Here is a 72089-nt window from a genome sequence, read left to right as displayed (position 1 = left end):
GTCCAGTGTGAGGACTCCAGTCCAGTGTGAGGACTCCAGTGTGAGGACTCCAGTCCAGTGTGAGGACTCCAGTCCAGTGTGAGGACTCCAGGAAAACTCCTTCCCTACTTCCCCGCCGCACCGTCAACTTCAACAGATATCAGCCCTCAGAGTCTCCTACTACGTCTCAGCCTGCCGCGACCCAGACACTGGCTGCGTCTCAAATTGGTACCCTATTCCCTGTATAGTGCACAACTTTTGCCCAGGGCCTATAGGGTAAGTAGTGCACTACATAGGGAATAAGATGCCATTTGAGACGCAGGCAGTCTCTCTCCACTATGTCTGTCTGTGTTCCTCCTGCCAGATTCCAGAGAGGGAGGAATGCAACAAGGAGAGGCCCTCATAGCGCGGCAATTAACATTTCGACAGTGTTCACACACCTATGAGGTCACACCTATGAGGTCACTACTTAATGACAGCATATTCATGAAAGGAAAATATTTGCCCAAAGCTGTTTCCAAGTGGCCACGGAGCGGTGTACAGTAAACACTATAAGATCATAGAAAGACGTTGGATCGGGGTTTAGAAAGATGATAGGAGAGGAGGGGAGAGGAGGAGAAGAGACAAACGACGGCGTTGGCTTTGAAGACGCGGGTCGGCGTGCTGAGTGGACTCCCTGTGAAGGGTCTCTAATGACAGAAGAATGCCCCCACTGTTAGAGCTGGCACCAAGCAGAGGGAGGGAGACGACATTACCAGATAACCACCCAACCAGGAGGGAATCTGCACAGAGGGAGAGAGAGAGGGGTGAAAGACAGAGATGCACACATGGGTAGAAGGATAGAGAAAGAGAGTGCTAGAGGGATGGATAGAGACATGTTGAAAGGAGAGACAGGGTTAAATGGTGAAAGAGAGAGAGAGAAGACAAGAGAGAGAGAGAGAAGACAAGAGAGAGAGAGAGAAGACGAGAGAGAGAAGACGAGAGAGAGAGGAGAAAGAGATGAGAGAGGAGAAAGAGATGAGAGCGAGACAGGAGAAGGAAAGAGAGAGAGAAGGAGAGAGAGGAGAGAAGAGAGAGAAGGAGAAAGAGAGAGAGAGAGAGAGAGAGAGGAGAAGGAAAGAGAGAGAGGAGAGAGAAGAGAAGAGAGAGAGAGAGAGAGAGAGGAGAAGGAAAGAGAGAGAGAAGGAGAGAGAGGAGAGAAGAGAGAGAAGACGAGAGAGAGGAGAAAGAGATGAGAGAGAGAGAAGACGAGAGAGAGAGAGAGAGAGAGAGAAGACGAGAGAGAGAGAAGACGAGAGAGAGAGAGAGAGAGAGAGAAGACGAGAGAGAGAGGAGAAAGAGATGAGAGCGAGAGAGGAGAAGGAAAGAGAGAGAAGGAGAGAGAGAAGAGAAGAGAGAGAGAAGGAAATGAGAGAGAGAGAGAGAGAGGAGAAGGAAAGAGAGAGAGAGAAGGAGAGAGAGGAGAGAAGAGAGAGAGAAGGAGAGAGAGAGACAGCAGGAGGCAGATCGTCCTCCAAACGAGCAGACTGCACGCTGTCCTCCATTTCCCCAAATAACATCCCTCCCTGCTGCTGCCCCCGACTGAGAGATACACACCACACAGCCCCAGTCTGGGGGAGGGGAACAGAGACAGAGAGACTGAGGGAGGGAGACGGAGAGACGGAGAAGGAGGGAGGGGGTAGGAAGAGAAAGGAAAGCGAGGGAGGGAAATAGAAGGGAAAATGAGAAAGGGAGAGGGAGAAGGAGGAAGAATGGGAGAGAATAGGGAAGATACAGAGGTAAAGGAAAAGAGAGGAACGGGGGAAGGAGAGATGAAAGTAAGGGGAAGGGAAGGAGAGATGGAAGTAAGGGGAAGGGAAGGAGAGATGGAAGTAAGGGGAAGGGAAGGAGAGATGGAAGTAAGGGGAAGGGAAGGAGAGATGGAAGTAAGGGGAAGGGAAGGAGAGATGGAAGTAAGGGGAAGGGAAGGAGAGATGAAAGTAAGGGGAAGGGAAGGAGAGATGGAAGTAAGGGGAAGGGAAGGAGAGATGGAAGTAAGGGGAAGGGAAGGAGAGATGGAAGTAAGGGGAAGGGAAGGAGAGATGGAAGACTGATGGAAGGAATATGAAAGATATTCAGAGACTTGGGATTGAATGAAATCCATTAACCACTTTCCAGGATAGGTGGATATTAGCATTTTTCCTGTGCGGTGAGAAAATCCATGTTGGAATGATGAGTCCAAGTCCACACCTGCTTCTCTTCACCATGGAAACATCATCCACATCTACAACATCCCCCACCTGACTCAGCATCTACGCACGCTCGCTCGCACACACACACACACACACATACATACATACATACATACATACACACACACACCTTTGTTTTTGTGAATATTCTGGAGGTTTTGTGGAGTAAAAATGTGTGCCTATTCAAAATTATATTTTCCCTAACCCCTATCCCTTCCCTTAACCCCAAAATAGCATTTTAATCAATTCAAGCTTTTCAAAATTGCTCTTGTTTTCCTACCTTGTCAGGACATTCTGGTGACTTATTAGGACATTGTGGTTCTTATATGATAGGAAAACGAGTTCACACACACACACACACACACACACACACACACACACACACACACACACACACACACACACACAACAAACAAATAACCCCCTTGCAGAGAAAGAAAATGGTGGACGTGATTCAGGACTGGAGTCAATAACACCACTATGACATAACCACACTCCACCATCATCATCATCATCCTCCTCCCATCCACAACCAAGCAGCAGCAGTAGACAGCTGGAGCTATCAAATCAAAGCCTGGGAGACTTCCTCTTTCAGATGGGTTTGAGATGGTGGGCTTTACGCTCTCGTCTGGCTGCCAGGGATCTACTGCTGGGAATGAGACGTCACTTGAAGCCACTGCAACCTTATAAGGCAAGACTCTCTCTGCCAGAGTGGGGGAGGGAGGAGGCTGCTTTCAATTATCTGTGACAAAGACCAAATTAAGGCACCTGTCTTTTTCAGTATGGTTCGTTATAATATCGTTTCCTGGGATCACAATCAATGGGATGTGATTCAGATTCAGTCATAGTGAAGATATAGATGGGTTCATTGCAGGGAAATTAGATGAAGCATGGTATTTCATTCACATCCTTAGAAATGTTGGCCTAATATTTTGATTGTATGAATTATTGATCACGGGTCCACCGCTTCATATAGGGAGAATGCAAACTGTCCTCTCACATTGACTGGTTCTCAATCAATATCACCTGATTATGGGGGTGGACTGACCAGCCACGCGCGCGGGCACACATACCAATATTTAGGGCTTTGAGGGTAATACTCTTTTGGCTGTACTGGCCACACAGTTATGTGCCACACAGTTATGTGCCACATTGTTATGTGCCACACAGTTATAGCCCACACAGGTATGTACCACACAGTTATAGCCTGCACAGTTATGTGTCACACAGTTATGTGCCACACAGTTATAGCCCACACAGTTATGTGCCACACAGGTATGTGCCACACAGTTATAACCCACATAGTTATGTACCACACCGTTATATCCCACACAGTTATGTACCACACAGTTATAGCCTGCACAGTTATGTGTCACACAGTTATGGCCCACACAGTTATGTGCTATACAGTTATAGCCCACACAGTTATGTGCCACACAGTTATAGCCCACACAGTTATGTACCACACAGTTATAGCCTGCACAGTTATGTGTCACACAGTTATGGCCCACACAGTTATGTGCTATACAGTTATAGCCCACACAGTTATGTGCCACACAGTTATAGCCCACACATTTATGTGCCACACAGTTATGTGCCACACAGTTATAGCCCACACAGTTATGTGCCACACATGTATGTGCCACACAGTTATAGCCCACACGGGTATGTGCCACACAGTTGTAGCCCACACAGTTATGTGCCACACAGGTATGTGTCACACAGTTATAGCCCACACAGTTATGTGCCACACTGTTATAGCCCACACAGTTATGTGCCACACAGTTATGTGTCACACAGGTATGTGCCACACAGTTATAGCCCACACAGTTTTTTTCCATCTACGTAACATTGCAAAAATCTGAAACTTTCTGTCCAAAAATGATGCAGAAAAATTAATCCATGCTTTTGTCACTTCTAGGTTAGACTACTGCAATGCTCTATTTTCCGGCTACCCGGATAAAGCACTAAATAAACTTCAGTTAGTGCTAAATACGGCTGCTAGAATCCTGACTAGAACCAAAAAATTTGATCATATTACTCCAGTGCTAGCCTCTCTACACTGGCTTCCTGTCAAAGCAAGGGCTGATTTCAAGGTTTTACTGCTAACCTACAAAGCATTACATGGGCTTGCTCCTACCTATCTCTCTGATTTGGTCCTGCCGTACATACCTACACGTACGCTACGGTCACAAGACGCAGGCCTCCTAATTGTCCCTAGAATTTCTAAGCAAACAGCTGGAGGCAGGGCTTTCTCCTATAGAGCTCCATTTTTATGGAACGGTCTGCCTACCCATGTCAGAGACGCAAACTCGGTCTCAACCTTTAAGTCTTTACTGAAGACTCATCTCTTCAGTGGGTCATATGATTGAGTGTAGTCTGGCCCAGGAGTGGGAAGGTGAACGGAAAGGCTCTGGAGCAACGAACCGCCCTTGCTGTCTCTGCCTGGCCGGTTCCCCTCTTTCCACTGGGATTCTCTGCCTCTAACCCTATTACAGGGGCTGAGTCACTGGCTTGCTGGGGCTCTCTCATGCCGTCCCTGGAGGGGGTGCGTCACCTGAGTGGGTTGATTCACTGTTGTGGTCATCCTGTCTGGGTTGGCGCCCCCCCCCCTTGGGTTGTGCCGTGGCGGAGATCTTTGTGGGCTATACTCAGCCTTGTCTCAGGATGGTAAGTTGGTGGTTGAAGATATCCCTCTAGCGGTGTGGGGGCTGTGCTTTGGCAAAGTGGGTGGGGTTATATCCTTCCTGTTTGGCCCTGTCCGGGGGTGTCCTTGGATGGGGCCACAGTGTCTCCTGACCCCTCCTGTCTCAGCCTCCAGTATTTATGCTGCAGTAGTTTATGTGTCGGGGGGCTGGGGTCAGTTTGTTATATCTGGAGTACTTCTCCTGTCCTATTCGGTGTCCTGTGTGAATCTAAGTGTGCGTTCTCTAATTCTCTCCTTCTCTCTTTCTTTCTCTCTCTCGGAGGACCTGAGCCCTAGGACCATGCCCCAGGACTACCTGACATGATGACTCCTTGCTGTCCCCAGTCCACCTGGCCATGCTGCTGCTCCAGTTTCAACTTCCACCTGACTGTGCTGCTGCTCTAGTTTCAACTGTTCTGCCTTATTATTATTCGACCATGCTGGTCATTTATGAACATTTGAACATCTTGGCCATGTTCTGTTATAATCTCCACCCGGCACAGCCAGAAGAGGACTGGCCACCCCACATAGCCTGGTTCCTATCTAGGTTTCTTCCTAGGTATTGGCCTTTCTAGGGAGTTTTTCCTAGCCACCGTGCTTCTACACCTGCATTGCTTGCTGTTTGGGGTTTTAGGCTGGGTTTCTGTACAGCACTTTGAGATATCAGCTGATGTACGAAGGGCTATATAAATAAATTTGATTTGATTTGACAGTTATGTGCCACACATGTATGTGCCATACAGGTATGTGCCACACATATGTGCCACGTTGCTATGTGCCACACATATATGTGCCATATTGCTATGTGCCATACATGTATGTGCCACACAATTATAGCTTGGACAGTTATAGCCCTTTACAGTGATGTGCCACACCACTATGTGCCACATCTGTTTGTGCCACACAGTTATGTGCCATACAGTTATAGCCCACATAGTTATGTGCCACATAGGTATGTGCCACATAGTTATGCGTCACACAGTTGTATCCCACACAGTCATGTGCCACAGAGGTATGTGCCACACAGCTATCTTCCACACAGTTATGTGCAGCATAGGTATGTGCCACACAGCTATATCCCATGCAGTTATGTGCCACATATGTATGTGCCACACAGCTATATCCCACACAGTTATGTGCCACATATTTATGTGCCATATACGTATGTGCCATGTATTTATGTGCCGCATATTTCTGTGCCACACACTTGTAGCTCACACAGTTATAGCCCACACAGTTATGTGCCACACAGTTATAGCTCACACAGTTACAGCCCACACAGTTGTGTCACACAGTTATAGCCCACATAGTTATGTGTCACACAGTTATATCCCACACAGTTATGTGACACATAGTTATAGCCCACACAGTTATGTGTCACACAGTTATGTGTCACACAGTTATAGCCCACACAGTTATAGCCCACACAGTTATAGCCCACACAGTTATAGCCCACACAGTTATAGCCCACATAGTTATGTGTCACACAGTTATATCCCACACAGTTATGTGACACACAGTTATGTGTCACACAGTTATGTGCCACCCAGGCAGTACCTACAAAACAGGTGAGGTGGCCGTACAACTGCCATCGTGCCAACTGGCATGGAGTAATGCCATGATGAAAACTGACATGGTGTCACACTGAATCTATGAACGTGAGGGTTTTTATACTCGTATCCAGATAAGGGTGAATTCTTTTTTGTTAAGCATGCTTTCTAATGTGGAATACCTGAACTGTAGCATTTTTATAGTGTGAAAGGAATGTTTAAGTAACATTTCAAATAATATACAACATCACCACTCAAACATCCAGCACTCATCTTCCCGATCACCCCTTGTATAGTTGACACTGTATTCAAGAAACCAAAAACAAGAACCTAAAGCACCAACACCTCTCCAGTGTGAGTGTTCTCCGACACCTTCTCCCATCTCCACATAGTACCCTGGTTGCAAAAGGAGCACACGACCCCTTGCAGAAACCAAGACCTCGTCGTGCCTCGTCTATGTTGGGTAATCCCTTGAGCTGCTAAAGAAGAGAGTGCTGACTGTGCCCTTTCCCATCCTAATCCCGGGCTGTGGGCCCTGCCAGAATAATCCTGGATTTAGGAGCTACTCCCTACGGAGCGACCGGGGACTCCAAAGGGGGCTGATCGTACACAGCTGCGCCTCAGGCACCGGCTGTACCCCCCCACAGTCACTCACAGAGGAACGGAGAGGAGACAATCCATCAAATCCAATAACACAGACAAACACAGGCTTATTAGACAAAATGGCAGCAAACCCTACCCCATCCAAGGCAGCCAGTCGCCTCAGGGGCATTGCTTTGATTCAACCAGTTATGAGAGAAAAGCTGGGGGAGATGAATGATATTGAATGATGATGGTTGATAAAGAGGGATAATAGTGGATGATATTTGTATTCAACAGAATTTAATTTACGATCTAAGAGGTTGGTGGTGAGATTGTTAAAGAGAGCCACCAACGATGTGTGGTTATGGTGCAGCGCTAGACTAAATCATCTTCATAGCCCACGGCGGCCATTTTGTCATAGAACGCTCAGTCTCTCACCACACATAACACACTCACACACTCTGTAAAATATGTCATTTTATTTGAAGAGGCAATGAAACATGAAACAAGCATGACTGCTGTACACGTATAAAAGCATTGGGAGTTGCTGTACAGGAATAATCCTGTATGCTGACATACAGAGAGCCCTTACAGGTGTCTTCTGTCTGGTAAAGGGAGGTTTTGACAGTCATGGTAGCCACAGGCTTGGCAGCCATTAGGGTGAGGCCTGAAACAATCTCATAGAGAAATACGCCAATGATTTTTGTTTTGAATGTTTCATGGCATTGACTGGGACAACTGGAATTTATTAGCACATATTCACGTCACGAGTAAAACAAAATAACAAAGTACACGTGTCGGGTGAATGCCCTGAATGGTGGGAGGGACGAAAAGAGGAAGGGGGAGAGAGAGACACACAGAGAGAGAAAGAGAGAGAGAGAGAGAGAGAGAGAGACACAGAGAGACACAGAGACAGAGAGAGAGAGAGAGAGAGAGAGAGAGAGAGAGAGAGAGACACAGAGACACAGAGAGAGAGACACAGAGACACAGAGAGAGAGAGAGAGAGATAAGAGAACGAGAGAATAGAAAAAGGCATGAACAAGGGAATGAAAGAAGGAGGTAGGGACATCCAGAGTTAGGGACATCCAGAGGTAGGGACAACCAGAGGTAGGAACCACCAGAGGTAGGGACCACCAGAGGTAGGGACATCCAGAGGTAGGGACAACCAGAGGTAGGAACCACCAGAGGTAGGGACAAACAGAGGTAGGGACATCCAGAGGTAGGAACCACCAGAGGTAGGGACAACCAGAGGTAGGGACCACCAGAGGTAGGGACATCCAGAGGTAGGGACAACCAGAGGTAGGAACCACCAGAGGTAGGGACAACCAGAGGTAGGAACCACCAGAGGTAGGGACAACCAGAGGTAGGGACCACCAGAGGTAGGGACATCCAGAGGTAGGGACAACCAGAGGTAGGAACCACCAGAGGTAGGGATATCCAGAGGTAGGGACAACCAGAGGTAGGGACAACCAGAGGTAGGGACCACCAGAGGTAGCAACCAGAGGTAGGGACAACCAGAGGTAGGGACCACCAGAGGTAGGGACAACCAGAGGTAGGGACAACCAGAGGTAGGGACCACCAGAGGTAGGGACAACCAGAGGTAGGGACCACCAGAGGTAGGGACCACCAGAGGTAGGGACAACCAGAGGTAGGGACAACCAGAGGTAGGGACCACCAGAGGTAGGGACAACCAGAGGTAGGGACCACCAGAGGTAGGGACAACCAGAGGTAGGGACAACCAGAGGTAGGGGCAACCAGAGGTAGGGACCACAAAAGAGGGACCTCACCATCCTTTCTAAAACCACAAGGGGGTTTCACTGGACATTAGAGAGTGACAAATCACCCCTTTAATGTTGGTCCTCCTAGACGTGAGAGTCCCCATGCTCTGAGCAACAACACCAGGTGAGTCAACACCACAAGCCTGCTAGGAATGACCCCAGTACTGCCCTCTCAGAGAGAGCACATCATAGGGAACGCTAGTTAACAGCAGATCCAGTGACTGTCCTCTGTACTGTATGAGTTTGGCTTGAAGAATGGATGGTTAACGGATGATAGCCAGAACCTTTATCATTTCCTTTGATGTTTAATTTGTCAAAACAAGAACTGAAAGTAAGATGGTGTTCAATCAATGATAAATGAGTTTTCAGATGCTTACATTTCAGTGTGATGGTTAAAACTCAAACAGAAACAGAAACCAGGTTGCTGAATACAGATGACACAGTGATAAGCCCTGGGAAAATGGGCTGGAGATATAATGTCAGTGACTAAATATTAACCTGATAACTACTGTACTGATACTAAAATATAACCTATATTTGAAATTAAAATGAGTCAATCAAATCAGTGTATCAAATAAAAGGATGGCCTTCCAGAGAAAATTGATCATATATTTTGTTTTGCTCAACATGGCTCACCGTTTATCATCGGTGTTACCGTACCTACAACCACTGAGCTCTGCTAACCTGACGTGGTTCCCTGCTGGCTCGTGTCGTGTGGGGTTTTAACTTGCGTCATCACCCGTATCCCATGGCTCCGGTGGAGCATGTCAGGGGAGAGACTGGAGCTAATGTTTTAACCCTTAACAACCATGAAAGGTCCAATGCAGCTGTTTTTACCACAATATCAAATCACTTCTGGGTAACAATTAAGTACCTTACTGTGATTGTTTTCAAATAAAATTGTCAAAAAGAAACAAAAATAGCTTCTTAGCAAAGAGCAATTTCTCAAGCAATATTTTTTTTATCTAGGACTCTCTGGGATTGGTCTGAGTGGGGAGGGAGAAAACTAGCAGTTATTGGCAGAGGGGCTTGAAACTCTCTTTGTTTTGGTCTATCAACTAATTTACCGCCTGGTGATGTCACCATGGAAGGCCAAAACTCCATCCCACCAAGACAGGCTGACATTTCAGGCTGTCTCTTCAAAACAGCTCTTACACTAAAAATGCATCATCATAATTTTCACAGTATTACTCCAACCTCATGGTGTGTAAATATATATAGCACACAGGAAAATCCAGTTTGACTGCACTGGGCCTTTAACAGCACCACTGTGACCATGTTACATCATTCACATTATACAGTACATGAGTCACGTTACCCCAAGCAAGAGTTTCATCATCCTCACAGAGCAGTTGTTATTCTAGTCTATTGTATTTTATTCTATTCTGAGAGCCTTACGTTGAGAAAAATACTAATATCTTATATCGTTTTTAACATACATTTTATTTTAAGAACGATGCAATATTTTAAAAACAGAGGTTCAACCTAATGTATAAAAAGCAGTCAACAATCTTTTGTGTGAGCCATTGAACGACTGTGGCACAGAAACAGTGACGTTTAGTCTGATGAGGTGATATGACATGACATAGAGGCTACAGTAAATCCATCACCATGGCAACACATTTTCCATTCTTCAATCCATGTGGTCTACATTAACCTGAAAGCTGAATTACAAAGTGAGGGCTGCACCTGAACAGCTGCTCTAACATCAGTTTTCCTCACCCCTGACTTTTCCATTATAAGTCAGAGAGCCCAACTGTTCCATAATATCCTAATATTTTCCATCTCCACTCAATTCCAGAACCATTATGATTACAATTTTAGAAAAATAAATAGGCAGCTCTCTCAGTTATTCGTTTTCTCTCTCTCTGGATGTTTACAGTAGCTGACACATCCACAAGCATGCACATACAGTTGAAGTCAGAAGTTTACATACACCTCAGCCAAATACATTTAAACTTAGTTTTTCACAATTCCTGACATTTATCCTTGTAAAAAATTCCCTGTCGTAGGGCAGTTAGGATCACCACCTTATTTTAAGAATGTGAAATGCCAGAATAATAGTTGAGAGAATTATTTATTTCAGCTTTTATTTCTTTCATCACATTCCCAGTGGGTCAAAAGTTTACATAAACTCAATTAGTATTTGGTACCATTGCCTTTAAATAGTTTTTCTTGGGTAAAACATTTCGAGTAGCCTTCCACAAGCTGCCTATTCCTCCTGACAGAGCTGGTGTAACTGAGCCAGGTATGTAGGCCTCCTTGCTCGCACATGCTGTTTCAGTTCTGCCTACAAACTTTCTATGGAATTGAAGTCAGTATCAATATCTTGACTTTGTTGTCCTTAAGCCATTTTGCCACAACTTTGGAAGTATGCTTGGGGTCATTGTCCATTTGGAAGACCCATTTGCGACCAAGCTTTAACTTCCTGACTGATCTCTTGAGATGTTGCTTCAATATATCCACACAATTTTCTTTCCTCATGATGCCATCTATTTTGTGAAGTGCACCAGTCCCTCCTGCAGCAAAGCACCCCCACAACATGATGCTGCCACCCCGTGCTTCACGGTTGGGATGGTGTTCTTTGGCTTGCAAGCCTCCCCCTTTTTCCTCCAAATATAACGATGGTCATTATGGTCAAACAGTTCTATTTTTGTTTCATCAGACAAGAGGACATTTCTCCAAAAAAGTACAATCTTTGTCCCCATGTGCAGATGCAAACCGTAGTCTGGCTTTCTTATGGCGGTTTTGGAGCAGTGGCTTCTTCCTTGCTGAGTGGCCTTTCAGGTTATGCCGATATAGGACTCGTTTTACTGTGGATATAGATATTTTGTATGTGTTTCCTCCAGCATCTTCACAGTGTCCTTTGCTGTTGTTCTGGGATTGATTTGCACTTTTCGCACCAGAGTACGTTCATCTCTAGGAGACAGAACGCGTCTCCTTCCTGGGCGGTATGATGGCTGCGTGGTCCCATGGTGTTTATACTTGCGTACTATTGTGTGTACAGATGAACGTGGTACCTTCAGGCATTTGGATATTTATCCCAAGGGTGAACCAGACTTGTGGAGGCCTGCCATTTATTTTTTGAGGTCTTGGCTGATTTCTTTTGATTTTGCCATGATGTCAAGCAGAGGCACTGAGTTTGAAGGTAGGCCTTGAAATACATCCACACTCAAATTATGTCAATTAGCCTATCAGAATCTCCTAAAGCCATTACATAATTTTCTGAAATTTTCCAAGCTGTTTAAAGGCACAGTCAACTTAGTGTTTTGTTAACTTCTGACCCACTGGAATTGACACAGTGAATTATAAGTAAAATAATCAGTCTGTAAACAATTGTTGGAAAAATGACTTGTGTCATGCACAAAGTAGATGTCCTAACCGACTTGCCAAAACTATTGTTTGTTAACAAGACATTTGTGGAGTGGTTGAAAAATTAGTTTTAATTACTCCAAGCTAAGTGTACATAAACTTCCGACTTCAACTGTACATACAATTTGACACAAAGTGCCCATTTCAAAGTTACTACTGTTTTGCACAGACGACCAAGCATAATATGTTGCTATTTTGTGAACCACTATATTTCTGTAATAAGCCATACTTTTAACCTACCAACATGCCACCAATGTTAGAATAGTACCGTTGTGGCAGAGCTGAGTTTTGACATTATGGTGAGAGGCCAAGACAAGTTAAGCCATTTGCATTAGAGCATGAACATGAATCTATTTTTGCCCTGATCCTTACATGGACAGAGAACACAGAGTACAGGCATGATGGCTGCTCCCAAAGTGACAGAACAGAGGCGATATACACAGAGTGTACAAAATATTAGGAACACCTTACTAATATCGAGTTGCACCCCCTTTTGCCCTCAGAACAGCCTGGCACCTGGCACCTACTACCATACCTTGTTCAAAAGGCACTCAAATATGTTGTCTTGCCCATTCACCCTCTGAATGGCACACATGCTCAATCCATGTCTCAGCTCTCTAAGCTTAGAAATCCTTCTTTAACCTGTCCCCCCCCCTTCATCTACACTGATTGAAGTGGATTTAATGGGTGACATCAATAAGGGATCATAGCTTTCATCTGAATTCACCTGGTCAGTCTGTCATGGAAAGAGCAGGTGTTCCTAATGTTTTGTACACTCAGTGTATAAAGGAAAATAAGTATCAGATGTCTAATGAAATAACATGCAATACACTTAGAAATATGAATACGATGTATGAAATACATATGTATTTTTTTCAATGCCATGACTCTTTTTGCTCTAGCAAAGAACAGGCATTATGCAAGGAAAATGCCTTATTTATACGATTTTGTCCTGATACAAACTTTAGCCTGACCCAATCTAGAAGTAATTGAGAATGATCAGCCATAATTTATGACCCATAATTCTTTCAAAATGACATCAAAAATCCAGACAACCTTCTTTCTTCCCTCTTTCATACTTCTATCAATAAGACAGCCATCTGAGTATATTCAATAAGTCATCCCTCCCTCCCACTCAATCCCCATCCTCTCACTCCCATGCAATGATAATAGCATAGATAGTGTGGCCAATTTAGGGGAGCGAAACGGTGTCTGTATCATTGATCATAAAATATCTAAGCTCCATAATTGCATTAAAAGTTAAACTAAGCCTGTGGACTGGGTCTTTATGAAATGATGTTTCAGAGTCATTGTTGTATCCAGTACTTCTCCATATAACACTACTTGTATACTACTGTGTCACCATAAGACCAGTTTATTCTGGACTACTGTTACTGCACTGAAAGAACACAACATATCATATCTTGAGTTAGAACAAATTAACAGGAAAACGTCAGTAATAAAAAATTTAAAACGTTTTTTAACCTAAATAAATTCCACAACAATGAACCAAAACAAACATAAAATCCAATATCAGGAAATGTGCCAATGAACAGAGAACATAGTAGCTTCCACAAGCACCAAGCTTCCCCGTCACTCTCCATTCACTACTGTTTTATGGTGGTGACTGACTGTGGCAGTGGCAGGTCCATTAACACCTCCGCAACACACCGTCCAGCCCCCTCGATAAACAGCCCAGCCGGGGTCCACCCTAATGGGCCAAACTCATTCTCAGCCCAGCCTGTCTCCAGGTGTGGAAGTGTGGCCCTGTAATTGATAATTAAGGGGCAATAGCCCAGTGGTCAATGCAGACCCACAGCAGGGGAGGGAGAGGGAGGGGCCAGGCCCCACACTGTCACTCAAAGAACAGAGAGCGGGAGAGAGATGGGGGGGGGGGTATGTTGTTGGCTGCAATTCAGTAAGGGAAGCTTGGAGAGACAAACACACAAACAGGCAGGCATGGCTTGCACATTGGCAGGCATGAACACAGGTATGAACTTAGGCAGGCAGGCATACCTTCACGCACACACACAATGCTGAGAAACAGATAGATGTGATAAAGGAGGACCACACAGATGAATCACACACCCACACTGATCTGCAGCATACAAATTGTAATGGAAAACACAGAGACTGACACACACACACACAGATAGTGCTGTAGGTGTGGCACAGTGGCAGAGGGACTGACTGGAACGTGTCTGTATGACTATGGTGGCAGCAGTGTGAGGTTGCAGACGGTGCTGATTGGTTGGTTGGGCTTCCACCCAAGTCTGAGATGGATAGAGCACTTACAGTTACACCTCAGATCTTATCAATCACACAGAGCTGTGATGACAGCTGTTTAATCCACATTGCCACTGTAGGTTTAGGCAAAGCAGCACATGACGATGAGCGCCTCTCAGATGACCACTTTACATGAACATGAAGGCAGAAGATGACAACATCTGCTTTTCCTGCAATGCTGCTGCACACAGATCAGTTTAGCCTTTTAGATCATAATGAATACGATTAAATGTTCAGGGGGAAACCTGATCCTAGATCAGCACTCCTACTCTAAGACGCTTCATGAATACGGGCCCCCACAGATCTTATAGTGCTCTTCCTTCACATGTGCAATTCCTCAGTCAGCTTCCATCATCATTCAACAGTAATGTTGTTGTGTAGATGAACCTCACAGGAGTTACTCAAAGGAGACTGTAGATAGGAGTAATGAGAAGTGGCATTTTATTCATTTATGTATTTATTGTCATTTTCCCTTTATCTGGTTTACTGCTCTTGAAAAGCATTAAGCCTGACAGGGCCTATCAATCAGCTGCTAATGGGTTGTGTAATTGCAGTCAGTTCCAAGCATAGAAATATAGTTATTAGAACGGAAATAAAAACGTGCATTCTAATGAGTACACTCAATATGGCTGCCGATCCACCAATTAAAGATCATTCACTTGAATGGGGATGTCCGTTCTAGTCGTGGTATTTCATTGGTTAAAATCTGAGAGGCAGCAGCGTCACTCAGGATGAAACCGGCCAATAGGCCTGCAGCATCAGCCAGTGAACTACAATGAACATTATCACATTTTGAAATCAAGTCCAATTTATTTTACATATCTAAATATCATATAAGTACTTTTTTTCCGGCTAGTTTCAGCGAACTCCCCCTTTTCAAATTATGAACTATGATAAATATGTCAGAGTTGCAGTGATATCTTAAACTAAATAGACAGAGACCATCTTCTTATAAGGCTTCAATTGATCCAACATGAGTAAAGAGCAGAGACCGGGGGATTTTAGACAAATCTGGCAACCCTGGTTTGAGTGTTCCTGTTGCTCTCCAAGACAAGGCCACCTGGCGATCATTCTGATGCTATCTTAACAGATGTTGATGACAGGCAGTTTAAGAATCCAGCACGTGATACAGTCCTCCAACCATAATGAGAAGCTACAGTAAACAATCATTCCAGGTTAGATTGTGTACTAAATAGCCTAGTTTTCAGGGTGGAACTCGAGAAAAAACACCTATACTGTCACCATGTTAACAACCCTTTACTGGCAGACACCGATTCTATCTGGTTCTTGTTTATTAGCAACAGAAATAATTTTAAAACAGTTTCAAATGGAAAACAGAAAAATGGTTTCTTATTTGACAAGTCCAAGTAGTCTGTCGCTGTTTTTGAGTTCTCTTTCATTTGGGGTCCGATTCAGACATAGGAAATGTATGCCTTTTCCTACTCACTTCTCAGTAGTTGCTATTCAGACTTAAAGAAGATTTATGGTTGATCTAGGAATGTGGTCCGGAGGCTCCGTATGGACGCGTGACACAATTGAGGAGCCTCCGGAAGCTTGCAGAGGCCAACTTGAGCTTTGTACTGCGTTGTCATGCACCTCCTATATGTTGTAACAATGTGGAGGGCTCCGCATAGCTCCACATTGACAAGATTGGTTGACGGTAGGTGGGGGCGGTACATCCTGTATAAACACAAACTCACTTCCTTGACAACACACATGGAGAATCTTTGACAAAAGGCTATTATAACAAGATCACAAATAAAATACATCTTTACGATACCTTGTGTTGGGATACCAAAAGGTGTTTTAACTCCTGGAAAGAGATCGGGGATGTAATGGGGATAGACGCGGTAAAGAGGTTAATGGAATTCAGACCGTTTGGGATAGAAGGACAAAGTGGATATTTGTCAAATCCGTCATGATTGAGGTATTGCAACAGGCTCACAATGTGGCTACTAAAATTGTATTGTTTTCGCTGCATAACATTTAGAAGTGGCTGCTCATTTAGAAGAAACCCTTTTCAGGTTTAGAAGAAGTGACTAAGTGCTAACTCCCGTTTGTATTAGCTGATTAGCATAACTAGCATAGAGAAATGGGTGGTAGACGTTTTTAACTAATGCAGTTGATTGGTAACGATGACATGGACATGTATTTGGGTTGACTTCCATACCAGCATTATACTCCGATGTTTACCTGAAATACACATATAAACAATAGCCTAAATGTAAGCTAATTTTTCTGGGGGGCAGTGAGAAGATTCAGGATGGAGATGCAGGTGGGAAAACAGTGCAGCCTTTTAACTTCATGCCATCTTGGCTGTGCTCTTATATCAAGCACCGGGAAACGGACTCCAACATCTCAGAAGCGGTAAGGTCTAGTCTTTTCGTTTAGCCAGTTGCTCGTAATTAGCTGGATGCCTATAGAGATTAGCCCAGAATCACTACGAGTGGTGCCCTATGACAGCTCCCTGAAGCACAAGAAGTCTGAATGCTCTGACTTATGCAGAGGCCCCATTGCTGTAAATGCTGTACTGGTTCTGCAGATGTCCAATTGACCATAAATTGTCTTTTACCGAATGAAGGTGTGTAACAAGGTTTGCGGGTGTGGCTCCCTTGCGCACACTCGATAAATATAATTCCACCCCAGAATACACACCCGCTGGGTAGCCTACCAATTTGAAGAGGGAGTTGTTATTAAATTTGTTTTTCTGTTCTTCATTCTAAAATAATCCCTTTAATACCGTGTACCTTTAATTTCAATTTGGTCGGCGCCAGACTAGAATGTAGACTATTGAGAATGTGTTCACAATATGGAAAGATACACACAGTGTAGAAAGCCGGTTCTTCCATGACAGACTGACCAGGCCAATCCTGGTGAAAGCTATGATCCCTTATTGATATCACCTATTATTTTAATTTCAATCAGTGTAGATAAAGGGGAGGAGACAGGTTAAATAAGGATGTTTAAGCCTCGAGACAATTGGGACATGGACATGTGTAATGTGTGCCATTGAGGGTGAATGGGCAAGAACAAATATTTAAGTGCCTTTGAGCAGGGTATGGTAGTAGGTGCCAGGGCAACCGTTTGAGTGTGTCAAAAACTGCAACACTGCTGTGTTTTTCACACTCAACCACTTCCTGTGTGTATAGAGAATGGTCCACCACCCAAAGGACATCCAGCCAACTTGACACAACTGTGGGAAGCATTGGACTCTACATGGGCCAGCATCCCTGTGGAAGGTTTGACACCTTGTAGTCCATGCCCCAACGAATTGAGTCATGTTCCTAATGTTTTGTACAATCAGTGGATAATTGTCTCCATTTCAGAACCCACCATTAGATTTAAAAACAGTGATTTTTACACACATTTATGTTTAGGGAATAATCACAAATCCTACTTCATGGAAAAATAGCATAACGGTGTGGAAGTTATTAGGGAAGGTCAGAAATCAAGTAGAGTATCTGTAGACACACCTCTGCCAGACTGCCATTTCTGTGATCTCCTCCCAAATGAAGAGCTGGCTGGCACATGCATTTCCTCATGCTGAAGTTCAAGGTCAGAATGCAGAGAGAAAAGTGTGTGAAAAATAAAAGTTCCATTTACACCATTTATTTCAAATCACCAACGTTTCTGCCTTCACCACGGCCCTGCAGCATGTGAAAGCCAGTCTTGTATGTGTTGACTACACTACAGCATAGGACCACAGTAGGCCCTCATCAGTGGCCTGTGTATTATTATAGAACCTTATAGAACTCTACATTCAGTGATAACTCGGTCACAAACATTTTCAAATACAACTAAACCCAAAGACATGTTACAGTGACTCACATTCAGAAACAGTTTCAACGTGAGATAAAACAGTCCATGGAAAGAGATGAAGAATCGAGATAAGCAAGTAAATAAACACACACACACACACACACACAGCCCCGCTGCCTTGCCACCCAATTATTTTCCAAACCACGTTACCATCCATCGGTTAGCCCTTTATAAAGTGGTTGGTACAATCTTCTAAATCTCCAGGCTTTTTCAGCGAGCAGCAGCCACAGATGACTAATGGACGCAGGGGCCAGTAATGCATGTCATTTGCAGAGACTGCATGTTGAGCGGGGAAGCAGCTTGAAGATCCTAATGTTACCTTTTAGTGGCAATTTGAAGATGTTTTTCCCCCAGGAGTGGCACTCTAACACCCACCCCCAGAACCCTCGCCACCGTGACAACTCACAGATTACAGGAAACATGCAGATCTCAACACTTCACTTGATAGTTCTCTGGGAAATACATTTAAATTCAATAATTAAAATCTTTCAAATACTTTAAGCTTTTGGCTTTTTCATCTGCCTGCCTTTTGGGACTAATCTATTGGCCCATTACTCAGCCAGGCAAGCTCAGTCAAACACAAATAAACCATTTAAAATGATTTCAAATAGTATTTGGAGCAGGTTGGGTACAGAGCTGCCATTCCTCTTTGGTTGGTTTTCTTTCACCCGCTCTGTGATGATGTGTTGTGTAATTGAGGAGATCAGTCAGTGGAGGCCTATTGGTGGCTGCTCCCCAACTCATTACCAGATGTTGGGAGGTTACTGCTGTTTACACACACACACGTGAAATTATCAGTCAAGAGAATAGAAAGTAACAAAGTGGATACATTCATATGGACAAATTCACTTGGTTGGTGCAGGTGAAGAACCTTGAGATTTCATTGTATTTGATTGAAGCTGTGCTGTACAAATCTAATGAATTATAATATTGTTTAGTGCAGTGACAACAATGGTGTTCATTCACTTGGAGGTCAATGTGTTTCTAGATATGGAAAAACAAAAACACTGAGCTTTTACACAACCGCCCTATCTGACATTTTTTTACAAAAACAAACTTAAAGTAAACTTAAACACATGATCTCATTTTCGATATGTAGCTAGCTGACCAGACTGTACACTGACTGGTAATGGTGGGATATCCACAACCATCATCGCATATTTTTTAAGCTCTACAGCTAGTCTAACTTTTTTTTTTTTAATCCCTATTGCTTTGATAGATGCCATATTTATTCATATCCCCACTTATCAAAGATAAATGAAATCCCACCTTCCTTCAGCCTGACAGGCAGTGTCATCTGATAATGTAAGAATAAAATAGCAGGTTTCTGAACAGGAGTCTGATAAGGATGTTTGTAGAAAACTTGTTGTGGAAACAGTTTCCTATATACATTTCTGTTTTGGGCTTTGTGTTATTCGCTAAACAGGTTGTGCCCTTTATACTTAAAGGGTTGCTCATGCAAGGATATAATCATACTATATTGCTAAATATTGTAATCGCAAACCCACAGATACACACACTCCCTCTTTGAAGGGAACAGAAAAAAATATATGATTTGAAAAGTAACAATATTTCAACTTACTGACAGTTGAAATGACAGCTTGCCTCTCTTGGTTGATGGAGGTTTATACGTGTGTCGTGTTAATAGGCTTCAGCCTGATTGCAATATGCTGAGATAATATATCATTCCATTATTCACACAAACATTCAATTGTGAGCATATGAAAACCTTTCGATGGAGTTCAAATCTCGACAATTCCCCTTCAAGTCAGTATTTGACCATTGGAGTCACGTTGAATCCAGTCCAGCAACCTTAGACCACAGTGTGGACCCTGAAAGGTTACAGTCCAACAGAGTGATGATTGTCCAATCTCCTCCAATAGCAGAGCAGCTGCTTCTTCATGGGAACCGTAGTGCCAAGTGTCTGTGGTACTGAATGTTCCAAATAAATATACATTCTTATAAGGCAGTGTTCCATGTCACACCGGACAAAAGGATCAGATGGAAAATCCCTTTAATAAGATGGGGATTGTGAAAAGGGGGAGAGCGTGAAGAGAAGTATCAGAGAGAAGCACATACAGTATGTTGGGAATCCTAGTGGCAGAAAAGTGGTACTGCAGCTTCTGATCTACTCAACAGTTATAGTTAGCACCATTGTCTCCCTCCCCCCTATTTCAACTCAGGACTGCTTCCGAAACATGAAGATTTCTCTGGTCTTGGAGCCTCTCTTGCCCTCGGGGAGTGGGGTGGGGTTGGGTGAGGGTGACGGGGAGGCCGAGGGCTGGGGGGTGGCTGTGCCTCCATAGGGGCAGCTCTGGGAGTCGGGGTGCTCCCCAGAACACTCCACGGCCGGGATGTAGCGACTGTCCCACATCCCTGGACCGCACAGCTTACACAGGTCATGGAGACTGCATGGGATTCTGGGTAACAGACGGAACTGGTAGAGCAGACTACGGGCCTGGTAGTAGGAAGGGTGGGAGAGAGAAAGGAAGAGAGAGAACATAAGACAGAGTCAAGGAATGGAGAGAAAGAGAGCATGTGAGAGAACAAGGGACTGGAGGAGAGGAGTGACAGTGTATGAGAGAGAGCATGTGAGAGAACAAGGGACTGGAGGAGAGGAGTGACAGTGTATGAGAGAGAGCATGTGAGAGAACAAGGGACTGGAGGAGAGGAGTGACAGTGTATGAGAGAAAGGTTAAACACGAGGAAAACACGTAGAAAGGAGGAAATAGAAGGCAGCGAAGAAGCTATACCTCAAGACTTGCAAAACAGCTAACAGTATCACACTTAGTATCATGGAGATTTGAATAACATTTGACTAAATCAATAGCTCCTTCAGACGTGGAAGAACATGATCTAACGCAGCCAAAATCAATTAGCATGATCTAATTTATTAAACTAAATAGGGCTGAGCTGTTCACAGACACATCAAACCTGATAGGGGTTCTATAACAGTCCTAACACCTGCATGCTAAAATGTGCTGTTGCTGCAGCAGCACTATTAACATGGCATCCATAAACATGAGAAGACAGAGACACACTACCGGCCATCATTCAAAAATCCTCAACATGGCATCCATAAATATGAGGAGAAGACACACAAACTACCGGCCATGATTCAGAAATCCTCAACATGGCATCCATAAATATGAGGAGAAGACAGACACACAAACTACCGGCCATGATTCAGAAATCCTCAACATGGCATCCATAAACACGAGGAGAAGACAGACACACAAACTACCGGCCATGATTCAGAAATCCTCAACATGGCATCCATAAATATGAGGAGAAGACAGACACACAAACTACCGGCCATGATTCAGAAATCCTCAACATGGCAAGATCACAGCAAGTATTTCAAGACTCCTTGAGGGCTGGGGAGCAACAAGGGCTATTATGCTCTGTTGTATTACAAACGCCATTCCTTTTAAATCCATTCGGCGCAGGCGATGAGTGTACACTGAGGGGATGAGTTAAGAATTAAGCAGCCACCATAGTATGCTAACTAGAGGGTAAAATGCTAGCGTTGCATAACATGCTAGTATAGCCTAGCATAGCATGAGGAAAAGTGACCCAGCCTTGGATGGAGTAACACATCGTCATGCTAAGGCTAACTGCTAGCGTTACCTTGCGCAGCACCAGCTCCCCATTCATGTGCATGGAGAGGTTACTGAAGTGGAGCAACATCTGGTCGGTGGCTAACTGCTGCTCCGTCACGTCATCACCGTACAGCACGATGATGGCCACACACGCGAACAGATGGAAGTAGTCCGTCTGAGGGAGTGATAGCGTGTTATTGACAAAGTACATTTATACTGGACTGTGGAGAGCCTGCCTACAGTACAGTTTGTGTGTCTGGTTGTGCCTACATCCAACTCTAATCTCCATAACTAGTGTGTTGTATGAATGATGGTTATACATTATGGCAGGCTATAAACTTCTAACATTGTTACACACAGTTGCTAATACACATTATTACACACATTGTTTGATATTGGTGTATGCATGCTAATGTTGTGGGTTTGATATTGGTGTATGTATGCTAATGTTGTGTGTTTGATATTGGTGTATGTATGCTAATGTTGTGTGTTTGTATTGCTCTGTGTACACCAATTCCACGTACAACATGATGATGTTGCTCTGTGTACACCAATGCCATGTACAACATGATGATGTTGCTCTGTGTACACCAATGTCATGTACAACATGATGATGTTGCTCTGTGTACACCAATGCCATGTACAACAAGATGATGTTGCTCTGTGTACACCAATGTCATGTACAACATGATAATGTTCCTCTGTGTATACCAATGCCATGTACAACATGATGATGTTGCTCTGTGTACACCAATGCCATGTACAACATGATGTTGCTGTGCGTATGCTGATGTAAACTTGGGTACCTGGTAGTGTGCCCAGCAGGCCTCCCACATACGCAGGGCCTCTGTGTCGGGGAACTCCCGTTTGAAGCAGAGTAGGAGCCAGCGGTGACAGAACAGCAGCTGTAGGCCGTCCTCCCCCAGCTGGGTCAGGTGCTGGTGGAACCGGGGCAGCATCAGACGCAACAGCTCCCTCAGGTACATCTGGAACGGGGGAGAGAGAGTTGTATAGGGCACTAATGTGGATATGAATGTAACGTCTCACACACACACACAAAATAAAACAGGAGAATCACAGATAGCGAGAGAGAAAAGTGTGTGTAATAAAAAGAGAGAGACACTTTCTCTCCCTCTGTCCCCTTACCAGTTGTCTCTCCATGTCCTCGTCGCGGGGAGAGCTGATGAAGATGGTGTTCTCCATCAGGCCTACGAAGCACCAGAATGTGTCACTCTCATCCTGCACCTCGGTCAGCAGGGGGGCCACCAGGTCCGACATGCCCTGGCAGTAGCCCATCTCTGGGTTGAACACTGCGTAGTTCAGCAGCACACACCTGGAGGAAGGGAGGAACACCACCACAGGCAATATCAAGAGATCATAGTCGCCTCATACTAAGTCATTCATACTAAGTTACACATATATTACCTCATACTAAGTTATACATATTACCTCATACTAAGTCATACATAAAGTTATACATACAAAGTCATACTAACCCATCACCCTAACCAACAGGTCATACAGATGTTTAGACACTGTCGTTAAAACAATCAATTTAGATCAAATCAAATTGTATTTTTCACATGTTTGTAAACAGGTGTAGACCAACAGTGAAATGCTTACTTCTCATCCCAACTATTCAGAGAGATAAATGTGGAAATAGAAAGATAATAACCTAGGAATAAATACACAATGAGTAATGATAGCGTGGCTATATACACAAGGTACCAGTACAGAGTCCATGTACAGGGGTACGAGGTCATTGAGGTAGATATGTACATATAGGTAGGGATAAAGTGACTAGGTAACAGGATAGATAATAAACAGTCACAGCAGTGTATGCGATGAGTCAAAAACATTAAGGCAAAAAGGGTCAATGAAGATAGTTAAATAGTTAACCAATAGCTACCCGGACTAACTATTTAGCAGTCTTATAGCTTGGGGTTAGAAGCTGTTCAGGGTCCTGTTGGTTGCAGACTTGGTGCATCGGTACCGCTTGCCGTGCGGTATCAGAGAGAACAGTCTATGACTAGGATGGCTGGAGTCTGATAATTTTTAGGGCCTTCCTTTGACACCGCCTGGTATAGAGGTCCTTAATGGCAGGAAGCTCGGCTGGGAAGCTCGGCTGATGTACTGAGCCGTACACACTACCCTCTGTAGAGCCTTGCGGTCGGATGCCAAGCTGTTGCCAAACCAAGCGGTGATGCAGCCAGTCAAGATGCTCTCAATGGTGCAGCTGTAGAACTTTATAACGATCCGAGGGTCCCTGCCAAATCTTTTCAGCCTCCTGAGGGGGAAGAGGTGTTGTTGTGCCTTCACGACTGTGTTGGAGTGTGTGGATCATGATCAGTCCTTAGTGATGTGGACACGGAGGAACTTAAAGCTAAATAACACTATGGCATTAAAACAGAGTAAGCGAATGAATAAGACAAATATGAAAAGTGGTTAGACAATATTGGTCCATAATAATACATGAGAGTTCTAACCTCCCCCACCCCTACTCTACTTGACTCAGTTATTTTTACCAATACCGAGAACCAGCCATGAGTCACTTAACAGCCTGGTTTTGAGAGCCTTTAGCTCCTTCATTTAGGAAGCTATTAGCTGTAAGTATGCATCAGAACTAGTGCTCTAACAACTTACTGGGAGTCAATAAAGCATGAAATTCATTAGCTAGCTTCCCCCAGGGCTCAGAATATGATATGTACAATATTACCTCCTGTGCACTGGACTATGGGATAGGAAAGATGAGGAATGGAAAAGGTGAGGAAGAAAGGGAGGAGAATAGAGTGGTAAGAGAGGAGAGTGAAATGTAGAATAAAGAGTGACAGAGGGAAGGATATGGATAGAGATGAGAGGAAAGACAAGTGGTAGGGGAGAGATGAGAGGAAAGACAAGTGGTAGGGGAGAGATGAGAGGAAAGACAAGTGGTAGGGGAGAGATGAGAGGAAAGACAAGTGGTAGGGGAGAGATGAGAGGAAAGACAAGTGGTAGGGGAGAGATGAGAGGAAAGACAAGTGGTAGGGGAGAGATGAGAGGAAAGACAAGTGGTAGGGGAGTGATGAGAGGAAAGACAAGTGGTAGGGGAGAGAAAGTGTAAGAGAATAGAGAAAAGAGGGAAATACCCAGACAGAGCCATCTGTCCTGACCTCATGATCTCCACATTGGGGTTGTTCTCTCCCCTGAAGAAGTGGTTGCTGCGGTCTGTTCTCACCACGTCCTTATCCACGGTGAACTGAACCTTCCTCCAGAAGTCACTGTGCTCCTCAGGACTCATAGACAACCTGGGCATGGCAGGGACAGACAGGGTTTTACTGGGTTAAATACTGGGGCTATGCACTAATGTCAACCAAACTTAAAGGGCAGTTACTCAACTTCAAAAATGTACTTTTAATTTAACCCTTGATAGGATGTCAGGAAAAGGGTAGGGTGAGGATGTTGGGGCAATGTAAACCACTTAAACAACCTATGATCTAACCCTAACCCCCTCCCATCACTCTCTGGCTGAGAACCTGAACACTGAGGACCTGACCCCTACCCTAACGAGCAGAGCAGAGGGGATTTAATTAACACTATTTGTTTTCCATTGAGCCCCGCCAGGAACAATAACACTCGGCCTGATGCAACTTCACGTAACTGTTTACTGTCTGGGTCTGTGTTTGTCTGCCTCTCCCTCGGCGTCTCCTCCCTCACTCCCTTCTCTCTCCCAGTCCCTTGTCCCCTCTCTCCCTCCATGCCTCACTCTCTCCCTCTCTTCCCTTTCTGGAGAACTGTCAGCAGCTGTACCTGGTCCTGCTACCAGAATCCCCTAATCGTGTAACTCAACATTAACATGTAAGACCACAGAGACATCAGACCTTGTAGAAAATAGATGAGCAAACTGAATCAACTCTCCACAACCCTCTCCTCCTCCAGTGTTTGTTCAGAACAGGTATATATTGACATCTCTCTCCTCTCCAGCAGGATCATCCATGTTTAACATCTTCAACAGTACTGGCTACAGCACAGAACATCAAATCAAACAAGCAATAATTGATTCTTCAAAATGTGACTTATATAAATAATATAATGTTATATTTCCATATAGAACTAATTGATTTAATTAACAGGGGCTGGTCGTTAGTCAGGATCACAAACAGATGATTATAAGGGTGTCATACATGTCCATGACAAGTCTAATCAGTTATTATACCTGTATCATAATGCATCATATCTGCAGGCTTTAAGTAGAGTGTTACCGGTGCCACCACCTTTAGAAGGCCGAGACTGTAGTTCCAGGGTCTTAATGATGAGCCAATGGCCCCTGGAGGCTCAGTCAAGTGTTTTTCCATCAGCCTCATCACATCACAGGAGGAAGAGAGCGTCTAATTGGCTGGTTTGGATGACATCTTCTGATGTAACCTAAAGGTTAATACGCCATTCCGCTGAAGACCGGACAATTATCATATTATTTCTGTGCACTCGTGCATCACACCTGCGCAAACATGCACACTGTGTGGAAGCTTAGGTAGCCTAGTGGTTAAGAGCATACGGCCATTAACCAAATGGTCGCTGGTTCGAATATCCAAGCCGACTAGGTGAAACACCTGCCAATGTGCCCTGGATCAAGGCACTTAACTCTAATTGCTCCTGAAGGTGGCTCTGGACAAGCGTCTGCTAAATGTCAAATGTAAATGTATTTAAAAAGAAAAAGGATTAGGGACAGACAGACAAGTAACGCTGGGAGGTTAAAATAAACTGACTGGTTGCACCCTTCACTCTCTTTTAGTGTGTGTGTGTGGTGTGTGCGTGCGTGCGTTGTGCGTGTGTGGTGTGTGCATTTCGAGCTGTAGTCATCATATTGATAGAATATGAGAGTAGAATATGGGTAGAATATGAGAATATGATTTGATCAGCGATTACATGTTTTTACCCAGGAGGCCTGTTAATTTACACCCAGCACTCCCATAACAACGTCCTGTAATTGTGTCTATTGATTGCTCCATTTGCAAAGTGAAACCACAAGGTGTGTGTGTAACAGTTAGCATGATATGGCTTGGTGCCACTTTATTCCTTTGTATAAATTTACCACATATGTTCCAGTGTTATGAATGTCCTTCTTTCATCGAAAACAACACAATAGAACCCCCCCCCCTCCACACACACACACACACAGAGGCACATGGTCAGCAGCAGTGCAGCTCCCCTGGATGGAGAGCCATTAGTTATAGTAAACCCCCAGCCACCTACCTCCTCTGCTGGATGTGGTGGTACTCAGAGCGTTTCTGCAATCTCCAGGCCTCTCTCTCCTGGGAGGAGGAGTCACAGCTGTAGTAGTGCAGTAAGAAGGGCCACACCTCCCCGCGGATGGATGGGTCAATGCCCCCAAAGAAGATGGCCTGAGGGGGGGACAGAGAGGACATGATCAGCCTGGGTAGTAGAAGTCTAGAATTCAACAATGTTATCTAACTACACCAGGGTTCCCCAACTGGTGGCCCATTGGCCGAATTAGTGCTGTGCGTGGTTTTATTTGGCCCCCCATTTACTGAGAGAATTTTGTAAATTAAAAAAAAAAAAATTCTTTTTTTTGCATTTCCATTGTTTGAAATCAGCTCCATGTCATTTTTAGTTAAGAAATCTGTTCAAATATTCCCATGCATAATAGAGAGACACGTGATCGTATACAAATGTAAGCAAGTCTGTCAGTCTTCCAAGGTCTTATCCCAGCTACACACTCACCTTGCGTAGCTTGTACTCCTCCTCCACCTGTCCGTTGTGGTTGAGGTGTCGGAGCCAGGTGGTGACGTCCAGGCGGCGGTACAGACGTTCCTCCGGGTGGGTCTCAGCGGACGGCAGGGTGGGCCTCCGGATGGAGAACTGCATACATGACTTCTCATCCACTACCTGGAAGAGAGAGGGAGGAGAAAGAGAGATCGATAGGTGGGGGGCAGAGAGGGAGGAGAAAGAGAGATCGATAGGTGGTGGGCAGAGAGGGAGGAGAAAGAGAGATCGATAGGTGGTGGGCAGAGAGGGAGGAGAAAGAGAGATCGATAGGTGTGGGGCAGAGAGGGAGCGAGACAGACGGGTGTGGGGCAGAGAGCGAGAGATATCAAGGAACTAGCCATTATGCTAACACTGAAATAACGTGGTATCTAGCCACAATGCTAACAGTGTAGGAACATGATATCTAGCCACAATGCTAACATGCCTCACCTGGTCTTTGAGCTGCGTCTCTCTGCAGCACTTCCACTGTTGGAAGACCTCAGCCAGCTTGTCCAGACCTGCGTGGTGGAAGTGGAGGACCTTATACTGGCTCTCCCTGCTGGCGATCACCAGCTGACCACTATTACACGCCTCATCACTGGAATCACAACATACCATTCAAACATACAGAAACACTGGCTGAAAGAAATACACACAATGTTACTGCACTGCTAGAACATGGCTTATAACATATACAGCAAACTCTCAGTTGGAGAAGAATTTCAGAAACATTTCCTGGATTGTCAAATACAGTCATTTTTTACATACATATAGGCCCACTTTCTGAAGTGACTTTTCATTTTTGTAATCGTTGGACAATGAGAATCCTCCCCTTTACCCTCACAGGCCAAACAACACAACTGTATGCAGGTGAGTTTTTATGAGAGTAAAGTTCCTGAGGTCATAAAGTATCCAGACAACATGACCCCACATGACCCCTGGCTGACCTGAAGAAGAGGCGGAGCGACCTCATGTGACCCAGGTCGACCCGGAACACTCCCCCCAGCTGCTCCAACGCCAGCACCTTCTGCTGTTCCTCCCACCGCATGCCCTGCGATTGGCTGTTGTTCTCAGAGGGAGCGTGGCTGTCCAGGCTGGAGGCGGAGCTAGCCGAATGGGTCATGGACTCGTCGCACAGCTCCCTGAGAAAATGAGGGGGGAGAAGTTGAGTTGGTTATAGGATCAGATTAACTTACACCCACAACTATTACTGGCTAAATGCAAAACAGACCTTAGATCAGCGTCTAAGGGAAACTGATAGGACCATGATTTTGGAGAATCATTGCATTGCACACAGAGGTAATTCTAACAACACATAAGCATAGATATGGCAAACAGGGGGCGATGTACTGTTTGTGACTAGTGTTGAATATCAGGAGTCTATTTTACTGCCCTGTTGTGGTTCCTTGTTTTATGTCCTGGGATTGTTCTGGCTTAGACCATATGGGACAGAGAAGAATGCATGGTGGTTACTGTGCAGGGGGGGGACCACGCACATCACACACACACAGTGCATACAACAGAAACTGTGTGTACACACACACACACACACACACACCACAGCGTCTGCCTTCCAATTTCCCCAGTCATTCCCCCACGGCCACTGTTTGTTTCCCCGGCACTGTAACCCGAGCTGGGGGTTCCTCTACTGCGTTAACACACACACACACATCTGGGTAAGGGGGTAAATAAAACAATTAACAACCAAAACACACCAAGACACGTCTCGGAGAGCCAGACCTGAGAAGCACAGTGACGTATTAATTGCAAATAGGGCCAGTAAACACAAGTCAATAATATGGAAAAACATTTACATTTAAATGCTGTTTCCTTGTATGCAGATGGAACAGTATTTCTCTAAGTCCATAATAAATACAAACAGCCTATGAGCTGGTCAGTTTCAAACTAAATCAATGGTTGTGAATTGATCATGTCTCAGGTTGTCACATACCTGTATATGGGAAAATAATGTGAGATCCAGCGAGACAGCAAGGTGTCCCTTCATTGGTCAGATTCACTGCCCTCTGGATCATGTATCAAATCATGAAAAAGGTCCCAGTCCTGGGACAATACAGCACAGAGGAGTGGGGAGATTCTGTCTGCCTCAATATAAACCTAGTCATAGCAGACCTGGGTTCAAAAACTATTTGAAATCTTTCAAATATTTTGAGCGTTTGCTTTAGCCTGTCTGGAGTGCCCGGTGAGCGGGCGTTGCAGATTTTGGACTTGTCTATCGGTTCCATTGCAACAGGAAATCTCAATCAAGCCTGGCAGAATAATTTGAAATTATTTTTCAAAGTATTTGAACCCAGGTCTGCGTCATAGGCCTATTGTATTACATTGAGGTGCGGAGAGAACATACAGAAACCAAAAGTCTCACACTTAATGGTCTGCTTGAATAAAATCTGACAACATTTGATTGATTAAAACATTGCCTCAATAAAGGAATATTTAAACTGCGCTACATGCTAACTACTGTTACTGTCAGAGATATTGCTAAGCTGTCTGTCTCTATGGGCTTTCCAGTTAACTAATCAGCATCAACAGAAGGTGTTGAACATGGACCTGTTTTAAATGTTGTCTACTTAATCAATGAAGTGAAGATAGCTTACAGTAACATAACAGTGGGTGCTTACGGAGAGGTTTTAAATGCCATCTACCTCAGTGGATCTCAATTAGCTAATGCTAAATGTTCACACTAATAGCTGATGCTGTTCTCTATAGCGACTACACTATAGCCTATGTATACAGTGTTATACACAGACTATGCACTGAGTGGACAAAACATTAGTAACACCTGCTCTTTCCATGACAGACTGAATCCAGGTGAAAGTTATGATCCCTTATTGATGTCACTTGTGAAATCCACTACAACCAGTGTAGATGAATGGAAAGAGACAGGTTAAAGAAGGATTTTTAAGCTCTGAGACAATTGAGACGTGGATTGTGTATGTGTGGCATTCAGAGGGTGAATGCACAAGACAAAATATTTAAGTGCCAAGAACTGCAACGGTGCTGGGTTTTTCATGCACAACAGTTTCCGGTGGGTATCTAGAATGGTCCACCACCCAAATGACATCCAGTCAATTTGACGACTGTGGGAAGCATTGGAGTCAACATGGGCCAGCATGCCTGTGGAGCGCTTGACACCTTGTAGAGTCCATGCCCTGACAAATTGAGGCTGTTCTGAGGGCAAAAAGTGCAACTCAATTTTAGGAAGGTGTTCTTAATGTTTAGTACACTCAGTATATGTCAACAGCATGTTTTGATGGAAAAGCTGTTTTAATGGCATGTCCCTCGTCAGGGGAGCTACAGCTACAAGCTCCCCACCTACGTGATGCTCTACCCTAGGGACAGAGCTCTGGCGTCACCCTGAGAACCAGAGCCTGGGGCTCAACCCCCATGGTCCCTATACTCAATGAATAATGTGGCTGTTGAGCAAGTAGAAGAGACTACACTTCTTGGTGTTCTATTAGATTGTAAACTGTCAAGGGCAAAGCATATTGATTGCATTGTTGTAAAGATGGGGAGAGGTCTGTCTGTGATAAAGAGATGCTCAGATTTCTTTTTACATCACATGCAACCAAACAGTTGTCCAGTCAGGTGCGGCAAAACAAATACCTAGAAAAGCTGCAGCTGGCACAGAACAGAGCAGCACGTCTGGCCCTCAAATGTTCATGGAGGGCCAATGTCAATAACATGCATATCAGCCACTCCTGGCTCAGAGTGGACGAGAGATTGACTGAACCACTGTTGATTGTTGTAAGAAATATTGATGTGTTGAAAGTACCAAGTTGTCTTTTCAGCCAGTTATCACAGCTCAAAAAAAAAAACAGTCCCCAAGTAAGAACAGAGACTGGGAAAATGACTACATGGTAACTCAGGCAAGAAATATGAAACACCTCAAGGAACAACGCGGACTGTGAAGAGACACACACTAACAGCTTTCTTTAGATGTTTTAAATGTAGCTTTCCATTTGTGTTCTTATCTATTAGTGTTCTGCATGTTGTGTGGCTGCTGCTTTTTCAACAGCTAATGGGGAGCTGAATGAAATACACAAATACGCAACAATTTCAACGATTTGACTGAATTACAGTTCATAAGAGGAAATCAGTCAATTGAAACTAATTCATTAGGCCCTAGTCAATGGATTTCACATTACTGGGACTACAGAAATGCATCCGTTGGTCACAGATACCTTAAAAACACATAGGGGTGTGGATTAGAAAACCAGTCAGTATCTGGTGTGACCACCATTTACTTCATGCAGAGCGACACATCTCCATACATAGAGTTGATCAGGCTGTTGAATGTTGTCCCACTCCTCTTCAATGGCTGTGCGAAGTTGATGGATATTGACAATAACTGGAACACGCTGTAGTACACGTATATCCAGAGCATCCCAAACATGCTCAATGGGTGACATGTCTGGTGAGTATGCAGACCATCGAGGAACTGGAACATTTTCAGCTTCCAGGAATTGTGTATAGATCCTTGCGACATGGGGCAGTGCATTATCATGCTGAAACATGAGGTGATGGCGGCAGATGAATGGCACGACAATGGGCCTCAGGATCTCGTCATGGTATCTCTGTGCATTCAAACTTGCCATCGATAAAATGTAATTGTGTTTGTGCATAGCTTATGTCTGCCCATACCACAACCTCACCACGAGACACTCGGTTTCACAACATTGACATCAGCAAACCACTCGCCCACACAACGCCATCTGACCGTTAGAGTTGAAACTGGCATTAATCCATGAAGAGCACACTTCTCCAGCGTACCAGTGGCCATCGAAGGTGAGAATTTGCCCCCTGAAGTTGGTGAACAGCAGTCAGGTCAAGCCCCTGGTGAGAACGACCAGCACGCAGATGAGCTTCCCTGAGACGGTTTCTGACAGTTGTACAGAAGTTCTTCGGTTGTGCAAATCCACAGTTTCATCAGCTGTCTGCGTGGCTGGTCTCAGACGATCCCGCAGGTGAAGAAGCCAGATGTGGAGATCCTGGGCTGGCGTGGTTACATGTGGTCTGTGATTGTGAAGCCGGTTGGGCTCTGCCAAATTCTCTAAAACAATGTTGGAGGCGGCTTATGGTAGAGAAAAACATTAAATTATCTAGCAACAGCTCTGGTGGACATTCCTGCAGTCAGCATGCCATATAGATGCTGTACTGGAGCCACTAATAGCTTAACCATATAGATGAGTTTCAAAAGTGTGAAACAATAATAGCATTGGGAACACGTATGCATGCATGCACACACACACACACACAAAGCTACAATACACAGTCTCTCCCACACAACAACATAATGTACTCTCTCGCTTTCTTACACTCCCTCTTCCCACTCACTTTCTTGCACACAGATTATTTCTCTCTGCATGATTCCTAGTGACATGTTTCCAGTCCCAGGCCCCTTAACAGTGTCAATTAAAGCTGAGAGCTGTGCTGTTCCAGAGGGGTTGGCTGCTGCCTGTAGGCCCCGACCAGACCACTCTCCATTCCTCTAATCCACCCAGTTGACACACAGCCCAGTACAACAACCCCAGGAGCAGGGAGGAATCAAAGAGAGTTTCACACAGACCCAGGGAGGGAGAGAAGAGGGGAGAGGAAGTACAGGGAGAAAAAAATGGAGATTGAGTTAAAGAGAAACATTAGCGAAGGATAAATAGAGAGAAAGAGAGAGCGAGCGAGAGAACGAGTGAAAGAAAAAGAGAGAGAGCGAGAGAGAGGAAGAAAAGGTTAGAGGCAGTGCAAGAGAAAGCTGCCAAGTCACACACTAACTGCACTTACAGTGTTAAATGGACAAACACACACTTCAAACTCCCTCATCCTGGGCTGTGTTTCTGGCCAAATACCTCTGTGTGGAAACGACCTCTGAGGGATGTATAAAGGAGAATGGCCATAAGGTCAGTACAGCAACATGATAGTGGTTTAGTCCAGATGGTTTAGTTGGTTGGAGCAGAGTGTTGGTAGAATTCCTGCATGGACCACATACTGAATGTGTGTGCTAACTGCTAACTGCTAACTCCTAACTCCTAACTGCTAACTGCTAACTGCTAACTGCTAACTGCTAACTGCTAACTGATAACTAAGCTGCTTTAATTGAATCGATTTAGCGAAGGACAATGTCTGTGTTTTGGCCCATGTTGCCAATAAGAACCTTGTAATTGTCTGCTTTAACAGCCCGTTCTCTCCTACAGAGTGACACATCCAGCCTTGGGAGGCAGTAATAGTTAACAACAAATTCTCATTTACAGACTCCCTAGTCAAATAAAGGTTTAATTTAAAAAAATGCTGTGTGAAGTGTGAACCTCCCCCAATGACAATAAGAGTACACTTATCCCCTTCTCGGTGGCTCCACCATGTGGTAGGTTTGGCCTATTACAACTACCTTGATCTGGTGAGAAATTCTGTCTTGCGAGGTGAGAAACTGGCATCTGGAGTGTAGGTTCAACATGATTCAAGGTTATAGCCTTTAAAACACAGACGACCGCTGCTTCTCTCTCTCTCTCTCTCTAAAACTCTTTTATAAAGTGGTGGGGAAACAATCAAATCGCCAATTACCTAAAATATCCATAGGATATTTATGCAAATGGTTGCAGGTTCTTGTTGGCATTCAGGCAGTCAGTTTCAAATATGTATTTAACAAGTTGGATGCTTCTCTACCCAAATAATTGGAAAGGCATTTCTGTCATGTGCTTATATGCTTAAACTATTTCAATACGTCTCCACTGCGAGATAAGACACCAATATTCAGCGTCTGAACTGACAGAGACTGGATTCAATACATACATAAATTATAAGTACCATGGAAACTACAGCTCCATTTGTGCTCTGCATATCAATAAGTAACTCGCATAGATAATTCACACAAAATCCAACTGATAATAACTTTCATTTTTTTCACCAAAACACCCCATTCGTATCCATGTCTAACACAAGTCACAAACAAATACGTGCACACAACAGACCTGCATTCAAATACTGAAATCTTTGAAATACTTTTAGTATTTGCATTAGCCTGACTTTTTCTATTGGTTTAATGACAACATGCAAACTCAATCAAGCCGTGATAAAGTATTTGAAATGATTTAAATTACAATATGAACCAAGGTCTGTATTATCCACACACATAAGCCCATCCCCTCCCAGCTCACCTGCTCTCGTTGTCCAGGAACACAGAGCCGCTGCTCTCAAAGAGGGACTCGCTGACGGGCGACAGACAGAAGGGTGAGGAGAAGGTGGTGTCTGAGTCCGAGCCCATGGTGCTGTCCCTGCTCACCTCGTCAGCCGACAGCTCACAGGACCCCTCGTCCCCCTCATCCGTCCCAGACTGGGACTGCTGTTGCTGGGGAGGAGGGGGCTCTATGCTGGCCTCCAGACCCAGGCCCCCTCCAATCCCAGTTCCGTTCCCAATCCTCTCCTCCTCCTCCCGGTCCTCATCTTCCTCCTGGGCGGGAGGGTGTCGGGAGTGGGGCCTGCAGGTAGGGTTAACATTAGTGTTACCGTAAAATGGTTTTTTCAGAGGATGAAATTCAACCAGATGGAAATTAAGCACCATCCTGAAACAGAGTTCACCTATATTACAAAAGTTCAGGCTCAGTTGTCAGGATACAAGCAGTTATCACAATAAAACCTGCTACCGCGATACAGGCAGTTATCACAATAAAACCTGTTACCGCGATACAGGCAGTTATCACAATAAAACCTGTTACCGCGATACAGGCAGTTATCACAATAAAACCTGTTACCGCGATACAGGCAGTTATCACAATAAAACCTGTTACCGCGATACAGGCAGTTATCACAATAAAACCTGTTACCGCGATACAGGCAGTTATCACAATAAAACCTGTTACCGCGATACAGGCAGTTATCACAATAAAACCTGTTACCGCGATACAGGCAGTTATCACAATAAAACCTGTTACCGCGATACAAGCAGTTATCACGATAACACCCGTTATTGCAATATCACCAGCTACAGAAGTCCATTACGTTCCCCTCCCCCCACTCTACCTGCGGGGCCTGCGCCGAGCGTTCCTGCGGACAGGTGAGCTCTCTGGGGTGATGTAACGCAGGGCCTCCTCGTCCTGTCTCTGGATGCGGGAGTTGGGAACCCAGGTTAGGATCAGAGTGGTTCCCAGGCTCTCATCCTTCTCCATGTGCACACACAGGTACCCTGAGGAGAGAAGGGAGTCATGAGAGAGATGGAGAAACATGGCCACAAACACACAGGAACACAGACACGTGGACAACAACACACACGAGAACACACACACTCACCCTGATGAAATCATATCAGAGGATTGGAGACAGGTTGAGAAAGAGAGGACACACAAGAAAACACAAGCACCGAAGTCACCTGAGAAGATCACACTAAGAGAAAATGATCCCAGAACCAAGTCAGTTCTCCTCAGGACAAACATTCTTCCCATGAACCAGAAGTCAGATAGATAGATAGATATACCAAATCTGGAGTCAATCTGACTTCTGGGTCATGGGAAAAATATTTTGGCCTGAGAACTATAATAGATTAGACATCTATAACCTTAATAAGTTGATACACAAATATACTGTCCATAGCTAACATACCATACCATGATGGAAGAGGTGGCAAAGTAGTGGCATACTGTACATGGAAACATTACTAGGTATGACACAAAACAAGTGAGACAAAGAGGAAGTAACCTGAAAAGAAATAAGGAGATCTGACTCATGAACAAACAAGGAAATGCAGAGGTGAGAGACAATGAACCATACAGTCTCATATCTCTCAGGTGAGAGTTCATCTGTACATGGTGGAAAGAGAGAGAGACACTATAGGACACACTGGGAAGAGAAGAACAGCAGAGGAATAGGTGAACGCTATAGTCATAGCTGGGGCCTGTTCAGGAGGATGTAATGTTACAGAACATTCAGATAGAAATGTATGGCGTAGAACAACTATGATTGTCAGGTAGAATAGGTAATCGTGTTAGTGCTATTCATTACATTTCAGTGATGTTCAGAATAGTTCAGCTCACTGAATACACCCCAGGGTTGTATGTACTAGGCACCATATGCAAGAAAACGGACTGAAACAGGAAGGGACTGCCTGAACTTGTCTGATAAGAAATGCTTTTCTCCGTTGCAAAGACGTTCGTTACGGTGTGCCCTAATGAATAGGACCCTTATGTAGGGGACTCTTAGACAGCTATATACACTGTACCTGGGTGGTGTTCGGGCAGGCCCGGGAGGGGCTCGGCAGGGTGCACACACACATTGTTCTTGGAGAAGATGATCTCCCCGTCCAAGCCGTTCCGCGAACCCGCCGACCCTGGGTTAAAGGTCAGGAGGTCCGAGGCCTTGGAGGAGGCGCGTCGCAAGAGCCGACCGAGAGACATCTACACCGACACCAGGACTCTGCGCCCATCCTCTGGGGTGGGGGGAGGAGGAAAGGTGAGAGAGGGGGACAGGGATGGAGAGAGACAGAATCAGGGCAGAATGGAGGACATGGGGCACTAGTGTTTTACAGTATGACATTTACCTATTCAAATGAACAAATCATATATAGAGTGCCTTCGGAAAGTATTCAGACCCCTTGACTTTTTCTCCATTTTGTTACAGCCTTATTCTAAAATGTTTTAAATCGTTTTTCCCCTCATCTATACACAATACCCCATAATGACAAAGCAAAAACAGGTTTTTATAAATATTAGCTAATTTATTAAAAATAAAAACTGAAATATCACATTTATATATCCTTCATTTTACTTTTAGGTTGTGCGTATGGTTGTGAATTGTTAAGATATTACTGCACTGTTGGAGCTAGAAACACAAGCATTTCGCTACACCCGCAATAACATCTGCTAAACATGCGTATGTGACAAATACAATTTGATTTACATAAGTTTTCAGAACCTTTACTAAGTACTTTGTTGAAGCACCTTTGGCAGCGATTACAGCCTCGATTCTTCTTGGGTATGACGCTACAAGCTTGACACACCTATATTTGGGGAGATTCTCCCATGCGTGGTTTTGGCTGTACGCTTAAGGTCGTTGTCCTGTTGGATGGTGAACCCTTGCCCCAGTTGGAGGTTTTCATCAAGGATCTCCGTGTACTTTGCTCCGTTCATCTTTCCCTCGTTCCAAACTAGTCTCCCAGTCCCTGCCACTGAAAAACATCCCCACAGCATGATGCTGCCACCACCATGCTTCACCGTAGGGATGGTGCCAGGTTTCCTCCAGACGTGACGCTTGACATTCAGGCCAAAGAGTTCAATCTTGGTTTCATCAGACCAGAGAATCTAGATTTTTTTGTATGAAAAGAAACAAATAGAGCTAAGCACAGGCAAGATCCTAGAGGAAAACCTGGTTCAGTCTGCTTTCCAACAGACACAGAGACAAATTACCTTTTCAGCAGGACAATATCCTAACACACAAGGTCAAATATACAATGGAGTTGCTTCCCAAGACGACATTGAAACATTCAGTGTGGCCTAGTTACAGTTTTGACTCAAATCTACTTCGAAATCTATGGCAAGAATTGAAAATGGCTGTCTAGAAATGATCAACAAACCAATTTGACAGAGTTTGAAGAATTTTTTAAATAATCATGTGCAAATATTGTACAATCCAGGTGTGCAAAGCTCTTAAAATGTCCTAACATTTCTAAAAACATGTTCTCACATTGTCATTATTATTGTGTGTAGATGGGTGTGAAAAATATTATTTTTCATTTTTAATTCAGGCTATAACAACATAACTCGAAGGCTGTGAATAGTTTCTGAAGGCAACGTATATAATCATACATGGCAAAGTCTCTTTTACAGTTTGAGCTTTCATTTAAAGGCAGTGACAGACATTTGTACTCAAGTTACACTGTGATGTTTGTATAGTATTAGTGTGTTCTTACCCCGACAAGTCAACCCTGCCACGCAACAAAACCTCACAGTTAGTTGCCGTGGCATAGGAAAACACTATCTTGACTCACACACTTGGCTCTATTAGTGTAGGTGTGTGTGTGCAAGTGTGTCCCCCACCTTGAATAAACACACACACACACACACACTACACAAACCTGGTCACTCATTCTATGTGAAATCCTAGTCTGTTATTAGGAGCTAACAGATGTCAGCATCTATGGCTATTCTCAACATGGCACACAACTGTGCACTATGACTGCTCTCACATGCCAGACTCATAGCTTTCACAGCAGCTGATGAGAGACTACACTATGACTAGTCTCACGTGCCAGACTCATAGCTTTCAGTGGCTGATGAAAGAGACTACACTATGACTAGTCTCACGTGCCAGACTCATAGCTTTCACAGCAGCTGATGAAAGAGACTACACTATGACTAGTCTCACGTGCCAGACTCATAGCTTTCACAGCAGCTGATGAGAGACTACACTATGACTAGTCTCACGTGCCAGACTCATAGCTTTCACATTGGCTGATGAGAGACTACACTAGGACTAGTCTCACGTGCCAGACTCATAGCTTTCACATTGGCTGATGAGAGACTACACTAGGATTGTAAACAAAATCATTTTGCTGTTCACTCCAGTCAACCTTTCTGCTATGACTGGAATTGGCCACTAGCGCTACTGGCATATCAGTGTTAGTCCATACTGTGTAAATTCCTCTGTGCGACCCCCATACTGTGTATGTTCCTCTGTGGGACCCCCATACTGTGTAAGTTCCTCTGTGCGACCCTATGATAATGTAGCCTAGTTCCCTATCACTACAGTCTATGACATCGAACACATTCCCAGTGCCCCACTACTCCTGAATGTGTGGAATGTTCCCTCCTTTTCCTCTTCCTGAGAACCCTGAGTCATGACCTGTGACCCAAATGGCACCCTATCCCCTATATGGTGCACTACTTTAGTCCAGAGCCCTATGTGCCGAGGTAGAAAGTACTGTGCTACATAGAGAATAGAGTGCCATTTGGGAGGTAGCCATGTTTACCTCCTCTGATTAACTCTATGCCGCACGACTTCCTGTTAACAGGGCTCCAGGGTGAAGTTTCTCCTCTGTAAAGATATAGGATCAGCTTCCCCTCTCCCAATTCTAACAATTTGTGGGGGAAATGCAAAACTGACACAAGATCAGCATCTAGGGGTAACTTCACCCTACTGGCTTATCAGGACTCGGACAGGAAGTCTTCTACCCCGGAATCCAGGCAAGGCCAGTGAGTATGTACTGTAGCCTGGTCCCAGATATGTTTGTGCCATCTTGCCAACTGCTATGGTCTTTGGACTGACAATGATCATAGGAGTTGGCAGGACAGCACAAACAGACCGGGCACCAGGCTAGGGAGAGTGAGTGAGGTACTCATTTGGCTGGGTAACACTTTACAATGATTAAGTTTCTCTCTTAGAACACTGCATGTCCACACTATTCTTCAGAACTACAACCATCCTAAAACCACTCTGACCATAGCGCTGAGCTGCTCACATGAACATTTGCATGGTAACTGCTGACAGAACAAAGCCAATCCATTGAATTCACTTGCAAATGAGCCGTAGTAAACCAGGCTGAACTCACTATACCAGGTGTTCAGTGTCAACTATACCCCCCTGGACCTTCCATCCATACCTCAGCAGATTAAAGCTACATTTCATAGTCCATTTTTCTCCTTCTGATCGCCCCAGACAACAGCTACCCCTAACCAGTTGATAGACAGTGGAGATCTCCACCAAAACAGCGAAGTTAGAGGTTATTTGGTGGTAAAACAACAGCTATAACCAGTTCTCTGTGTGTATCCATAGCCTGAGGTTATTCTGGTCGGTATGATAGCAGCAGGGCGAGAAGAGGTCAGAGTGTGATATGATTCCATATTCAGCATATGACTAAGCAGGGAGCCTGACTGATATAGCACAATGCTCTCTCCTTCTTCCATGCTGTCATCACCTCCGTGTGTGTTCACACATTGCCTTGTCTCCTCCACTTTAGCCTCGGTCACCTCACACTGGTCCTACTGTAGCATTCCAACAATGGAGACAGCTTTCCAAAGAACGTGTTACTCTCCTGTGAGTGTGAAGTCTGCAGTCGGTCATCATGTTTCCTGTAGCCATTAATCTCATTTAGTATGCATCTCCTTCTGCCTTGCTGTATGGAGTTGTTTTGTTCAGAAAAACTTCAAACAAAACAGTCCTAAGGATTTTCTGAGACAACTAAACGTTCCCCAACGAGATTACAGAGCGAGTGTATCAGTACAGTATCCCACTGTGTCCTGCCAGCCTCAATGACTATAAACGCAGAGGATTCCAGTGCCTCAGATCAGTGGGTCCAAGTTCACCTCCGGGCCACACTAACAAACCTGTCAGGCTGATGACATTTGAATAGAGGAGGCTTCCATAATTAACTGCCTCTCCTGTTCATCTGGATCGTGACACCAAACCACTGCCTGAGGGGCAGCTAAAGGACTTTAAATAACCACATGGACTCTCAGTGGGTTGCAATCCCTCAGGCTGACTCACTTCCATGAGCAAAGAGTCAATAGACTATGTATCAGACACAGACAGAGCAATAAGTATTCTGTTTACATTAGACCTAGTAAAGTAGAGCTTGAATGGAAGTAGCCTAGGTGAGACAACTCGAATGGGAGCTGAAAATTGTTGGGTTAGCTCACCTTTCCAAATCACATTCACAAAGCATAGGCCTATAATTTGATCTTGTTATAGCTATAAACTGATAAATATGAAGTCAATGAGATAGCCATATGGACATTTTAGCTGTAGGCTATCAATAGCCTACGCGACATAGTAACAGAGGAGTATCCTCAAGAGTGGCGTCCCGTCCGTGGTGACGAGGCTACATCAACTATTGACACATTGTACCAATGACAGGGAACATCCATTTGACAGGAGAGGATGGAGCAGCGGAATTCTCGCTGCCGCACCATTATTTTTCACGGGCCCGGTCCTTCTCCTGCCTCTCCGACATTGCTATCGGTTTGCCGGGCAGGGATTTTATCTGTAGTTAAGCCTACCATCACGAATACATATTTTAGTCTAGTTGTCTGGCCTATGTCCTCAAATTTCTCTCCATCACATGCAGTGCACATCCCGACCAACCCGCATAGTTCGCCAAAGGAATAGCCTTGCCTAGGAAATAAGGGGGTCGTGTAGGCTACAAACAGCATAACCTTATCCATAATACACGAGGTCGTTTGATTCTTTCTCGGTCATCGGTGTACACCTGTGCGAGCAGAGGACTTAATAAATAAATGCACACTCAAAAACACAGGCGATGCGGTCTTGCTTTCTCACCCTCTGTCCCACCCGAGACTACTGTCTTTGCCGCTTATCCATTCCGGAGCGATGTTTATGGTGGTTGTATCCGTGTAGTTTGAGGTCACGTCTTCGGTATTTTGTTACGCGGTGTGAGTGTTTGTATCCGTGCGGTCTTTCTCTACCGCACGCGGAGCTGCTATGTTTCTCTAACCCAACCCCCAAATTCCTCTGCTTCCGGGATGGCAGACTAAATAAAGGCTGCTTCTGTGAATGCACGGACCAGTCAACTATTAGGATCGCCTTACATTTGGAAGTATGTTTGTCTTATTAGCAAAAGCAAATGATCGTCAACACACCACAATGATATATCTAAGTAAGGCTAACCTTTTATCATAGTATGACGTTTTAGAGGTCAATGCCGAAAGCTTCACTGCAGTTGGCTGATCCCGAACTCACATGAGCATTATCAGGACCAGTGGAGCTGGAGTCGGAGCATCATGACGCGGATCTCAGATGTCCCGCTGGAACTCTTATATATGGCAGGTAAACCACTAGCAGCAAGGACAATCAGCAATCATTTAAACAATAAACAGCACATTTCAAAATGACTATTTCAAAACAAGGTATTTCGAGGGCAATGTTTTAAACAATAACAAAAAATCATTTAAAACATAAGCTAACATAACCATATTACAGGTATGATATTTTGTACAATTCAGAATAGTTTACAATATGTAACTGTATTGAGCTTAACTGCACTGAGTTATAAGGAAGATGTTCCAGATGGGAAGACTATTTTTATTTAACTAGGCAAGTCAGTTAAGAACAAATTCTAATTTACAATGACGGCCTACCCCGGGCTAATTGTGCCTTGCCCTATGGGACTCACAATAATGGCCGGAAGTGATACAGCCTGGAATCGAACCATGGTCCGTAGTGATGCCTCTAGCACTGAGAAGCAGTGCCTTAGACCACCCTCGGGACTATGAAGTAGATTAAGAAAGAGATAATTGACTGCACATTCAAACACTGAGTGGTGACAGCTCACTAATAGGAGAACACAAGAAACAATGCTTAGCTTAAGAGAAACAAACCCAGAGCTATCAATTGCCTTTAATGGTAACAATGTGGAAATATCACTGGAAGTCATTTGATGAGACTTAACACACAGCCTACCATCATACTAGAAGAGTACAGAATGGCCATATTCTGGTCAATTTTAGATGTTCAATTAATAAAAATAATTGTGTTGAGCCACTGCTGTCCTCCTCAGCACAAGATTTATCAATTAATCAAATGTTATTTATAAAGAACATTTCTTACAGGTGATGCATTTCAAAAGTGCTTAACAAATAAAATAAAAGGTTAGAAAGATTTTCTGTCTCAGCATCTCACCACTGTCTCAGCATCTCACCACTGTCTCAGCATCTCACCACTGTCTCAGCATCACACCACTGTCTCAGCATCTCACCACTGTCTCAGCATCTCACCACTGTCTCAGCATCTCACCACTGTCTCAGCATCTCACCACTGTCTCAGCATCTCACCACTGTCTCAGCATCTCACCACTGTCTCAGCATCACACCACTGTCTCAGCATCTCACCACTGTCTCAGCATCTCACCACTGTCTCAGCATCTCACCACTGTCTCAGCATCTCACCTGAGACAATGTCATGTAATCACTCATCTGCAACAACAAGGAAATGGAGAGATATCTGATAGAGCTTTAACCCACACAGTTCACTCAGTTCACATAATTTTATTGAAAATACAGTTGAATATAAAAACATGATTTCCAAAAATTCTTCAGTGTAGTCTGTCCATTCAGAAACCCAGGAGTCTATTAGAGCAATGTCTTATCCAGGGTAGCAATGATTGAGGGGAAACATTGGGTGGAGGTTTTTGTCAGAGATGTGCTAGGTCAGGAGTTCCAGAACTACCTGAGAAGCTATCTACTGGGTCAGAGTCCACTGAGTCATACAGTTCATAAGGCTCACAAGGTCCACAGGACTTCAAACACCTCTGACATGGTCAGGGCCAGGCTGGTCACCGTCAGAACCTACAGACAGACACAGAAAGAAAGGATTATAAACAATAGATCATATTATACTGTAGAATAGAATAGACAGGTAGGCAAGCAGAATTAGACTGTTCGTTCTACTATTTCTTAATTCTGAACTCTATAGAGGTACCTCAGACAGCTACAGCTCACCTTGGTGTCAGTCTGATAAGAGAAATCCCACACTTTCTTTCCGTTGGCCCATACATAGCGGGGTGGGGAAGGCACCCCGAACACTCGCAGCCCTCCCAGCACCAGCCCGTCCAGCGCCCCGTTCTGACGCAGGGGGTCACTCATCACCTGGGACTGGATCAAATGAAAACCTTATTGATCCCCACTGGCAAACACACACATGTATAGTACCAGTATACATTAGACATTAACAGTTAGGTCTACTGTTCACAGGATGGCAGGGAAAGATTGTGTCTTCTATCTTGATTGGATTGGACCTGGATCTCAATCTTGAGAGCATTGCTAGAAACATACTGTACTGCAGAAACATCCAAATCACCCTAGATAATTCTCTGATCTCCATCCTCTTTAAAGTCCAATTAGGGCCCTACGTTTTTCCTACCCAGATGTCATGAAATACCTTGAAGTAGGACAGACAAAAGGTTTGATGGTCCGCACTCAAAAAGATGTGACATAAAGCGTACTTCCTTTTCTTCACTGCATCAGGGATAGCCTTGAAGTGGGCTATAACTTGGGCCCAGAGTTTTCCTTGGTCAGGTCATGTGATCAGGAAAAACTCAGGACCCTATGTGACCTCTACATCTCCTACCTGTCCAGCGATGAAGATAACATAGGAGTAGTCTCCTCTCTGGAATGTGTCCAGACTGTCCCCGTCGTCCCAGAACAGGTCACCCCAGGCCCAGCCCCCAGCAGACAGCGCCACCGTCAGGAGGAAAGGGTTACTGCGAGAAGCTGAGGTAGTCAGGCCTGGCTCCTGTATCTCAGTTAGAGGGGGTTTGAGGGGATTTGTCATTGAAATATATAATATAATTACTGATTAAGACAGGCAACAGGTTTTACACAAACTCATACAAGCTTCAAAACAACATTGTCAGATTAGTACGCAGAGAGTATTTCATTTGAGGTTTTATCACATAGTTTCACAAAGGAATTTTGGGTCTCTTGTTCTATGACAAATAACTTTCATTGATTTCATGATATAAGAGTTTTGGCAGCTCATTCATCTCCTCCACCATCAGTATGTAACACCCACAATATGGGCCTAAGATGAAGCTTTGTCGCACAATGAAACAACAGACAACCAAATTCTATTGTGTACAGAGGACACACACCTGCTGTGGGATGATGTGTCCCTCTCTCACATGGACATTGATGGTGTCTAGAGGGGCTGGGAGGAGCAGGTACTGACCCTTACTGTAGAATGGCTGGCCCTAGTGAGGAAGGGATGAAAGAGGTGACCACTGAAATATGGTTCTAGTATACACAGTACAACCGTATTACACATCTTTGCCTGGTCCTAAAGTAAGCCAACAAGACCCTAAGAAAGGCTCACACAGATAGATTTTTATCAATCTGTGTGACGACAGAAAATATGGTCTTGGTCTCCTAGGAATCCCTTTAATCAGTTGCGAACTAATTGCAGTGACATTATGAAAGACCTATAGAAATACACAGAGTGTACAAAACGTTAGGATCACCTGCTCTTTCCATGCTATGGACTGATCCAGGTGATCTCTTGATGTCACTTGTTAAATCCACTTCAATCAGTGTAGATGAAGGGGAGAAGTGAAATAAGGATTTTTAAACCTTGAGACAATTGAGACATGGATTGTGTAATGTGTGCCATTCAAAGGGTGAATGGGCAAGACAAAATATTTAAGTGCCTATGAACGGGGTATGGTAGTAGGTGCCAGGCGCACCAGTTTGTGTCAAGAACTGCAACGCTGCTGGGCTTTCAATAGTTTCCCGTATGTATCAAGAATGGTCCACTACCCAAAGGACATCCAGCCAACTTGACACAACTGTGGGAAGCATTGGAGTCAACATGGGCCAGCATCCTTGTGGGAGGCTTTCGGCACCTTGTAGAGTTCGTGCCCCGACAAATTGAGCCTGTTCTGAGGGCAAGGGGGGGGGGTCCAACTCAATATTAGGAAGGTGTTCATAATGTTTTGTACACTCAGTGTATAACTGTATTGAATCTAGGAGCTGTTTACATTGTGCAGACTGTACCAAGTCCCCGGGGGGAGGTAGGCAGCCAGCTCCACTGCCCCCTGCTCTAACACTGGGCTGACAAGCAGAGAACTCCCCCACAGGAACTGTCTGTCTATGGTCTGGCAGTTAGGGTCCGAGGGGAACCTGGGAGAGATGGACAGAGAGGGAGGGCCAGAGCACAGTATCAACACAGTAAATAAGATGTGTTACAATAGTATCCAAATGTTGAAGAGAGAGAAGGGAAGATTGGACAATGGCAACTGAAGAAGAGGAGTAGAGGGACGTACTGGAGGAAGAGAGGCGTGGCCACAGTGTCTGCGGAGGTGTGTGCGTGGTAGAAGAGTGTGTAGAGGAACGGCAGGAGAGAGTAACGTAACATCACCGCGCTACGCATGGCTGTCTGGGCCTCCTGACCAAACACATAGGGCTCCTGGGGCTACACACAGAGCTAGAGTTACCTCAATTCATAATACATGGGACTGATGGACTGTTACATAGACACAGTGAAAAGACAGGTCAGCCACCATGGTAAATAGGAAAACATTGTAACTTGGTTACATAGAGACAGTGAAAAGACACTAGCAGGTCAGCCACCATGGTAAATAGGAAAACATTGTAACTTGGTTACATAGAGACAGTGAAAAGACACTAGCAGGTCAGCCACCATGGTAAATAGGAAAACATTGTAACTTGGTTACATAGACACAGTAAAAAGATACTAGCAGGTCAGCCACCATGGTAAATAGGAAAACATTGTAACTTGGTTACATAGAGACAGTGAAAAGATATTAGCAGGTCAGGAAAAGATTGCGGTAAATTCCTATCCAACCGAGTTAACTGTAAAGACCATAAATCCCCCCCCCCCCCCCCCCCCACACACCCCCACACCCACACACAGCATTGGGCTTGTCGTTGTGGTTCCTCATGAAGGGGTAGAAGGCTCCAAGCTGGGTCCAGCGTACACACAGCTCCTCTGTGGTGTCCCCCCCGAACCCACACACATCCGCCCCCACCAGTGGCACCCCGAACAGGCCAAACAGCAGCACCGCTGGGGGGGTGGAGGGACAGATGGATATCGAATATATTAATTCCCTTTATTCATTATTACTGTATTCATTATTTAACTTTGATGTCAGGCAGTCAGAGGCATCTCTCTGTAATTGCTAGCTACATAGTATCAAATAAATAGTAGGTGGTTCCATTACAAGTCTGGGCATTTTTCTATTCAAACCCCTCATTCAAATCCATGGATAACTACCACTGAAAAGACTAACTCTGTCTAGGCACTCTTTCAACTAAAGACAATAGAGACAAACTGCTGAGTAAGAGCACACTGCAACATGTACTGTCTGGATGGTGCATCGGTACCATTAGTACTCTGATGGCTAAAACACACAGGGCTTGTGAATGGCTTTGGGAATCTTGTTGAGAATAGGAATGGCTTGGAACGGAGATGAGAATGTTGGGGATGTCTTTCCCCTCACCAGGGATGGAGTATCTGAGCTGCTCCCAGTCGCTCCTCACGTCTCCCGTCCAGACTCCGGAGAAACGGCCAATGCCAGGGAAGGAGGAGCGGGACAGCACGAAGGGTCGCGACCCCCGGACCTTCACCAGGGCACTGAGAGGGTCAAAGGCTATAACTGATCTTCCAACTACAGTTACAAATATGTAATGTAGACAATATAAATAAAATCAGCTTCATTCAAACAAGCAGAAGTAAAAGTGCCAACAGTCTCAGGATAAGTACGCACTGATCCCTGTGGTGCTGTGTCTGACCTGTGGGTGGCGCTAGCCTCCGTCAGCCCATAGAGGTTATGCAGGTTGTAGTGAGTGGACAGGTTCTGCTGAGCTGACATGCAGAGTGTACCAGTGTTCAGCTGTCCTCCAATCACCGCTGTATGAGCGTATGGAGACAGAATGAATGAATGAATTCACTAAATTCCTCTATAGATTTTAAATAGACAGGAAACTACTCAGCTGCAGCACACTCACGTGGCACGTAGGGGGGGCTATCCAAATCACTGTCAGGACACCCCTCCACAGAGCCCTGCACAAAACTGGCTGGTTCATTCATATCCTGAGAACAGAGGGACAAGAGAAAGAGAATGCTGGATGCTGAGTAGCATTGACACAGCCTGGATGATGCAAGCTTGTTAGTGCAAATATACAATAGAATATACAATACAATACAATAGAATAGGGGATGATTTCAGCCCTCTACAAGACATTCTATCTGAGACACACTCACAATCCACAGGCCATCTAGTGGGACTCTGGAGTGGAACTCCCGAATGCAGTCCTCCCACCAGCTCTGTGTCTCTGGGTTGGTGAAGTCAGGGAACGCTGTCGGACCAGGCCACACCTGGACACAGAGGAAGACGAGTGAGGAACCGAACATGCATACCTTTCCACACAACACACACACCTGCACACACACACACCTACACACACACACACACACACACACACACACACACACACACACACACACACACACACACACACACACACACACACACACACACACACACACACACACACACACACACACACACACACACACACACACACCTTCAAGAGGGGGTTTTGTTTAGTGTAACCTTGGCTTTTCAGAGGACACATTACTTGAATACACAATGGACATACACAATGTTATCAAGCAGATAAAAAATATGTTCTTTCCAAACTATTCACAGTATATGTAGCCCAGTTTACAGTGGGTCTCCAGATAGAGAAGTGAGAGTTTTAGGTCTGACCTTCCCTATGAGTGTCTGTCCTGTAGAGTTCCTGATGAAGACCCCTCTCCGCTGACCCTCATCAAAGGGTGGGTAAGTACCAGGGGGGCTGGTGCTGCTGATCCCAGGGTCCTGGGAAAGAGAACAAACAGGAAAGATGCCTCTAAAATAAATGACAGTAATGCTTTTGCTGCCATCTTGTGGATTGAGAAGGAAAGTTTCCTTGACTTGTACCTTCCAATACTGCACTTTTTAATCACAACGCAGACTGTAATTTAGAATCAAAAATGACATTGAACCACTATTTCAAGCTAATATGAGTTATTAGTGTGCCTATGTGTCCCACATGTTGTGAGGGTTGAGGCCTCTCTCTTACCAGGATGAGAATGTACTTCATGCCCTTCTGATGGAACTCCTTCACCATGTCTGGCAGGTCCACAAAGCGCTGGGGGTCAAAGGTGAACACCCGACGCTTGTCTGCGTAATCCAGGTCATTCCACTGCACGTCCTGACCAAAAACAAAAGCAGTTGAACTAAAGAATGCAGTGAGTGTTTTCCATGAGTTGTGAACCCTCAGTGGAATGATAATACTGTACTTGAGAACGCAAACATCCAATTAGCATTAGCATGGAGAAAACCCATTGTAGCATGATAATACTATAATGAGTTTTCTCCATGCTAATCTGCTAATCCAATGTTGATGCTCATTCAACGTTAGCATTACCCAATAGTTGTCAACCCAAGTGATAATGTAGTACAATATAAGTGTTTTCTCCAGCATCTTTACCAGGGGGAAGTTGGCGTTGTGCATGCGTTGCACCACCTCTCGGGTTGCGTTAGTGGACCGGTAACCCCAGCGACACAGGTGGAACCCCAGTGACCAATAAGGAGGCATCATAGGGTACCCTGGGGGAGGCAGACGGGGTAAACATTAGCTATGACGGAAGATTCACCAAAGGTGAGAGCAAACCAACCTGCTCAAATTGGACTTACGTAGCAAAATTTGAATTTTTTACATTATATTTTTACATTGGATAAAAGTAGAGACTCACAGCTATGGTATATCATACACTGCATGTTTGAGGAACAATGGGAAAGAAATTCTGCTTTGAAAGTTGATAAACTTGTGAACTCACTTTTGAGAAAATGGCCTTTGAATGTTTTGGTACCTACTGGAGCTATGATACCTATGATTTGGTACCTACTGGAGCTATGATACCTATGATTTGGTACCTACTGGAGCTATGATACCTATGATTTTATACCTACTGGAGCTATGATACCTATGTTTTGGTACCTACTGGAGCTATGATACCTATGATTTGGTACCTACTGGAGCTATGATACCTATGATTTGGTACCTACTGGAGCTATGATACCTATGTTTTGGTACCTACTGGAGCTATGATACCTATGATTTGGTACCTACTGGAGCTATGATACCTATGATTTGGTACCTATTGGAGCTATGATACCTATGATTTGGTACCTATTGGAGCTATGATACCTATGTTTTGGTTTCCTACTGGAGAGCTCTTTGTTTACACCCATTCAGCATTGTTCGCACCCTCTTAAGCCTTAGCCCCACCCATCTCTTTAAGGAGAGATTCCGATTTAAAGTGGTAAAAGTAGTAGTCTACAATAATGAAAATTCCAGGTAAACAGAAAGTGTCCAGATAAAAAATATTTTAAAATATTGATTGACTCCTACCCAGACACACTTAATTGATGGGTCATGTGAAAGAAATACTACAAACCCCAGCCACATCTTGCCAAGTGGATGGGTCTCTATAGAAGGTGTAAACGACACAGCCAAATGGTTACCTGCATAGTAGCAATATCAGAAAGTGTCAAAATAAATATAATATACAGTATGTACAAGAACAATATCAATAACAATATCAGTGATAGATGAGGAAGTTATACACATACAATCAGGGGTAAAGTGGCTGAGCAGCAGGATGAATAAATAATAATAGTAGCAGGAGAGAGTCATTTGAATAGAGGCACTTATAGTGCTGATGGTCTGTCTGAACCACACATGAACAAGGGAATCTATATTTATTTGGAGAGCCTGTTTCTGTCCTGCCCTTGACTTTGGTGCAGGGCATGTGATGTCCATAGCCTCTTCGTCAGCAAAAATCCCTGATCTTCTCAAAAACATATGTTTGTCTAGCTGTGTCCAGGTGGTGCTTGTACAGGCAGACCATCCATGGGAAGAAGGATGTCAGCATTGCGCAGCAGCAGAATCTGAATGCTCCTTGGCAACAACACCAGACTCCAGAGCATTGAAGCTGTAAAACAGAAAATAACCCAAAAAATATAGAAGACATCAATTCACCTCCCAAGTTTAGATAAGAAGAATAACCTCATACAATGCAATGAAAATGATATTCACCTGAAGTGCTGGTACCGCTTGAACTGTGGCAGCGACCTGAAGTACGGAGTCAGGTGTTGTTACCAGCCATAGCTTTCCACCAGCACCGTACCATCCTCCAGTCCAACCAGCTGTGGGATGTTGACTCCTGTCACAGTGCTGTCCTTCACAACACCAGCAATCTCAGACAAAGTGTTCACTCTGGTCTTTCTGAAGCGCTGTTTGATGAGGTTGAAGCACCAGTCGTGGGCAAACTTGGTGTGGCCTGTGATCAGGAAGTGAAGGTCCAGACTGTGGTGGAGCTTGTGTATGGTCCACCAGGCACACTACCAGAACACAAATTTGTTCTTGTTTCGGCCACTGCAGTTTTCACAATTCAGGTCCACACTCCGTAGTTGGTGAAGAAATGGTGCATGTAGTTGAAGAAATGGTGCATGTAGTTGAAGAAATGGTGCATGTAGTTGATGACCGCGCTGCTGCCTTTGCTGGATGACATGCTTTCAATCAAGTAGTTGACTTGTTGTGGTATTACTTCACAGCAGACACCAAACAAGCCACACCATATTATGGTAGATAAGACCTATATGGTGGATGGTGCCTATATGGTGGATAATACCTATATGGTGGGTGGTGCCTATATGTTGGATGGTGCCTATATGGTGGATAATACCTATATGGTGGATGGTGCCTATATGGTGGATGGTGCCTATATGGTGGATAATACCTATATGGTGAATGGTGCCTATATGGTGGATAATACCTATATGGTGGATGGTGCCTATATGGTGGATAATACTTATATGATGGATGGTGCCTATATGGTGGATGGTGCCTATATGGTGGATAATACATATATGGTGGATGGTGCATATATGGTGGATGGTGCCTATATGGTGGATGGTGCCTATATTGTGGATAATACATATATGGTGGGTGGTGCCTACATGATGGGCGGTGCATATATGGTGGGTGGTGCCTATATGGTGGATAATATATATATGGTGGATGGTGCCTATATGGTGGATAATACCTATATGGTGGATGGTGCCTATATGGTGGATAATACCTATATGGTGGATGGTGCCTATATGGTGGATAATACCTATATGGTGGATAATACCTATATGGTGGATGGTGCCTATATGGTGGATGGTGCCTAATGGTGGATAATACCTATATGGAGGATGGTGCCTATATGGCGGATAATACATATATGGTGGATGGTGCCTATATGGTGGATGGTGCCTATATGGTGGATGGTGCCTATATGGTGGATGGTGCCTAATGGTGGATAATACCTATATGGAGGGTGGTGCCTATATGGTGGATAATACCTATATGGTGGATGGTGCCTATATGGTGGATAATACCTATATGGTGGATGGTGCCTAATGGTGGATAATACCTATATGGTGGACTGGTGCCTAATGGTGGATAATACCTATATGGTGGATGGTGCCTAATGGTGGATAATACCTATATGGTGGATGGTGCCTAATGGTGGATAATACCTATATGGTGGATGGTGCCTAATGGTGGATAATACCTATATGGAGGATGGTGCCTATATGGTGGATAATACCTATATGGTGGATGGTGCCTATATGGTGGATAATACCTATATGGTGGATGGTGCCTAATGGTGGATAATACCTATATGGTGGATGGTGCCTAATGGTGGATAATACCTATATGGTGGATGGTGCCTAATGGTGGATAATACCTATATGGAGGATGGTGCCTAATGGTGGATAATACCTATATGGTGGATGGTGCCTAATGGTGGATAATACCTATATGGTGGATGTTGCCTAATGGTGGAAAATGTATTTGCTTTCACCAGTCTAGTTCTTTCACATAAGTGAAAGGAGATGAAGGAAAGGAGATGAGGCAGCAAGTTTAGACTACTAGGACATTGGGACACAGACAGCCACTATCTTTTCCCTAACTATTACCCAAAGGAATTAGTTGTGACCCACCAGTGGCCCGACCCACCATAGCAACATTGGGATATGAGACAAGAAAAGGATATTCAGTAACAGGAAGTTACAGCTAAAGGTCATATATAGCCATACCTATAACCTGGAGGTACTGTCTGACAACACTCTGAGGGTCAGGGCCCAGGAAGATGTACAGGTCCAGGATTCCTCCCACAGCCACCCAGGTCAGAGCAGGGCTAGGCTGCAGCACCACCTCTACAGAGAGAAGGAGGTCAAACTCAGCTCCATCATGTAAATCTGTATCTTGATACAGTTGAAGTACTGTGCCATGTGAACACAACAAAATTCTGTCCAGAGCTGCTAAGTAGCATGATACATTACAAACTCTACTAGCTCAAACCAAAGCTTTCCTATTAGAACAAAACATTTCTGCTTAAGGATATGGTACATGGAGCAACATGCTTTCTTACCCATGGCATTACTGTTGAGCAGGAAGACCCCATGAGCCTGTCCATCCCCCTCCTGCACCATGTAGAACGGATGGGAGCCATAAAGGTTGGCATCGCCCTGCATGGTGGACAAAGAAGACACTTCTGACTTACCACTCCTGACCATGATTTAAAAAGGAAACAAATGAATGATAATGATGACGATAATGATAATGACGTCAGACTCACGTGGGGCGCCATGTCCCTGTTCCAAAGGGTAAGGGAGGTCCAATTGAGGTCCAAGCTGAGGGGGGTGTAGTGTTCCCCCAGCCCAGACACCAGTGAGGAGGCCAGGGAGGTGGACAGCTGCAGGTACTGGTCAGCATACAGCAGCGGGGCCACTGTGGTGTTCACACTGACAGACAGAAGACAGAGGTGTCATGATTATGACCGTTGTAAGTCAGGACAGAGAGCATCTTAAGTCATGCTTATGGCAAATATAAGTAGGGACAGGGGCACCTTATGTCATGCTTATGACTGCTACAAGTAGAAACACAGCGATATAAATCTAATGAAATTGTATTGGTCACATACACATATATAGCAGGAGTTATTGCAGGTGTAGCAAAATGCTTGTGTTTCTAGCTCCAACAGTGCAGTAGTATCTGCAAGCCAATTTACCCTTTGGGATCTATAAATCCTAACTGATCTTATGTGTTAGTCCTATGACATGGTTACAACAGTTTTATGTCAGGTTTATAAGATCTGATCAATGAACCAGTGCCAGACATATTAGACATAAAGAACAACTGACAATGAATACTCACAGGACACGGCCATTGGATTTTCGGCGCACTATGAACCCAAAAGGGTCGGGTTGAAACTCAGTGACATATTGGTGGTCCTGGGTGTCAGTGTTACCCCTGGACTGGGCAGTGGATAAAGGAACTTCATATCGCCGGGACGACGGATCCTTCAACTGTCAGGAGAAGAAACGTGTTATGATTCTTAAACAATAATGTGGTCTGAGGAGAATGATTCTCGTGATGAGTGATTGGTTATAATAAAAGTCATGAAAAAGTCAAGAGAAAACATTTAGCAAATACTGTACGCCCTTTTCAGAGGCAACACTTTTAAAAGCAATGTTATAGAGAAAGACAATGGCAACCAAACCCTGTATCTCTGCAGTAAATATACGAGTGGTTTTCAGCCACAGAGACTCACCGTGAGGTGCAGTCGGCCTTCTGTCTCATCCAGGATCTCCAACCGGAGCGTAGAGATATCCCGGGGTAGGTAGGAGGGAGTGGGCCTCGTAAGGGTGGCAGCCTGGCCCCTGGAAGTGGGGGTGAGGGGCCCCATCTTGTAGCCGCTGTATGACGGGGGGTAGAAGCACCAGGGGGGTCCTCCAGAGAGGCCTTGAGGTAGGGGGGCATAGCAGCACCCTCTCCCCTGACACTCTGTCTGGCTCAGAACTCGGTCCCGGGCGCAGTCAAAGCGGCTCTCCAGGGCCACCCTACTACACTCTGCCTCTCTGGGACCACTGGAGATGGCTGGATGGGGGAATTCCCACAGCAATCTGTGGCTGGGGGCTGGATGGGAGCCTTCCCACAGCAATCTGTGGCTGGGGGCTGGATGGGAGCTACCCCTCTGGAGGTTCACTATCTCCCTCTCACCGGCCTGTTTTGTTGCTGGATCTTCCTCTAAACCAGGTCTTACTGATAGGTGTATTGGTGTCTCATCTGGTTGTTGTTTGCTAGTTAACTTTATCAGTGACAACTTTTGGTCAGACAGGTAGCTACGGTGTAAACAAGTTATCAAGGCCAGGGTGAGCAGGGCTGAGAGAGACAGGGCAGACAGACAACTAGACAAACTCATGTCCTGTGTCGAGTTGGGACATCTGGGAGTTGTTAGGGAAAAACGGTCTCCAAATGCTTACAAGCCCGTATGTCAGTGTAGAAGTCTGAAAAAGGAAAATGATATGAAACGGTCGCCTAGGATAATTGGCAACTATGGACTTACTACAACAAATTGTGGACCTACCACTTACTATAGATGTTATTTGTCAGCTGACAGACGTAACGTTACACAGTCTACACACATTAACAAGGACGTGTGCAAGCTAGCTAGAACAAACTGTAGCTAGAAGTGTATGCCTAGTGCATACATAGCTAAATGTTAGCAAGGGATATTATAAAGCGGGTGAAAATTAGGAGATGAAAAGTATGCATTTTCCCCAAGACTTACTCTAGGGCAGGCCACACAAAATGCATTGAATGTCGCTTGTCCTCGCACATGGAAAGTTGTTGTTGAACTGGACTGAGCAATTTCGACGGCATGCCGCTAGGGACAAACTGGGCGCTGCCTATTGGGCTACCACACAGTGGAAGTAACCTATACTTCGATTATTTGAGTGCATCTATCTAATGCAAAACGTCTTGTGTTGTATAACTACCAATACAAACATTATCCATTATGCTCCTGTGTTAATTGTAATAAATGTGAAGTGAACCCGTTTCCAATTACTGGGACTTAGAGAATATTGAGGATATTGAGGCATCATGTGAACCACTAGTTTTGAGTGATTAGATTTCACGAAGCAGGCTCGCATATTAGCACTTCATAATGAATTAGTAGCTACAGTACAGACATCATGTTGACTTTTCCACATTTTGTTATGTTACAGCCTTATTCTAAAGTTGATTAAATCGTTTTTTCCCCCTCATCAATATACACATAATACCCCATAGTGACAAAGCAAAAACAGGTTTTTATTTTTAGCCACATTTTTACAAATAAAAACTAAATATCACATTTCCATAAGTATTCAGACCCTTTACTCAGTACTTTGTTTGAAGCCCCTTAGCCAGCGATCACAGCCTCAAGTCTTCTTGGGTATAACGCTGCAAGCTTGGCACACCGGTATTTGGGGAGTTTCTCCCATTCTCTGCAGATCCTCTAAAGCTCTGTCAGGTTGGATGGGGGGCGTCGCTGCACAGCTATTTTCAGGTCTCTCCAGAGATGTTCGATTGGGTTAAAGTCCGGGTTCTGGCCGGGCCACTCAAGGACATTCAGAGACTTGTCCTGAAGCCATTCCTGCATTGTCTTGGCTGTGTGCTCAGGGTTGTTGTCCTGTTGGAAGGTGAACCGTTGCCCCAGTCTGAGGTCCTGAGCGTTCTGGAGCAGGTTTTCATCAAGGATCTCTGTATCCTTTGTTCCGTTCATCTCCAGCATCCAGTATTTATGCTGCAGTAGTTTATGTGTCGGGGGGCTAGGGTCAGTCTGTTATATCTGGAGCATTTCTCTTGTCTTATCCAGTGTCCTGTGTGAATTTAAGTATGCTCTCTCTAATTCTCTCACTCTTTCTCTCTTTCTTTCTTTCTTTCTTTCTTTCTCTCTCGGAGGACCTGAGCCCTAGGACCATGCCTCAGAACTATCTGGCGTGATGACTCGTTGCTGTCTCCAGTCCACCTGGCCGTGCTGCTGCTCCAGTTTCAACTGTTCTGCCTGCAGCTATGGAACCCTGATGTTACGGTTTTCTAGGTGTGAAGGAGAGTCGGACCAAAATGCAGCGTGTAGATTGCGATCCATAATTTAATAAACAAACGTAACACGAATCTAAATACAAACACTACAAAAACAATAAACGAATGAAAACCGAAACAGCCTATACTTGTGTAACCTAACACATAGACAGGAACAAGGACACTAAGGACAATCACCCACGACAAACTCAAAGAATATGGCTGCCTAAATATGGTTCCCAATCAGAGACAACGATAAACACCTGCCTCTGATTGAGAACCACTCCAGACAGCCATAGACTTTGCTAGATCACCCTACTAGCTACAATCCCAATATATACACACCAAAACCCCAAGACAAAACACACCACAATACAAAAACCCCATGCCACACCCTGGCCTGACCCAATACATGAAGAAAAACACAAAATACTTAGACCAGGGCGTGACACCTGACCTGTTCACCAGATGTGCTACCTGTCCCAGACCTGCTGTTTTCAACTCTCTAGAGACAGCAGGAGCAGTAGAGATACTCTGAATGATCGGCTATGAAAAGCCAACTGACATTTACTCCTGAAAAGCCAACTGACATTTGAACATCTTGGCCATTTTCTGTTATAATCTCCACCCGGCACAGCCAGAAGAGGACTGGCCACCCCTCATAGCCTGGTTCCTCTCTAGGTTTCTTCCTAGGTTCTGGCCTTTCTAGGGAGTTTGTCCTAGCCACTGTGCTTCTACACCTGCATTGCTTGCTGTTTGGGGTTTTTGGCTGGGTTTCTGTACAGCACTCTGTGATATCAGCTGATGTAAGAAGGGCTTTATAAATATTTTTTATTAATTGATTGTTCCCTCCATCCTAACTAGTCTCCCAGTCCCTGCAGCTAAAAAACATCCCACAGCATAATGCTGCCACTATCATGCTTCACTACAGGGATGGTGCCAGGTTTCCTCCAGACGTGACACTTGGCATTCAGGCCAAAGAGTTCAATCTTGGTCTCATCAGACCAGATAATCTTGTTTCTCGTGGTCTGAGTCCTTTAGGTGCCTTTTGGAAAACTCTAAGCAGGCTGTCATGTGCCTTTTACTGAGGAGTGGCTTCCATCTGGCCACTCTACCATAAAGGCCTGATTGGTGGAGTGCTGCAGAGATGGTTGTCTTTCTGGAAGGTTCTCCCATCTCCACAGAGAAACTCTGGAGCTCTGTCAGAGTGAAAGGGAATGGGGGATACCTAGTCAGTTGTCCAACTGAAGGTATTCAACTGAAATGTGTCTTCCACATTTAACCCAACCCCTATGAATCAGAGAGGTATGAGGAGGCTGCCTTAATCAACATCCATGTCTTCGGCACCCTGGGAACAGTGGGTTAACTGCCTTGCTCAGGGGCAGAACGACAGATTTTACCTTGGCAGTTTGTCGATTCGATCCAGCAACCTTCCGGTTATTGGCCCAATGCTCTAACTACTAGACCATTGGGTTCTTGGTCACCTCCCTGACCAAAGGCCTTCTCCCCCGATTGCTCAGCTTGGCTGGGCGGCCAGCTCTAGGAAGAGTCTTGATGGTTCCAAACTTCTTCCATTTATGAAAGATGGAAGCCATTGTGTTCTTGGGGACCTTCAATGCTGCGGACATTTTTTGGTACCTTTCCCTAGATCTGTGCCTCAACACAATCCTGTCTTGGAGCTCTACGGACAATTTCTTCGACCTTATGGTTTGATTTTTGCTCTGATGTGCACTGTCAACTGTGGGGCCTTATATAGACAGATGTGTGCATTTCCAAATCATGTCCAATCAACTTAATTTAGCACAGGTGGACTCCAAGTTGTAGAAACATCTCAAGGATGATCAATGGAAACAGGATGTACAGTGGGGCAAAAAAGTATTTAGTCAGCCACCAATTGTGCATGTTCTCCCACTTAAAAAGATGAGAGAGGCCTGTAATTTTCATCATAGGTACATTTCAACTATGACAGACAAAATGAGAAGAACGAAATCCTGAAAATCACATTGTAGGATTTTTAATGAATTTCTTTGCAAATTATGGTGGAAAATAAGTATTTGGTCACCTACAAACAAGCAAGATTTCTGGCTCTCACAGACCTGTAACTTCTTCTTTAAAAGGCTCCTCTGTTCTCCACTCGTTACCTGTATTATTGGCACCTGTTTGAACTTGTTATCAGTATAAAAGACACCTGTCCACAACCTCAAACAGTCACACTCCAAACTCCACTATGGCCAAGACCAAAGAGCTGTCAAAGGACACCAGAAACAAAATTGTAGACCTGCACCAGGCTGGGAAGACTGAATCTGCAATAGGTAAGCAGCTTGGTTTGAAGAAATCAACTGTGGGAGCAATTATTAGGAAATGGAAGACATACAAGACCACTGATAATCTCCCTCGATCTGGGGCTCCACGCAAGAGCTCACGCCGTGGGGTCAAAATGATCACAAGAATGGTGAGCAAAAATCCCAGAACCACACGGGGGGACCTAGTGAATGACCTGCAGAGAGCTGGGACCAAAGTAACAAAGCCTACCATCAGTAACACACTACGCCACCAGGGACTCAAATCCTGCAGTGCCAGATGTGTCCCCCTGCTTAAGCCAGTACATGTCCAGGCCAGTCTGAAGTTTGCTAGAGAGCATTTGGATGATCCAGAAGAAGATTGGGAGAATGTCATATGGTCAGATGAAACCAAAATAGAACGTTTTGGTAAAAACTCAACTCGTCGTGTTTGGAGGACAAAGAATGCCGAGTTGCATCCAAAGAACACCATACCTACTGTGAAGCATGGGGGTGGAAACATCATGCTTTGGGGCTGTTTTTCTGCAAAGGGACCAGGACGACTGATCCGTGTAAAGGAAAGAATGAATGAGGCCATGTATCGTGAGATTTTGAGTGAAACCTCCTTCCATCAGCAAGGGCATTGAAGATGAAACGTGGCTGGGTCTTTCAGCATGACAATGATCCCAAACACACTGCCCGGGCAACGAAGGAGTGGCTTCGTAAGAAGCATTTCAAGGTCCTGGAGTGGCCTAGCCAGTCTCCAGATCTCAACCCCATAGAAAATCTTTGGAGGGAGTTGAAAGTCCGTGTTGCCCAGCAACAGGCGCAAAACATCACTGCTCTAGAGGAGATCTGCATGGAGGAATAGGCCAAAATACCAGCAACAGTGTGTGAAAACCTTGTGAAGACTTACAGAAAATGTTTGACCTCTGTCATTGCCAACAAAGGGTAAATAACAAAGTATTGAGATAAACTTTTGTTATTGACCAAATACTTATTTTCCACCATAATTTGCAAATAAATTCATAATAAATCCTACAATGTGATTTTCTGGATTTTTTTTTCTCATTTGTCTGTCATAGTTGAAGTGTGCCTATGATGAAAATTACAGGCCTCTCTCATCTTTTTAAGTGGGAGAACTTGCATAATTGGTGGCTGACTAAATACTTTTTTGCCCCACTGTAAATAAGTTATTTCTGTTTCTTATTTGTAATATGTTTGCTAACATTTCTAAAAAAGCAGTTTTTGCTTTGTCATTATGGGGTATGGTGTGTAGATTGATGAGGAACTTTTTTTATTTAATAATTTTCAGAATAAGCCTGTAACGTAACAAAATGACGAAAAAGGGAAGGGGTCTGAATACTTTCCGAATGCACTGTATATAGACTAATGAACAAGCAGTGATCATATGGACCAGGGTAGACTCTAATAGACTAGCGGTGATTAGAAGGACCAGGGTAGACTCTAATAGACTAGCAGTGATCAGAAGGACCAGGGTCGACTCTACTAGACTAGCAGTGATCAGAAGGACCAGGGTCGACTCTAATAGACTAGCAGTGATCAGAAGGACCAGGGTAGATTCTAATAGACTAGCAGTGATCAGAAGGACCAGGCAGGGTAGCTGGCTGAATATGTTTTGACATATATTTCCGGTTTGATGATGAATACTACCTCCAAACTAATGGAACTTCGATGGGCTCCACATTCGCTCCAAGCTATGCTAACCTTCATGTGGGTCATTTTGGATAAAGTTTAGTTAACAATGAAAATTAAAATCATTTTTGGAATAAAATCCTGAAGTGGTATCGATATATGAGATTTGAGATTGGGGTCATTGTCATTCAATCTCACGATTGAATGTGACATTAAACGCATTCATTAGCTTGATATGTGGACTTAGAAATCAAATGGAACCCTGTTTACAACACTGTACAGAAAAAACGGACATAAATACTATATTACAGGTCGACAGGTTCCAACCTGGGCCGTTAAAAAGAGGACAGCTCTTCTCCCGTTCCCCATATGCAAAAAAATGGAACCCTGTTTACAACAGTCAATGACAATGACCCCAATCTCAAATCTCACGATTGAATGTGACATTAAACGCATTCATTAGCTTGATATGTGGACTTAGAAATCAAATGGAACCCTGTTTACAACACTGTACAGAAAAAACGGACATAAATACTATATTACAGGTCGACAGGTTCCACCCTGGGCCGTTAAAAAGAGGACTTCCAAGAAGCTAGTTTTTCAGACTGCGCAGTATATGCCAGAGGACTATCTAGCAGCGGAGATGCGCAATACGTTTCTAAGAGGCTACTCTCCACAATGTGTGGATGAAGCTCTTGATTTGGCATTGGGGGAAACACAAGATGAACTGTTACAGAAAAAGACCCTGCTAAAGGTAAAGAACACACTGTAATGTTCACCACCACATATACTCTGAACTGGCGCAACGTGGGAGATACTGCCAAGAAACACTGGTGTGTTTTATCATCGGACCCAGCTCTGCCAGCTGAATTTAAGAATCCAACACTTATTGTATATTGGAGAGTTCGCAATTTACGCGGCAAATTTGTCCCATGCAACTGCCAGCCAAAAAAGAAAATGAGCCAGGCTCTTTTACGCCCTCTTCCGAATGGTAGCTATTCTTGCATGGGTTGCTCACGGTGCAATAATATGATGAAGTGTGAATATTTCTGCCACCCACATAAAGGAAAACGGTTCCAAATAAATGACATTATTACGCGCCACCACCCATGTTATTCTACATGATTAAATGTCCATGTGGGCTGTGTTATGTAGGTAAAACCTCTCTCAAACAGAGAATTAGAGAATATAAAAGTTGAATCAGGAGAAAGGACAGGGATTATCCAGTTGCAGTACATTTTAATGACCAAAAACATGACATTTCTACCTTTACATTTTGTGGCATCGAGAAAGTCAAGATATCAGACCGGGGAGGTGATATGAATAATACCCTGAGAAAAAGAGAAGTGCCACGCCCTGACCGTAGAGAGCCATTGTTTCTCAATGGTGTAGAAGGTCAGGGCATGACTAGGGGGTAGTCTAGTTTATTATTTCTATGTTATGTTCTAGTTAGTTTTTCTGTTGGTGTTTTGTATGATTCCCAATTAGAGGCAGCTGGTAATCGTTGTCTCTAATTGGGGATCATATTTAAGTAGCTATTTTTCCCACCTGTGTTTGTGGGATATTATTTTGTGTTTGTGCATGTGCACCACTGAGTCACGTTTAGTTGTTAGTTTATTGATATGTTTTGTTTATTTTTTCAATTTGAAAAAAATATGTGGAACTCTACATCCGCTGCGCCTTGGTCCCGTTCTTACAACAACCGTGACAAGAAGGTTTTTGGATTTTCAGACAAAAGGTCTTAATGATGAAATGCCCATGCATGTTTTGTTGTAACTGTGAATATGAGTTAATGCCGCCACATCAGATCACTCGGACGTTTGTTCTTGTACTGTACCCAATGATTTATGAAACCTTAGTTGATAGGTCGATGTCCTCATTGTGGTTTTACAGACATGTTTAATACGTTTTATGTACACACTGTATTAGAATACTTATGACATGTACATGTTTATATTTGGTAACATATACTTGTTTTCCCTATACTCCAAACCCATTCGATGCATTGAACAGATGTGGGTGGAGCAATGTCTACATAAGGGTGCCAATTAAAAACACTCAAAAGAACTCTGAGGAAGGCCTCGAGGCCGATACATACATCTTCATAAAGAGCAGGGAAACTATCAAGAACAGTGTGCGGGTTTCTTATTTTTTCTCATCTTACGCCACAATGATACAAAATACAGATTCAAAATCAAATAAAAACAGTGTGGAGCAATGTCTACATAAGGGTGCCAATGAATCAAGGGTGCCAATGATTTGGTCACAGACCATCCACGCCTCTCTCAACTTGGAGTAGCATTTCTGGAAAGTCAGCTCCTCAGCACAGGTGTGCATGGCCAGGTATGTGTTCAGCAGCAGGTGGGGGAAGTAGGACATAAAGCCTTTTGGGAACGTCTGATGGAGATCAGGAATTTCATCGTAATGGTTACTCTATGGGAAACAGCATACAGTTTATAGGATGTCACTTGCACACATTTAGTGAGGCTAACAATACTGAACAAAAATACAAAAGCAACATGTAAAGTGTTGGTCCCATGTTTCATGAGCTGAAGTAAAATAACCTAGAAATGTTCCATACACACAAAAAGCTTATTTCTCTCAAATCTCGTGGAGAAATATGTTTACATCCCTGTTAGTGAACATTTCTCCTTGCCAAGATAATCCATCCACCTGACAGGTGAGTAATATCAAGAAGCTGATTAAACAGCATGATCATTACACAGGTGCACCTTGTGCTGGGGACAATAAAAGGCCACTCTAAAATGTGCAGTTTTGTCACACAACACAATGCCAGAGATGTCTCAAGTTTTGAGAAAGCGTGGTATTGACATGTTTACTGCAGGAATGTCCACCAGAGCTGTTGCCAGATAATTTAATGTTAATTGTTTGACCAAAAACGGTCTCCAACATCATTTTAGAGAATTTGGCAGTATGTCCCACCGGCCTCACAACCGCAGACCATGTGTAACCTCGCCAGCCCAGGACCTCACCTGTGGGGTTGTCTGAGACCAGCAACCCTGACAGCTAATGAAACCGAGGAGTATTTCTGTTTGTAATAAAGTCCTCTTGTGGGGAAAAACGAATTCTGATTGGCTGTGCCTGGCTCCCCAGTGGTTGGGCCTTGCTCCCAAGTGGGTGGGCCTATGACTTCCCAGGCCCACCCGTGGCTGCGCCCCTGCCCAGTCATGTGAAATCCACAGATTAGGGCCAAATTAATTTATTTCAATTGACTGATTTGCCTCTATGAACTGTAATTCAGTAAAATCATTGACATTTTTGCATGTTGTGTTTATGTTTTTGTTGATTATATTAATGGAGGCTGTAGTCACACAAATAAATATGTCTATTAACTTATGTACTTGATCAATTCTGATAACAATCTTCATTCTATTAAATAATTATTAATGCTACACAATGAACTACTAATACCAATATAGTGTTTCATTCGAGTAGCAGCACCTTAGAGACTGCTGACCTATGTACAGTTGAAGTCGGAAGCTACATACACTTAGGTTGGAGTCATTAAAACTTGTTTTTCAACCATTCCACAAATTTCTTGTTAACAAATTACAGGTTTTGGCAAGTCGGTTAGGACATCTACTTTGTGCATGACACAAGTCATTTTTCCAACATTTTTTTACAGACAGATTATTTAACTTATTCCAGTGGGTCAGAAGTTTACATACACTAAGTTGACTGTGCCTTTAAACAGCTTGGACAGCTTTAGAAGCTTCTGATAGGCTAATTGACATAATTTGAGTCAATTGGATGTGTACCTGTGGATGTATTTCAAGGCCTACCTTCAAACTCAGTGCCTCTTTGCTTGACGTCATGGGAAAATCAAAAGAAATCAGCCAAGACCTCAGAAAATAAATTGTAGACCTCCACAAGTCTGGTTCATCCTTGGGAGCAATTTCCAAACGCCTGAAGGTACCACTGTGTTCATCTGTGCAAACAATAGTACGCAAGTATAAACACCATGGGACCATGCAGCCATCATACCGCTCAGGAAGGAGACGCGTTCTGTCTCCTAGAGATGAACGTACTTTGGTGCGAAAAGTGCAAATCAATCACAGAACAACAGCAAAGGACCTTGTAAAGATGCTGGAGGAAACCGGTACAAAAGTATCCCTGTCCACAGTAAAATGATTCCTATATCGACATAACCTGAAAGGCCGCTCAGCAAGGAAGAAGCCACTGCACCAAAACCGCCATAAAAAAAGCCAGACTACGGTTTGCAACTGCACATGGGAACAAAGATCATACTTTTTGGAGAAATGTCCTCTGGTCTGATGAAACATAAATAGAACTGTTTGACCATTATGACCATCATTATGTTTGGAGGAAAAAGGGGGAGGCTTGCAAGCCGAAGAACACCATCCTGACCATGAAGCACTGGGTGGCAGCATCATGTTGTGGGGGTGCTTTGCTGCAGGAGGGACTGGTGCACTTCACAAAATAGATGGCATCATGAAGAAGGAAAATTATGTGGATATATTGAAGCAACATCTCAAGACATCAGTCAGGAAGTTAAAGTTTGGTAGCAAAAGGGTCTTCCAAATGGACAATGACCCCAAGCATACTTCCAAAGTTGTGGCAAAATGGCTTACGGACAAAAAAGTCAAGGTATTAGAGTGACCATCACAAAGCCCTGACCTCAATCCTATAGAAAATGTATGGGCAGAACTGAAAAAGTGTGTGCGAGCAAGGAGGCCTACAAACCTGACTCAGTTACACCAGCTCTGTCAGGAGTAATGGGCCACAATTCACCCGACTTATTGTGGGAAGCTTGTGGAAGTCTACCCGAAATGTTTGACCCAAGTTAAACCATTTAAAGGCAATGCTACCAAATACTAATTGAGTGTATGTACACTTCTGACCCACTGGGAATGTGATGAAAGAAATTAAAGCTGAAATAAATAATTCTCTCTACTATTATTCAGACATTTCACATTCTTAAAATAAAGTGGTGATCCTAGCTGACCTAAGACAGGGAAATTTACTAGGATTAAATGTCAGGAATTCTGAAAATCTGAGTTTAAATGAACTTGGCTAAGGTGTATGTAAACTTCCGACTTCAACTGTACATAGTCAATGAACACAGGTCACTTTAATGTTACATACTGTTTTACCAACTTAATATGTATATACTGTATTCTAGTCAAGGCTCATCCTGATGTACACACATTTTCTATTCATATACTGTCCATACTGTATATACACACCATTATATACACAGTGCACAAAACATTAAGACCACCTTCCTATTATTGTGTCTAGTTTGCAATGAAACTGTTCCTGTGTGTAAATAATTAAATCTGAATAGGTTAATCAATTGATAGTGACAGAATTAGATTATTTCCCAAGCAAAGTAAATTTTTTCTCTCCTCGGCTATAGAAGGTTGTAGCTCTGCCTCAATGTCAAAGAAACAAAACAATGATATCCCCAGTCACATCTTTCTCTGGTATTTTAGAGCTTGTTTCTAGCATTAAAAAAATCATGGACCTAAGCGTGTTATAGATCACTTTATTAAATCAGATCCTTTGTATTGTCTTCAAAATCTTAAACTAACAAGAGGTAAGCCTGTGCTTTTTGACGTTTTCTTTGATAAAAAATAGGCCTATGGCATACCTCTCATACTCCCTTAATTCCAGTCTTGGTTTAACCTCACAGCTCTTCACTGACACAGAAATACGCTATTTAAAGAGTGCATGGTGGGTGGAGGAATTGACTGACAAAACTATGGATAGGGCAGCCTATAGCTTAATTTTGTCTGTCAAACAGGTAGGCCTACCTCTTATTTCTTAAATAGGAAGAGAAATAGGCTTAAACATAAAGCCCTCTTGTTGTTAGTAAAGTCTAATTAAAATGAAGAGAGTTTAAATGAATGCCTACTCGAATTTGCCTATTTTCAGCACCATGAGCTGTCCATTTCTGATTGATTGTGCCGCTGCTTCAAGTTTCAGCACCACAATGTAAGTTACTCGATTCTGGCTTATTGTGATGTCAATGAGTCTGATAAATTGCCCTACATCATGGGCAATAAACATATTGTTTTGAATAAAAATCAATTATAGTATTAGCAAGCTATCAAAGTTGACCTCTGGTCCTCCATCTCATATTCGCTCTCTCCTTCTCAAACTGAACAGAATATAGGCTATAGGCTAGTTCACATACACGATTTGTTTTGGACTAGGTCTAATCAACAAAAAACAATTCTGAAGAAGCTTTTGACTCCCGCTGAACTGCCACTGTAGGCCTACACTGCAGCGCGATTGGTTAGGCAGCACACAACAAGTGTTTGATCAGTAAGAGCAGAGCCAACCCGTGCTCAGGGTTGGAATATCCATTGCAGTGTGTAATGCAGCCAAGTTTCATTTACACCATCCCAGCAGCTATCATAGGAATATAGCTTTGCTCTGTGCTTCTCCAAGCATGCACTTTGTAGCCTATAGGCTGTGGATCATTTGATTGAGACCACACTAAATAGCCTATAGGCTATGGATCATTTGATTGAGACCACACTAAATAGCCTATAGGCACACTTCATATTGCACACCCAGTGGAGAATCAGAGATGAGGGGCAGCATCAGGCACACAGCGATATATCGCCTCATAAACAACTAATTCTAAAACACTGAGAAATATTGACATTTCATCAATGAAAAATGACAAGTCTCTCCCCTGGACTAGAGTTAAAAATACTAAACCCTCCCCCGAGGGTTTGAAATTGAAAAAGCATGACCCTCCTCCAGTTTCCTCCAGGTAACCATTATGTAAATGTGGATCTTCCCCTAAGCATTTCACTGCACCTGCAATAACATCTGCAAAATGTGTACGAGACCAGTAACATTTGATTTGATTTTGATAATATACAACTACTAGAATAATACAATACATATCAATAGATATGATGTAATTCATTGCCAATGGACAGAACACTTACGTTGTTTCTTATGGCCCGTAGAAGACTTACAATAGAGTCCTCTTTATATGCTCCTTTGCATTTTTCAAGATCTGCAGAGGGAGGAGCGACAGCCAGTAAGCAAACAATGATAACTACATCTACAGTATAGCAAGAATTGATCCAGAATTATGTCGTCACGAGAGGCAATCATTTTGTGATTCCACCAAGAAAGGAGATGTTGCTGTAGCCTGGTCCAGATCTGTTTTAGCCAACACCTCTGACAATCATTGTCATGCCAGTCATGGTGCTCTTGAGTTGGACCAGGCTAAAGTGGCTGTGATATACAGTACTTCAATTATATTAAGGACTTACAGTCTGTTGATGTTCAAATACTGGTCCTCAGACACCACCTTTTAGGAAGATCCTCAGTGATGTGTTCCATCCAGTTCCTCTTGACCACTGTTTCTGCCTCTGACTCCAGCTGATTGATGATGGCATCATACAACTCCTTCAGCTTTGACTATGCATCAATCCAGTCACTCACATCCTACAGGGGAAAACATGGCTTAATTCCTCAAAGATCTCATTTATTACCTTATTGCTGTATATAGCTAAGGGAGCCCACAATTTCAGATGGCCAGAAAATAACTAAATAAAAGATTTGGCAAACATGGTATGCATGATGCTCTAATTAATGACTCAAGGCCAAACAGACTCCAGAAAGAGATTCCAGTCATCGAGAAAGAGGGCTACAGTATTGCCTCTTGTAGTTCTATTTACTGTATCCCCATTGTAGTTATTGTTGGTAAGATTTCTTCAGGGAATAAAATGACTTGATTTTCTATTATACAGTAACTAAAGGTGACCAATTATACTTGATCGTGACCTGGAAGGACATCAGTTGTTTCTCCAGGCTCCAGAAGGGGTGTTTCAGCACGCTCTCAGTAGAAGGCCTCCACTTGGGCTCTATAATCAGCATCTATTCTATCAGGTGTTTGGCCAAGTTCTCTGGGATAGTGTGAGAAACACCCTGTGGTAGGATTTTAACAGTGAGGCAACAACAATACAGAACTGATTTTTCCTGCTCAGAGTAAGGCTTTTATTTGCAAAGTGAGGATAAAGAGCCGGCAAACAGTACAATTATTTACATAATCAAATAAATAGACCTTACCCTGTCGGTCTCTAAAACCATGAGAATACAGGGTTCTTATACTCCTACCCATAATGCATTTAACCAATAAAAGCAAGGCATTTCACACACTCAATCAACATTCAAAAGACATGAATTACAATATAAATGTCTTCAGATCATAAACATACTTGAACATACAGTATACATGCACACATATCAATAAAGGGGCTTCCCCTGCTTTAAGCATCAATACAACCTGGGATATAAACATGTACATCCCCTGGGATAAGCTACTACCACATTACCTGTCCCATTCAATAACTATGCAGTCGAACGCACCACTGCTTGCCCATCAATTCTCAGACCAGGAAATGAACAGAACCCTCTTCAATAAACAAAGAATACAAGATAATCATACTCATTTCTGACTACCTTCACGTTTTAAAGCTGCAATATGTCACTTTGGGCGACCTGACCAAATTCACATAGAAATGTGAGTTATCGATCTGTCATTCCCATTGACAGCAAGTCTAACAAGCTGTAGATGTTCTATGTGCACTATTTATATGCTTCCCGTTCTTTAGTTTCATTTTTACTCCTTTTACTTTCAGTTTTGTACACCAGTTTCAAACACCTGGAAATACAATATTCTTACTACTGAAGAGATATTTCACCACAGTTTAGATGGTGCAATGATTCTCTACACTATACAGTATATTACTTGTTTTGTCACAAACTGAAATTAGGCAAACTGTTGCAATTTAAGAAACCAGGAATGGCAGAGTGATTTCTGCATATTGCACCTTTAACGAACTCATCAACATTCTTTTTGAAGGACAGACTATCATCAATCCAGATGCCTAGATATTGATTAGTTGGGGACATAATCAATGAGGGCACCATCCAATGTACGTATGCATAAATCATCAGATACATTTTTTACGTGATTTGGAATATAATATATACTTGGTTTTACCTGCATAAAGTACCAATTTCAGTTAATAAAGGCTTTCGGCAAGACAATAAAGGCAGATTAAAGCTCTGACAGAACCTGGTCAGCCATCGGTGAAATAGCATACACAACAGTGTCATCTGCATACAAGTGAAAGTGATTGCTTCTTCTTCAGACAAACCAATATTGTTCATGTAAAAAGAACCGTGACAATACAGTGTACTGACATAGATTGGAGGTTTGCTGGTGTGGGATGGAGTACTTCTCAGCGGAGCGCCTGACTTCACACTATGGTCACATTTTTTTAGTTGTTGGCTTGGTTGTCGTCACGTCAGGCTGGGTTGTGTCCTCTTCTGCTGTCTAAGTTTCATGTTTGGACTCGAGGTAGTAGTGTTGTAAAGTCAGCTCCTCAGCAAAGGAACGCACGGCGAGGAAGGTGTGCAGCAGCAGGTGGGGGAAGCGGGAGGTGAAGTAGGAGACAAAGCCATCAGGGATGGAGCCCAGAGTCTCCTGGACCTCCTTAGGAGAATCATGGTAATGGTGTTTCTATGAGAAACAACATGTTGCTTATAAAATGTCATTTACACACATTTATTTTCTTGTGTCAGATTTACATAAATACTACATTTAACAGGTTTAGTAGAGGATGCCTGAATCCTCTCATGTTTTTGACTAATTAAATAATGTTTTGCAAATATACCAACATGCTTCATTTGTGTATTTTTTTACCCCTTTTTCTCCCGTTTCGTGGTGTCCAATTGTTGTAGTAGCTACTATCTTGTCTCATCGCTACAACTCCCGTACAGGCTCAGGAGAGACGAAGGTTGAAAGTCATGCGTCCTCCGATACACAACCCAACCAAGCCGCACTGCTTCTTAACACAGCGCGCATCCAACCCGGAAACCAGCCGCACCAATGTGTTGGAGGAAACACCATGCACAACCTTGGCGCCCGGCCCGCCACAGGAGTCGCTGGTGCACAATGAGACAAGGACATCCCTACCGACCAAGCCCTCCCTAACCCATACGATGCTGGGCCAATTGTGCATCGCCCCATGGACTTCCCGGTTGCGGCCGGTTACGACAGAGCCTGGGCACGAACCCAGAGTCTCTGATGGCACAGCTGGCGCGGCAGTACAGCGCCCTTAACCACTGCACCACCCGGGAGGCCAATCATTTGTGTATTTTAATATAGTATGGCAATTGTATTTGGACAGAACACACCTTGTTTCTTATGGCACGTAGAAGACTTTTAACAGAGCCCTCTTCATATGCTCCTTTACGTTTTTCTAGATCTGCAGAAGGAGGAAACACAGCCAGTAAACAACAACAATTCTATTAAGATACAGACTTATGATATCAAGAAAGTTTGTCATTAGTGTAATATAATACAACAACAAAACAGAGATGTTGCTGTTGTCTGGTCCAGCAATAAACTCATCTTGCAAATGTAGTCATGTCATTCATGACACCTCTGATCTGGATGTTAATGTTACTAGAAATATACTGTAATAGAAAATGGCTTTACAGGCTGCAAAGTGTTGCTGTTCATACGCTGATCTCAGAGCAGTCACTAACCTTTCTGCAGAACTGCTGTGATGTGTTCCATCCAGTTATTCCTCACCACTTCCTGTCCCCCTGACTCTAGCTGCTGTATGATTGGACCATCCGATGTCTCATTTACAATTCTGTCACTCACGTCCTACAGGGGAAGACAATACTTTAATTAATCCAACATCTCGTTTATCACCCTCTTGCTGTATGCTCAATGGACTCCACTATTGCTATATATTCTATTGATAGAATACCCATTGTTCTGTTGTTGCAGTTACATTTTTCCCTACTAGAATTAAAGGATATTGTAATCTAGCTAACTGATATTAGCTATGCATTGATTATACTTGATTGTGACCTGGAAGAACATCAGTTGTTTCTCCAGGCTCCAGAAGAAGGGGTGTTTGAGCACGCTCTCAGCAGAAGGCCTCCTCTGGGGCTCCATGCTCAGCATCTGTTCTATCAGGTCTGTGGCCACGATGTCCTCTGGGAAAGATAAGACCAA

General features: G+C 43.9%; 3 protein-coding genes and 1 long non-coding RNA gene across 10 annotated transcripts in view; 1 reads left to right on the top strand and 3 right to left on the bottom strand.

The window, feature by feature from the left end:
• Positions 1-18057: 18057 nt before the first annotated feature.
• Positions 18058-42840, bottom strand: tbc1d16 (TBC1 domain family, member 16). 3 transcript variants are annotated; one of them, XM_031813859.1, is made up of 14 exons: positions 42746-42840; positions 42241-42407; positions 36842-37048; positions 35650-35812; positions 34788-35108; positions 28575-28769; positions 28078-28225; positions 27604-27768; positions 27115-27263; positions 25011-25169; positions 23032-23218; positions 22692-22871; positions 21914-22060; positions 18058-20741 (listed from the first exon to the last, which is right to left on the bottom strand). In XM_031813859.1, the coding sequence occupies exons 3-14, from the start codon at positions 37014-37016 to the stop codon at positions 20463-20465; spliced, it is 2268 nt and encodes a 755-aa protein (XP_031669719.1). In that variant the 5' UTR covers positions 37017-37048; positions 42241-42407; positions 42746-42840; the 3' UTR covers positions 18058-20462. The 3 variants fall into 3 exon arrangements, with proteins under 3 accessions (XP_031669719.1, XP_031669720.1, XP_031669718.1); XM_031813860.1 differs by lacking the exon at positions 42746-42840 and having other exon boundaries at positions 25035-25169; positions 41893-42242; XM_031813858.1 differs by lacking the exons at positions 42241-42407; positions 42746-42840 and adding an exon at positions 41893-42188.
• A 114-nt stretch (positions 42841-42954) lies between these two features.
• gaa (alpha glucosidase) lies at positions 42955-55956 on the bottom strand. 5 transcript variants are annotated; one of them, XR_004206802.1, is made up of 21 exons: positions 55825-55956; positions 54805-55540; positions 54408-54559; positions 53830-53995; positions 53623-53719; positions 53288-53407; positions 49623-49741; positions 49212-49343; positions 48857-48967; positions 48349-48462; positions 48093-48177; positions 47877-47994; positions 47585-47718; positions 46997-47148; positions 46388-46536; positions 46103-46244; positions 45221-45319; positions 44698-44868; positions 44070-44222; positions 43798-43916; positions 42955-43544 (listed from the first exon to the last, which is right to left on the bottom strand). XR_004206802.1 is itself a non-coding variant. In XM_031813853.1 (20 exons), the coding sequence occupies exons 2-20, from the start codon at positions 55453-55455 to the stop codon at positions 43851-43853; spliced, it is 2931 nt and encodes a 976-aa protein (XP_031669713.1). In that variant the 5' UTR covers positions 55456-55540; positions 55825-55956; the 3' UTR covers positions 43601-43850. The 5 variants fall into 5 exon arrangements, 4 of the variants coding, with proteins under 4 accessions (XP_031669713.1, XP_031669714.1, XP_031669715.1 ...); XM_031813853.1 differs by lacking the exon at positions 42955-43544 and having other exon boundaries at positions 43601-43916; XM_031813854.1 differs by lacking the exon at positions 42955-43544 and having other exon boundaries at positions 43601-43916; positions 44698-44862; positions 55825-55916.
• LOC116359909 (uncharacterized) lies at positions 49268-57237 on the top strand. The gene is made up of 3 exons (XR_004206805.1): positions 49268-49380; positions 49614-49793; positions 56982-57237. It is a non-coding gene; the product is annotated as an uncharacterized LOC116359909 (long non-coding RNA).
• An 11782-nt stretch (positions 57238-69019) lies between these two features.
• The window catches only part of LOC109881307 (serine/threonine-protein kinase/endoribonuclease IRE1), a 23128-nt gene continuing 20058 nt past the window's right edge, over positions 69020-72089 (bottom strand). Inside the window, exons 11-14 of the mRNA XM_031813861.1 lie at positions 71943-72070; positions 71609-71732; positions 71255-71325; positions 69020-70577 (exon numbers count right to left, since the gene is read on the bottom strand). Of these exons, the coding sequence (XP_031669721.1) occupies positions 70392-70577; positions 71255-71325; positions 71609-71732; positions 71943-72070 (509 nt within the window). The 3' untranslated portion in view covers positions 69020-70391. The remainder of the gene's footprint in view (positions 70578-71254; positions 71326-71608; positions 71733-71942; positions 72071-72089) is intronic.

Source organism: Oncorhynchus kisutch, unplaced genomic scaffold (assembly GCF_002021735.2).
Source record: "Oncorhynchus kisutch isolate 150728-3 unplaced genomic scaffold, Okis_V2 Okis06b-Okis10b_hom, whole genome shotgun sequence".
NCBI classification, from domain to species: Eukaryota; Metazoa; Chordata; class Actinopteri; order Salmoniformes; family Salmonidae; genus Oncorhynchus; species Oncorhynchus kisutch.
The sequence above is the reverse complement of the archived record's forward strand: the minus strand, read 5'-3'. Positions and strand labels throughout refer to the sequence as shown.

Bases quoted from the DNA above. Each gene is read 5' to 3' on its own strand.
- tbc1d16 (XM_031813859.1), bottom strand. From the start codon at position 37,016: ATGTCTCTCGGTCGGCTCTTGCGACGCGCCTCCTCCAAGGCCTCGGAC. The intron at 27,264-27,603 runs GTGAGTGTGTAG...TCCCCCCCTCAG, and splicing joins AGGAGTACAAGCTACGCAAG to GCCATCTTCTTTGGGGGCAT. The intron at 22,872-23,031 runs GTAAGGGGACAG...CCCCCGTTCCAG, and splicing joins AGGACATGGAGAGACAACTG to ATGTACCTGAGGGAGCTGTT.
- gaa (XM_031813853.1), bottom strand. From the start codon at position 55,455: ATGAGTTTGTCTAGTTGTCTGTCTGCCCTGTCTCTCTCAGCCCTGCTC. The intron at 53,408-53,622 runs GTAAGAAAGCAT...TTCTCTCTGTAG, and splicing joins GCTCAACAGTAATGCCATGG to AGGTGGTGCTGCAGCCTAGC. The intron at 48,463-48,856 runs GTCAGACCTAAA...CTCTGTGTCCAG, and splicing joins GACAGACACTCATAGGGAAG to GTGTGGCCTGGTCCGACAGC.